The sequence below is a fragment of the Melanotaenia boesemani genome, chromosome 6 (assembly GCF_017639745.1).
Source record: "Melanotaenia boesemani isolate fMelBoe1 chromosome 6, fMelBoe1.pri, whole genome shotgun sequence".
NCBI lineage: Eukaryota > Metazoa > Chordata > Actinopteri > Atheriniformes > Melanotaeniidae > Melanotaenia > Melanotaenia boesemani.
The window spans coordinates 30,761,780-30,824,360 of NC_055687.1; the positions used below are offsets into that span (position 1 = coordinate 30,761,780).

General features: G+C 39.9%; 1 protein-coding gene across 1 annotated transcript; it reads right to left on the reverse strand.

The window, feature by feature from the left end:
* Positions 1-54,933: 54,933 nt before the first annotated feature.
* On the reverse strand, positions 54,934-57,557 carry tent5aa (terminal nucleotidyltransferase 5Aa). The gene is made up of 2 exons (XM_041989063.1): positions 56,281-57,557; positions 54,934-55,830 (listed from the first exon to the last, which is right to left on the reverse strand). The coding sequence occupies exons 1-2, from the start codon at positions 56,704-56,706 to the stop codon at positions 55,051-55,053; spliced, it is 1,206 nt and encodes a 401-aa protein (XP_041844997.1). The 5' UTR covers positions 56,707-57,557; the 3' UTR covers positions 54,934-55,050.
* Positions 57,558-62,581: the final 5,024 nt, after the last annotated feature.

Genomic DNA, 62,581 nt, shown 5'->3' on the forward strand with positions numbered 1-62,581 from the left:
AGCAATCCGTTAACCTCATGCCTAAATACAGAGTCCCAACTGTTTCTGCTAGACTGAAATGTTTATCGGCGACTCTGTGTACTCAGGAACACGTGTGTGTGAGACTACACACACCTGCTCTTCGGTGTCTGTGTGTATTTTGTCAGAGGAATTTTCCATATATCCTCAAAAAGTGGATGATATATTCACTTAGCATGTTTAAGCAGCCATAAAGTAAACATGCTGTGGACGTTTCCGGCACAATAAATGTGGAACCTGAAGGTGGGCCTCCCCACACACACCCTCCTCTGTCATCTCACAGCTGTGCTTCAAAGACTAAACGTGCTGCGTATAAACTAAGTAAAATGTGCTCAGTTATGCCACACTTTGGCCACTGAATCCAGTTAACTAATTTTAAATCAATGTACCTGTATTGGAAGATTTAACTTACCCTGTAATGCAGTAAGAAGGTGGCTGCACTCAACAGATTGGCTCAGCAACAAAAAAAAAAAAAAGAAAAAAAAAGGTAACACTTTAGTGTATATCAACATGTCAAGAATAGTCCTCAAAAGTCATAGATAGTGTAGGGTAGATCAGTGAGATAGTTAAAAAATAAATGCTGTAGATATACTATTTATTATTTGTAATATTAGTGTTGAAATTCAGTAGCTGCTAAGCAGTTGTGAAGTCAGCATTTCATCACTTAAAGAACATATCAAGGATTAAAGGACTGATGACTCAGCAGGATTTTGAAAAACTGGTCCATGTATTTATATTTAGTAGACTAGACTACTGTAATGCTGTCCTCACAGGTCTCCCTAAAAAGTCAATCAGACAGCTGCAGTTAGTCTAGAACGTTGCTGCTCGAGTCCTCACTAAGACCAAAAAGTAGATCCTAGAACTCCAGTCCTCAGATCTTTACACTGGGTTCCTGTCTATCAAATAACTGACTTCAAAATCCTACTGTTGGTTCCCAAAGCACTGAATGGTTTAGGACCAAAATACATTCAGGATCTTCTGGTTTGTTATGAACCAGCCAGATCCCTCAGATCATCAGGGTCAGGTCTACTTTCTGTTCCCAGCGTCAAAACTAAACATGGAGAGGCAGCGTTCACTTTTTAAGCTCCTCACATGTGGAACAAACTTCCAGAAAACTGCAAGCCTGCTGAAACGCTCAGCAGTTTTAAATCAGGGTTAAAAACTTTTTATCAAAACAACTGTTAATTCCTCACACTGGAACTTTTGTTTCTTACATTTTACCTTATTTTATTTGAGTTTTTTATTTTTATTTAAGTTATTTTATTTCTTTTAAAAGTTTGTTTAATGATTATTTTGCACCCCGCTGTGATTCTTTAAATGTTTAATGTAAAGCACATTGAGTTGTCTGGTACATAAAATGTGCTTTACAAGTAAACAGGTCTTACCGAAACATAATGAACGTAAAGTTGAAACCATGTAAAATTATTAGGGCTTATTGGGGCACATTCCTTCTAAGGGCACTATTTCTTTTGACACACAACGTGTAGACCTCCTGCGTAGTTTCAAGAAGTGATGCAGAAATAAGGCTGTGGTTCTGAAGCAGAAAATGACACAGAATAGGTCTTTTTTTTTAACCTGTCCTGTCCAGCATCATAGCAAGCAAAATGATAATCTGGTTGCTGTATCGTGCTGAACAAATTTGCTCTGCCAAGGGGAGGCCTATGGGTAAGGCTCCTCTTGATAATGTGATTCATTTATTTATTTATTTACTTTGAATCACGGAATCTATGTAATCTTGCTCGACCTGACCAGAGGGGACAGGAAAAGATGGAAAATAGCAAAAAGATGCAAAAGAGAAAGAAGAAAGGAGACAAAAACATCACAGACAGAAGGAAACGACCCTTCAATCCACACCACCAGCAGACAACAAACTGTTACACTTGTACATGAACACACCAGAAGATGTCCTACAACTTTTACAAAAAACAAAAACAAACACACACACAAAAAAAAACAAAATAAAAAAAAAAACAAAAAAAACAGAGCTGCTAGTCATTAAGAGTTTTTAAATAATAACCAAATTAAAAAGACATATCATGAAAGTAGCATAACAGTGACCAGATACTAACTCACAGGAAAAGTAAAAAAAAGAATGGTCTCTTAGTATATATACCCACTGGACAACTCAGTGACTGTGTCAGCTCCACCCGAAGGGAGGCAGAGGAGAGCCCCAGCAAGAGCCCCCCACGGTCTTGGGGTACAGGTCCCAGTGGGCTAAGTTTGGCAGCCGCCAGCCCCGCCAAGGACCGGCCACCCAGGGCAGCCCAAGTGAAGGGCCCAGGGTCCTAGGAGCCCAGAGGCGGCTGCCCCACCCCCCAAATGCAGAGGGCCCGCACCATGCCTAGGAGGACCAGGCCCCCCCAGACAACCACCCGGCGTAGGCCAGCACACACCCCAATGTTCCAGCCGCACACTCCGGGAGCCAGGGCGCCATCGACCCCCTCCTCCACCCGCCACCTACTCCAATCTGCACCCCATATAACCCCACACGCACATCCTCCCCTGTGCTGTACCCACAAGCACTCACTATCACACAGTCACGTCACACACAACCCACCCACCATGCCCCATGGGGGACACCCCAGGCGGACCAGAGGACAGCAAGCCACAAGCACCCCCGCCCCTCGACCCAGCACCCACAGAGCCAACAGCCCATCAGCGCAGCCACCCCGGGACCTGGCCCTTGGGGCAACCACCTCCCCCCACTTGCCCCCGGCCACACCCAGGGGGAACAGGGGTGTGAGAGGTCCCCAATACCCTCTCCCTCCCCGCTGCACCACATGACACGCCCCCCAGAAGTTGTTTGTGTGTTGTGTTGGTGTTTTGATGTCTAAGTGTAATTTAAACCGAGAGGCGAGTCGCCACAGGGTGCAGCTAAGGAAGTCATTTGGGTGGCCCCCCCGGCTACACCCCGCATGACATGCACGCCTCCCAAATCCCCATGTGTGTGTGCCTATGTGTGCCTATGTGTGTATGTAAGAGAGATAGAGAGAGCGGGGAAGAAGAGGGGTCCAGGGATGTAAGTCCTGAAGGGAAGAGAAACTCCCTCCGGATGGTGAGCTGCCAGCAGCACTAGGCCCCCCCGTTCCCCAGAAGGCTCCCCAGGGCAAGACAGGCCAGAGGCAGCCACCCTCCACGACCAGGCCACGCAGCGACTGTAGCCAACAAGCCGCCACCGACCCCAGAAGACACCCACCCACCAGAAGCCTAAGGGGGAAGGAGAGGAGCGGATGGAGAATAGCGGGAGAGCCCAGATCCATGGCGCACCACCCCCAGGCCCACCCAGGCCCTCCCACAGGGTCATGTTATCCCTCCCCACCCCACCTACTCTCCTGTGATCTTACACACTCCCACTCATCCTAGCTCATCCATGGGAATTTGCCCAACCAATCTACATGTGCTTTGTGAACTTGGAGAAGGCATTCGACCGTGTCCCCCAGGGACTCCTGTGGGGGGTGCCGGACCCGCTTGTAAGAGCTGTCCGGTACTCCGGAAGTATGGAGTGCCGGACCCGCTTGTACGACTGGTGTCAGAGCTTGATCCGCATTGCCGGCAGTAAATCAGAATCGTTTCCAGTGCAGGTTGGACTCACCAAAGGCTACCCTTTGTCACCGATTCTGTTCATAACTTTTATGGACAGAATTTCTAGGCACAGCCAAGGTGTTGAAGGGATCCGGTTCGGTGACCTCAGGATTGGGTCTCTGCTCTTTGCGGATGAAGTGGTTCTGTTGGCTTCATCGGGCCGTGATCTTCAGCTCTCACTGGAGCGATTCGCAGCCGAAAAGGGTGGAGTGCTCTCTCCGGGTCTGCAATAGGGTCCTGCCCCAAGTGGAGGAGTTCACATAACTCGGGGTCTTGTTCACGAGTGAGGGAAGGACGGAGCGGGAGATAGACAGGCGGATTGGTGCTGTGTCTGCAGTGATGTGGATGCTGCATCGGTCTGTCGTGGTGAAGAAGGAGCTGAGCCAAATGGTAAAGCTCTTGATTTACTGGTCGATCTATTTTCCTACCCTCACCTATGGTCACGAGCTGTGGGAAGTGACCGAAAGAACAAGATTGCGAATACAAGCGGCCGAAATGAGTTTTCTCCGCTGGGTGGCCAGGCTCTCCCTTAGAGATAGGGTGAGAAGCTCGGCGATCCGGGAGGGGCTCAGAGTAAAGTGGCTGCTCCTCCACATCGAGAGGAGCCAGATGAGGTGGCTCGGGCATCCGGTTAGGATGCCTCCTGGGCGCCTCCCTGGTGAGGTGTTCCGGGCACGTCCCACCAGCAAGAGGCCCCGAGGAAGACTGCTGGACAGACTACATCTCTCGGCTGGCCTTGGGATCCCTCCAGATGAGCTGGTGAATGTGGCCAGGGAGAGGGCAGTCTGGGTTTCCCTGCTTAGGCAGCTGCCCCAACGACCCAACTCCAGATAAGTGGCAGAAAATGGATAGATGGATAAATTACACCAATAACTTAAAGTTATGCCAGCAGTTATGTAAACATAGCTGTTTTATTTTCTCCAGCCACATGGCTGTGACAGAAAATGAAAATGGTCAGTTGATCATACTTAAAAAAAAAAAAGTCTTATGAGCAACATGTGATTCTGTCCTACTTTTGCATATGGGACACAGCATTGTGTTGTTTTGTTCTCCTTGGCCGGTCCAACAGTCAAAGCTACATTTCAGCAGCTGTCCTCACATCCCTGTGAGCCGAAATATTAATTTATTCACAGGATTTGGTTTCTTCCTACACATCCAGCGCACAGCAGCAAGAATCCCTCATGGTAAAAATACCCTCAAGGTTTGGTAGATGCTCTGTGACGTCCAAGACCCCGTTGAGCATCAGCAAATGTCCGTGAGGGAATGACAGCCTGAACATTCACTGCCTGGAAACAGATTACATGATGTGCAGTACATCATGTTATTTTCTCCACTTGAGAGAAAGGATGACAGGCACTTGGAAAAGATCAAGCCAGGAAACTGGTATGACTCCCAGTGCCCTGCTAGATTCAAGATGCCATGTTAGAGGTCAGAAAGAGAATTAAGTTCTTTTACATCCATTTTGTGTAGAAGCCCTGAAAAATAAATCAAAGTAGTCTGCAAAAGAATATATGGTTTATTACCCTAAAAATATAAGAACAAATACTGGAATATGAAAAAAGTGTTGCTTGAGTGAAAACATATGAAAACTGTGTGTAATAACAAGGTAATTTAGCATGGATTAGAGTAAACTTTGGTTGTCTGTATGTTACTCAAGTCTGGAACCTAACAAATGCCATGATAAGTAGGTAATTATTTAGTTGGTACAAGTGACATTCAAATCAGAGTAATCAGAATCCCATAAGGATTACAAAAAGGCTATTATTATCCATGTCCTGAGCACAAGCAGCAAAGTGGTCAGATCAGATCATACAGCCAGGCTCTTACGCTTCACGGCAAACATCTGGGAAATGTTTCTGCAGCTTCAGCATCTTGTTTTACTTTTGGATGAGGGATTGGTAGGAAAACTGTCATCTTGTTTATAACTTTTATTTGTTATTGGCTTGTAAAAACAATGTTTGTGCCTGGGTAGGTTGAATGTAATCAGATCTCATCCATCCACTCAGCAGACATAAAGGCAAAACCAACTGGCCAATCTGACAATTTGATGATTTAGCTTAATTTCAAAACAAGCATATAGTATATGGACATTATGATGACAGAAGTAATGATGAGTGCATCTGATAAAGTAACAGATACAAATCCTAACTAGAGGAACTACTCCAGAATCTTGAAAAGAGGACCATGATTTACTGCCTGTCTGTAGAGTTTTCAAGTACAAAGCAGTGAGCTGGGGTGTATCAGCGGACATGAATGCCACACAGATGATTTCTGGAATGAAATGGCAGCAGTACCGCTGCTCATCTGGTTCCCATGTTTTTTGGAGAGCAAGTAAAGAAAACAAAAGAAAGATTGTCAGCGAGCACAATCACCAGGCTGATTGATGTTATTTGCCACCACAAATGTTATTTTGCGTCTTACCACTTGTCATTTTCCCTTTACAGATATTAGGAACAACAAACAACAGTCTTTAGGAAGATCCCATTGTGCTCTTTTGCAAAGAAATCACTAAATACCCTGCTGGAAAGATCAGTTACATAACAACTGACAAAAATCTGAGAATGATTAGGATGCTCAGTGAGGATGCAATCTTAAATCTTGTGTTTATTTACCAACTAAATATCACTAAATAGCTGGGCTCCTTCCAACAGGCTCGGGGCATTTGCAAGTCAGTAAAAATATTCATACAATATGAGGTTTGAAGTAATGTAGTAATGTACTCTCTGACCTCCTGGTGAGCAGATGATGAGGGAGAGCATGCTGTTCAGACTTTATGAGTTCTCTAACTTTATAAGTTTCAAGTCACAGAAATATTTTCTGTTTTTACATGATGATAATCATGTTTGCACTCACTTAATGTTCAGTGTCTTTCAGAGAGACTCTCTGCTGCATTGTGGTTGTGAATAAGCAAATGTTTAGTGGAATGAAAACTGTGAGAAATGTAAAGTGAACAAATATAAACATTTTTGGTGAAAGCAGAGATGGAGTCAGATTTTGACTCCATACATCATTGCCTTTGTTCCCTTGCTACCTTTAATTCGACTACTGTGTGCTTCTGTAATTAAGGTTTTCCAAATCTCACACACAAGAGAAAAGTAAAATATTACACAATCAAGAAGCCTATCTGAAAGCTGAGTTTTGAAGATATGCCATGATAATAAGCTCAGCTTTACACTCACTGGTTTGAATGTGGTTTGTGTTGACCATGAGGACTCTATGCAGTCTCTATAGCCCCTATCAAAACTGAATGCCTAATTCTGATCCATCCATCCATCCATCCATCCACTCACTTCTACTTACCAGGTTCAGGAGGGAGATCAAGACATCTATTCTATTCTACAGTCATTCAACAGACGCTTTTCTCCAAAGCGACTTACATCTGAGAGAAAGAACAACACAAGCAAGAAATCAAACAGGATGGGACGTCATATTTAAGTGGTAGTCAGACTGCTGTGAGTCAAGTTGGACACAGGTGCTGCCATATAGTGCTAGAGGCAGTGCATTTCTTTCCCTTCCCCTCCCAACAATAGTCCTTTGTTTAAATACAAGATCACGATTTCAACCCACATCATTTTGGGCGTAAGTGCATGCAGCTTTTTTAGTGTTCAATCTTTCTAACTTATTCCAATGAGTAGAAGAGTTAAGCTAAGCACGGAAACAGGTGAGCTTACTCTTTAAAGTAGTTAAGGACTCTGTGTATCGGACAGTTTGGTAGATCGTTCCATCACTGGGGAACAGCAGAGGAAAACAGTCTAGCTACTGATTTTGAGCCACGTTGTGGTGGGAGCACAAGGCGTCTTTCACTGGCAGAGCGTAACTGTGGAAAGGGAGTGTAGCTCTGGATTAAGGAGTGAAGGTAGACAGGAGACGTTTGGGTTATTGTTTTGTAAGCCAGAAGCAGAGCTTCGAATTTGATGCGCGCTGCAACTGGAAGCCAGTGAAGAGCGATTAGCAGCGAAGTGACATGAGCTCTTTTGGGCTGGTTGAAGACCAGACGTGCTGCTGCGTTCTGAATCATCTGCAGAGGTTTAACTGAGCATGGAGGCAGGCCAGCCAGTAAGGAGTTGCAGTAGTCAATGCGTGAAATGACCAGAGCCTGAACCAAGAGCTGTGGCGTGTGTTCTGTCATGTAAGATCTGATCCTCCTGATGTTGTAGAGAGCAAATTGGCAAGACCTGAGGCAACTGAGGCAACATGGTCCTTAAAGGTGGGCTGGCTGTCACCAAGATTCCTGGTAGAAGATGTAGGCACAAATGTGGTTGTGTCACATGCTTATCTGTGGCAGTAAGCAAGACTGGACAGACAATAAACTCAGTCTTGGACAGATTTAGCTGAAGGTGGTGATCCTTCATCCATGCAGAGATATTAACAAGGCCTGCTGATATTTGGATTGAGACGTTAGTGTCATCAGGTGGGAAGGAAAGGAAAAGCTGAGTGTCACCTGCATGGCAGTGGTAGGAGAAGCCATGAGAGCTAATAACTGCATCGAGTGAGGAGGTGTATTGTAAAAAGAAAAAGAGGGCCAAGCACTGAGGACAGATCCTGAGATGCCAAGCTCCAAGAGGGGAGGCTCTGGTGGTTGACCGTGTGAAATGCAGTGGACAGGTCTAGCAGTATAAGAATTGAGGATTAGCCAGCAGATCTGGCAACCCGAAGGGAATCAATAACAGACAGGGGAGCAGTTTCAGTAGAGTGGCCCTCCCTAAAGCCAGACTGACATGGATCGAACAGGTTGTTGTCGTAGAGGTACTGTGAGTGCTGCCTGAAGACGTAGTAAGAGTAGTTTTCAGATGAACAGAAGCAATGAGACTGGCCGTTAGTTTTCAGCCTGGCCTGAGTTGAGTGTGGGTTTCATTAGCAGCTTGCTTGAAGGCAGAGGAAAAAACACCGGATTTAAGAGGGGGGTTGATAATATGGATTACTGCAGATTTGATTGTAGGTAGAATGCTCTGCTGGATGTTGGTAGGAACAGGATCAAGAAGACAGATTATGGGTTTTGAGTTGACTAGAAGTTTAGAGACTTCGTCCTCATTTAGAGAGCAGAAAGGGCAGATAGAGGCACCAGTAGCTGGTTGGGGCAGGCTAAGTTGGTGAGGCTCAGAGAACTGGTTACTGATGGTAGCAACCTTTTCAGTGAAGTAGCTTCTACTCAGGAATGCTCTCCAACTCCTCCAGGACTCCCAATGCATTTCAGGGATATATAATCCCTCCACCTGGGTCTATCTGGAAAACCTGCAGGGGTAGCGACCAGGAAGCAGTCTAATCAGCTGCCTGAACCACCTCAGCTGACTTGTCCTGAAACAGAGGAGCAGTCTCTCTACACCACATTCCTTCTGCATGTTCAAGCTTTTCATCTTATCTCTCAAGTTGACCCCAGTCACCTTCCAAAAAAGCTCATATCAGCTGATTACTACTACTTTCAGTCACTACCTAAATCTTGTGATCATAGGTGAGAAGTGGAATGACCAGTAAATTGAAAGCATTTCCTTTGACTGACTCAGTGCATCTGTTTATCACAGTGGACTGATGCAGTGTCTTCATTACTGCTGACGAAGCCTCAGTCCATCTGCCCATCCATGTGCTGCTTTGAGTAGGAGCACTGGGGATCTGTCCAGCAGGTTTGATTGGCTGCTGATCTTAGCGAATTATGGCACGGGAACTACAGCATGTGCTTTATCATATTAGTTTATTTAATTTTAATAATTGGTAAGGACAGCCTGATTTTTTTTATTTCCTGAAAGTTTTGAATCTAAAGAGTTTTAAACCCATAACTTTCCTTTTTAAGCAGTTTTATATGAGGGTCTTTCTGTGGGTATATAGAAAGGTCTGAGAACCTTCTGTGGATTTTTGTAATGCTCTTTCATTGTGAAACCAGCCTTACACAACTGCAGTTCCTCACTACACACTTTTAAGGCCATCTCTGAATTCCACAAATTTCTTACCAGAAGCATGGATTATTAGTTGATGAGGTCATGACTTTATATTTATCCATTCACATCTGATTCACCCCTCGTGGATTGTTCTACTACTTTTTTGTTAAACCTTGTGCTAAAATGACTTATTGATTTTAGTCAGTGAATATGGCTTCAGTTTCAGGACATGCATACCTTAGTTCTCTCCATGGAGGTGGTAGCTGTTTGTCTTGTGAGCAACTTTTGCTCATTGCTGGTGCTGTTCAAGCTGTCCTCAATTCTGGATCCATGTGGCGCATCAATATGTGGACATGAAAATGAATTTAATGTGCAACTTTAATCAATCTTAAAAGCAGTATCTACCTAACATCATTCAGTTCCACTTTGTTTTCTTAACATCACAGTAATTTAAGACTTGGATATCTGTCTTCAATTCAAACTATGAAAGCTGTTGATTTCTATGGCAACCTGCTTACTTACATGAGATGTGCACAACAAACAGGATACTTCCATTCATCATGTGCATGGAGGGTAAAAAATATCTTTATGCATGTATGACAAGGGGGGAGAGAATGCCACTGAGCAATGTCTGCAAATACTGTGACTTGCATGCATGAAATGTGAGGATGCATGTGTTTTTGCACATGTGACTATGTTTCCAAGAAGCAGAGAAGTGAAATAGAGGCTGACGTCAAGCAGACAGCCTTGGGTCCTGATGTGTTTACTGCTTTGTGAAGTGTCTGTTCCGGCCAATGGGGATGCAGTCCATGAGTCTAGAGAACGCTGCCATGTGCATGCGAGGCCACGCTGACATGCCAAGCGAGTAAAACGTACACTGATGCCGGCCTTGTAGGGCATTACAGTGACGTTTGAATACATGGCGACAGAAATAGAAACACACACACATTCACACTTACAAGGCACACAGACACAAACATCCAATCAACAGCTTGGATTTGTTTACATGCTGATTACTTGTAGAGAGAGTATTTATTTTTCTGCTGAAGCTCTGTGTCGTGTCCCATTACTGATGATGAGCTTAACAGCAGAAGGTTTACACCTCTGACTTGTTCATATTTACACATGCTTTATCATGTCATTAAACAGATCCTCGCTGATTAATTCCACATAAAAACTACATAATGCATCAGAAGTTATTGAAACTGTGGCTATTTTCCTTCATAACAGTATAAAAGAAACCTAAACTGCCTTCTGTATACCTGTAGTGCCTAAGTTAAATGTTTAATGAACAGATTTTTTTTTTTTTTTTGACATCTCTCTGTAAGCATTGATTGTTTATTCCAGGAACTATATCCGAGTCTTTCCGATGTCTTATTTATCCAATGTGTCCAGCCAGCTACTCAGAAAAAGAGTTTTCTTTACATTTTTTCCTTGTAATTTTCCTGTCAGTTAAGCAGTAATAGCCCAGCTCATGCCAGGGATTCCTATGTGTGCCTAGATGCACAGGGGTACCATGCTCGTCTTTAAATAGCATTGGTAATTCTGCTTGTAACTTTCCCATTATTGGCTCATAGTGAAATATCTACAGAATTAATATATATTTCTCACCACACTATTTGTGAAGTCGAGGAGTAGAGAGGTAGTATATAGACTTTCATACTTTGATTTTAACACACACACACACACACACAAAAATAATAACTTGCTAGGTGAACATAATAAAATTGTGGGAAAAATTTCTACTTAAACCAATATGATTTAATTGGGTGAAAAAATTTTGTTTGAACTCAGTGTAAATATGCTGGGTCAGCTTGATGTATTTGGGTTATTGCTACTTAATTACCATGGTTCAGACTATCTAGCTTTGTAGGAGTTTAATACAGTTAAATATAATACAGTTAAATATATATATCAGAAATACTATCTAATCATATGTTTACCCCCAACTGCTACAGCTCATTTCAGTGATATGGTTTCTCAACGCGTGATGCAGACCTTGTTTGACCCGGCAATTTGTAAGACAGAATGACTTTCATGGTATGAAGCAGTATGGGTCAGTCAATCCAACTCACTCCTAGGGCTGGGCGATTAATCGATAAAATCGATAAATCGAATTTTCCATTTTTGGAGATTCATTTTTATGAAAATCTGGATTTTTTTCCATAGTTAGTTAGCAGCAGACTTAGCCCTCCCTCCACACCAGAAGTGTTTGTCTGACAGATTTTCAGTGAAGTGACCCTTTACTCACGCCTGGGATTTAGCTGTGTGTATAACTGCAATGAGAAGTGCTGCTCTCTGTGAGATGCAGAAATCAACTTAACCCACAAACCCAAGTTAAGAGACAACCTTCATCAGGGGAATTATTTCTGCAGTGGATCCTGTATGATAAGGATCCAGATGGTAAGAGATCACGGATGCATTGTGTCGCATATTTCAATGTAAGATATGAAGACATTTATATGGTGGAAAAGCTATGACATTATATGCTTTATTTTTGCTGGCATTCATCTATATAAACAAATAAATGTTTTTAATAAGTTCATTTATGTTTTGTAAAAGAAAAGAAAAAAAATTGATTAAAATCGGAAATCGGATTTGGTTTTAAAAAATCTGAGATTTTATTTTTAGGCCATATCGCTCAGCCCCACTTACTCCCTACATACTCCCATATCGTATTTTTATTTAGTCTAAAGACTAAAGAAAATAAGATGACAATAAAAATAATAAAAATATCAAGGGCAGCCATGTATATAACATGTCTCCCTTGGTAGAGCAAATCTGTCAAGCAAAATATGGCACACAGACCATCGTTCTGTATGTTAAGATGCTTGACAGGACAAGGTTAAAAAAAAAAGAAAAAAAAGAATATCCTATTTTTGGGTTAAATTTATAGATAATGTGAACAGTACACTGATATCATATCATAAATGTAGGACATTTAAGTCACTAAAGGAAAGTGATTCGGATGGAAATTATTTTTTTATTTTCATTACGTTCACCTAACATGTTAATTTTTTCAGTGTATCATGTTAAGCTAAAGCAAACATGCTTCAAAACAGTTCAACTACAAAACACAATTTTATTTAATACATGCATCACATTTTAGTTAGTGTAGAGGTACTGAATGGTTTTCATCATGAAAACTACAGAAATCCACTGAACATAATAGAGTTTCTAAAACTGGAAACTACAAGCAGCAGTACTAAGCTTTAAAGACACATGGTGTAACATTTTCTGTTGTTTATTGGCAAAAATCGGTCTGCATGAACATACATTATGTGTTACCATTGGTGTATTATGACCTCCGCTAATGATCTAGTACATTCTTGTAAGTGAAGAATTTTAGATTTGTTAATACATATGATGGGTAAGCCGGTAGGGCAGTGTCTACCATCTTGAAACTACAGCAGACGGCAAGGGACAAATAGCACCAACTATGCGTTTTTCATGCGAGCCAGCACACAGTGATAAAGACACGTGAGGAGAAGATAAACGATAGAAGGCTTACTATCCCGGCAACTTGGAAAATCTGTTAAAATGTTATTTACAAAAATGCAGGATCATGCATATGCAGCAGCAGCACGGGAGCTGTTCTACCATCACCAACGAAGTGAAAAAGGACACTTAAAAGGCAGCATGATGACATAATACAAAAAAGGAGAATCAACATCGTGCTAGCTAGCCCTCCCTAGAGGAGCTTAAGAAGATTTAATTAAGATTTTAAAAGGGATGCTGAAATTGCAGCTAACTTCTCGACAAGTGAGTCGATAGTACTGCCTAAATGAGCCTAAAGCTAACTTTTTTCATTCAGGTTTGTTAGACAGTGTTGCTCATTAACATGAACAGCATAACAGTAGGTCCTGCTAAAATACACCAGTCTCGATGGTACAGAAGTGTATTCAAGATCTTTTCTGTCATTTTGCAAGCACAGCAAAATTTTGAGGAGTCTCTCGGCTTAAGCACACATAAATAAGAAAATAGAAATATAAAACTATTTAAAAGATATAAGAACACCTCTATATTTACATAAAATGAGAGACTTCATAGCAGTAATATTTACAGGGTGGATAAAGTAGTGGAAGGATGGAGGTTTGTGTGTGTGTCTGAGAAGGTGTGAATCTTCAGTGTGTGTGGTTGTAGAGGGTTGGGTGCATGTATGCGAGTCCTGCGGGGGGAGTGATGTTCAACACTGCTTTTGCTTTCATAGCTCTGGGGACGAAACTGTCTCTGAGTTTTTTGTGGTGGTTTTAATGTTCTTGTACTGCTTTCCTGATGGAAGCAGCACAAACAGTGCATTCATATGTTTACATGGTTTCAGTTGCTTTCATAGTCACGGTAAACGCTGGTTTCAGTTGCTGTAAAGCCGGACCAAAAAGCTGGTGGGAAATTTTTATAAGCTGGCTTTTACTATGAGAAATATCCGGTGCTGTGTCGATGCCAGTTTCCCTGTCAAGATCTGTTCCCCCTGTGAGAACCATTCTTCCTTCTAAACACAGAGGAACCATATCTGACTGTTAGATGGGATGCAGTTTGCAATGTTTATGAAATCGCCAATCTCTTCACCTGAGTGAACACTCCATGAACTATCGGATGACATGCTTTCATCCATGTTATTGTAGCTTTTTGACAAACAGTGACTACCGTTGTTGCAATACATGTTTGAGAAAGTGAGGCGCTAGAAACACTATACGTTAGAATGTGATACACCATTCCAACGTTAGATGGAAGTAATGTCCCTTTAAACTAATTTGACACAAAATGGTGAAGAATTCATCATAACATTTCGTCTATATTTGGAGTTTTCATGGTGACTAACTGTAAACAACCTGAAACCTTTACAGCCTTTATCAAAAGTCTTCACCAGTGTGGAAATACCATCCACCCATTCTCTAATTCCCACTTAATTCAGTTCAAGGCTGTGGAGAGACTGGAGCGTATCCCAGTCAGGAACCTTTTCGCTATAGAACAACACTGCTGACCCCCACAACACCATGCAACCCGACAAACATAAAGACATTTTGTCTATCGGGGACATGCTTCCTTCCTTCTCCATTCTGTCCTTTCTAATTTATATTGACGTTTGTGCATTTCTGCTTCCTCTCCTGTGAAGGGTATAACGTGTCTTTTTCTTTCATTTATTTCACATGAATAACCCATTAAGAACTGAGTTGCATTTGCTGCCTCTGCGTCTACAAAGTCAGATGAATCACTCCATTAAAATGTATAAATAGTCAGGAATCAAACATACAGTAGCTAAAGTTTTCCAGTGAGTCATCACTGATTCCCTCTTCATGCTCCCTGCATTGCTCAGACTAAACACACGCAAACATGGATTTGAGTGTGTGAGGAAACTCTCTTCTTGTTCACTGGCGCTTTGCCCAGTGGGGTTTCCATGCTTCTGTGATGGCTGAAGAACAACTCTGTGCATCTTCATATGAGGACAGCATGGTTCGCACCTGGATATTTCAGAACTGTATCATTTTAACACATCCAACATCTAATGAAGCATTAAGTTCTCCAGAGGCTGGTCCATTTCCTTTTTTTTTTTTTTTTTAGATAAATAGCTTCCACAGATGCCTGATATTTCATCATTATATGAAAGATTTGTCATCATCACCAGAGCTAAGAGCTGATTCAAACCTAATTAAAGTAAATAAATCAAATTGAGTGAGTTATTTAGCCTGGAAGCGTTATAAGCGCAGAGATTAATCATTCACAACTAAGCAGTTCATTCATCCACTAATGCAAATCAGAGCTGGAAATATGGCATTATTAACATATCTGTTTCATTAGCAAATTTATGGGGGAATGAATGCAGGGTCAAATTACATGAAACCTGGTGGAGAGTGAAAGCATGGGCAAAGGAAGAACCCATATAGAGAATGTGCATGTGACCAAAGTTTTGTCCACCATTTTGGGGGAACCTGGCTACTGTATACATTGACACTTTCAGGCTTCTCGCTGCTAAACAATGTTTAAAACATGTTTAAAAACACACTGGAGAGAAATTTCCTCACTGCAATTAGCTCACAAGAGAAGAGTCGTTGCCATGCAATATATATAACTTAGATCGTTACAAGCTGCTGAAGTTCAGGTTTAGATGTGTTGCCAGTCTCAGGCACCGGTGCTTATGTTTAGTGGAAGTTCATTTGTCATGAATTTAAAAAGTACCGATCATTAAATGTTCATGTAGCCATATTACAACCAGCTGGTTGAAGATCTGTAAGTAAAAACTGTTAGCCAACAACAAACAATTAAAATCATGTCTTTTTTGCTTGTTTGTTTGTATGTGTGTCTATTTATTTGTTTGGTCTAGGCCTAGCTGATTTAATCTCTTTATTTCACCAAGTAAAACCCATATGAAAGGATCTTTCTTAACGAAACGACCAAATTTTCTTTAATTTCTTTAGAATCTGGCATTGGTTAGCTCATCATTTATCCACTTAGCACTGTAACATTTGTTCTTGCACAACTGGACATTAGAGGTGTGATTTTGATTGATGAGTGAAGAATCAATAAAGATGTAAAACAATGCTGAATTTTTTAGGTTCTGTGTCCCACAGTAATTCTTAACAGAACCAATGAGAGAGCAGCCTCAGGTCACATGACTGCCAAACACGTAAGCTCTCACATTTAGCCAACAAAACTTATATATTTACACCATAAATTATCAATCAAATACAACCAATTCTCAATAAATGCTGACAGATTTCCTACAGATACAAGTCGTCACACTGTATGAGTAATTGATTTGAATGTAATTGATAATTTTGTGTTATCTAATTAATTTATGTTCAAAGGTGCTAGCCTTCTTGGTGGGGTTACTGCCCCAGCATCCCATATTAACAAGTCACCGCTGGGAGTCAGCGTTATAAATGTAGGTAACCAGTGTGTGAAATACGAGTGGATAAAGGACGGAGGTGGTTTGAGAGTTTGGTGCATAACCCTCCTGACTGTTTACAAGCCATCACACAAACAGGAGAACTGATGAATAAATACTAAAACTGTGTGTATCATAGTTTATGTGAAAGTGTTGTAGGAGAAATATTGCAAGAAAATAATTTTTTTTTTTTCTTTTTTTACAAATGTTGCCTTGTTTTCTTTTATTTTGTTTTGTCCCCTTTAATGATTTCTGAAAATGTAAACATTATGTTTTCAACATTAAATGAGACAATTTAGTCAATGTAAGTATGAGTATACATATTTTTATATAAAGATATGTGATATTTATACATTCTATGTATCGTTCATTAAGGCTTTTCTTGCCTCTGTGTCTGATCTAGGCCAACCCAGTAAAAATTTCCTGGATACACCACTGTTGAAACCATTTCCTTGGTCTCCAGAGAGCCAGTCTGCTAAGCTGCTAATGGAGCTACACTCCAACCATCTCATCTTCAGTCAGCTTCTGGGAAAGCATGTTTAGAAACTAAACCTTGGCCAAAGCCCAAGCAGCTAGTGAAACTAAAAATGAAGAGTGAATGAATGACAATGGGAAGTGAAAATATGTTTAGGTTTCATGTTCCGTTTAACTTCCGTCCAGTTACTTTTTTGTGCCCTGGTCACTTGAGCATTAGTAAATCACAGCGAGGCTCAGGAATCAACACCAAAGAACACTGTGTGTGCATCTCTGAAACACCCGAGGCTTTCACATAGCAGTTATTTGATGCCCTGGGAATGAGAGCAGGTTGAAATTGCTAATGGTTCCAAGAATTCCTGCTTAGCTTTTTCCACGATTTCTAATCTACCGATACACTATTTATGTAGCATTTATTTATACACAAAGGTCTCACTGAAATTCTTTCTCCAGTGCTGGTGTAGCACAGGGAGTGTCATATTTGAATTAATGAAAAAACACAAAAGCAACACAAAGGAAATAAAGAGTCAACCCTGCAGACCATACCAGCAGCATCTGTAACCTTTTCTGGGGATTTCAGGATCTGATGAGTTTGACAATTGATCTCATGTTAGATTGGAGTCACAGTCAAGGCCGTTTTGGATCATTTAAGTCAATGAATACATTTAAATTCAGATCTCATATTCATTATACAACAGTAGTGTTTGGTATGAGGTCATTAGCACATGGCTAATTATCCTTTTAAAACAAGCATTACCGAAGCTGTTTCCAGTCTTATCGACATTCATTCAATATACACACAGCACTGGCTTTCCTCGCATTAATAAAACAGTTGCAAATCATTTAAGCAGTGGGAAATGGCCCCATTTCAGGACCAGACAAATGACACAGCATGAAGTGGATGATGCTAGCTAAAGAATGCTGTGTTCAGTGTCATTACAGAACAAAACGCTGCATTTATTACTGTTTTATATCGAACACTTTTTTCAAGGTTTGTTAAAGAAAAATCAACCATTATTTTGCTTTAACTGTGTTTTGTTTGTTTTTGTTAATATCCATGAAAAAATGATGTGGCTTTATTGTATCTTTTGTATCTATTATTTTTATAATAGAAGAGGAACCTATAACAAAAAGGTTGTTTTTCTTACTGTATTGCAGAGCTGCAATGGTCTCTAACCTATAAATGTTATGAATTTTAATTAATTTAAGGTACTTTGTGTTTATCTTGCAGCTATGTTTTCTGTAGGAAATTAGCAACTATAAATTTAATCAGATCGGTCTCTGAACCAAATAACATACCTACCCAGGTAGCAGACAGGTCTGGGCCAGATCTGGTATCGCGCCGGCACTTCTGGCCAACTGCTGGCATGGCAAGTGGTATGTCAACCGGATCTGGGCCAGGTCTGGCAATGATGGCTCTGTTTATACCATGGCATGCCATATGTGGCCCAAATATGATTTGGTATATGTGGCCCAGATCTGTCCATGCCATATGCGGGCCAGTTGTCGTTGAGCTCATGTTGCCCGTATCAGTCTCTTAACATGTGTTAAACACAAACAAATAGTTAAGTCTTACTTTTAAAATGTATTTCTATGTGTCTCACTCACCACCACCCCACTTCTAATTCAATTTTATTTTTTAGTATATAGCAAGTGCATTCAAACTCATAAACACACCACATCACATGCTCCAATACTTAGTATTAATACCGACAGAAAACTTGTTTTTCCCCTTAGAATAGAATGGATTAAAACAGAGGGTCCTTATCTTACCCATTACTAAATTACACAACAACTTTGCGTTTGTTTGTTGAGAAATTAAATCTATCACTATTTTGCAGACTGCCTGCTAATGCCTCCCTGACAATAAACTAATAAAACAACAGAATGACCATAGTTTCTTCAAGAACAGGATTTTGCTGTTCACTCCATCCTCAGGCTGCGTACAAAGACAAACTCTTTTTTTTCCCTACCTGTCTGTGTACACCATCGGTATCGAGCAGTAGATCTTTCGCTACGTGCTGTGTGTTGCTGGCCAGAGATCTAAGAAGGCAGTTTTTTTTCTAATAATGTAACACCAGCCAGTACGTTTTATCTGCTTGTGGGGAATGCAAAAGTCTCCACAAAGTGTTTTATTTTACCAGGTCATCACTTTTGGAATCAACATGACAGTGAGCAAAACAAGTTAAAACACATGCCATCACCCAGCTGCACACCCACTCATGTGTTTTATGTTCATTTGTTTCTTTACATTTGTTGTGTTACCTTTGAAGCTTTGCGTCATTACATGTTGATAACTGTAATAATATTAAAGTAATTTTGGAGTGTTGTTGCTACTTTGACCCAGGCAACCATTTTTGTCGTTTGATCTTGTATCAGACGTGTACGTGTGGTGTGGAGGAAAAATAATTGTTACAACTGTCATTCAGGAAGTTTTTTCCTGGATATCCATTTGCTCCTCCATTCCCACAGCTCTCTCATTGCAGGTCTGCTCTTTCTCACTGATGTGTGCCAGCGTTTTGTCAACTGGCAGATCATTTTTCTTCTTATTGATAGTGCTGACCAGCACTGTCTTATAAAAGGAGCATATCAATTACATGAATTACATATCCCTGTTCTGACCATTTGACGACCAGAAGGCAGTTTATTCCAGCAGCAGAGAAGCACAAACCTCAAATGTCTTTAAAATGATGTTCAAAATTTTATAATCTATTGATTTTTTTCCAAACTTGGAACTTACTTAAATTAAATAAGTGAAGACTGGTGTCATTCAAATAAAAGAAAAATCAAGCATTTTCAGCGTGCAGGCAGATTAATAGAAGGAACTGTTATGTAACACTGTGTTATTATCAATGCAGTGACCTTTCAAGACAACAAAGCAAATCTCATAATGGGGACGGGTGGCTTAGCAAGCGCAAAGAGATAAACTAGGCCAAGAGAAAAATAGAAAATGAATCAGAAGAGCGACTGTGACCTATTAGTGATTGATTTTTCTTTTCATTTTGTCTATTAGTTCCCCTTCTTTGGCAATTTGACTCCCTGCTCATCCCATTTCTTCTTTCTCTCATGTTTTTAAACTGCAGAATGACAGCTGTGCTTCAGCACCTCAGGGTTTTGGCTAAAATGTAAGTATGGCCCCCTGCACCCTTGCTTAACAGCTGACACTGCTTTCTTTATGTCTTTGTAAGGGCAGCCACAGCCTGTGGAGGAGTCTGCTCCCTTTTGCCTTGAAAGCATGTTTGAGTTACTGTGTATCTGCATGACTTTCAAAGCAGGCCCATACAAGCTGCAACTGATTCGTTCTAACTCAGATGCTTCTTCCAGAAAGATTTATGTTTTATGCTCTATCATAAGACTGTTTCGTGTCTGAAAGGATCTTTTAAAGACAGAGTTTCCCGATGCATCAAAAATGTCAAATGTGTAGTAAGTTTTCCTTCACAATCCCAGTTCAGTCAACTCAAGGACCTTTGGCGAGCACAACCCTACTCATACGTCTTCTTTCTGGCAGCAGCCACTTGGAAATCTGCATCTCCATTAGTCCCGGCAGTTCTTACTAAACTTAGGTAGTGATCTCTTTAAGTTAGCTTTTATTATGATGTGTTTTCCTGCTGTTTACAGGCAACTGAGCTAATGTGTGCAAATGACCTTCCATCACCCAGCATGTCATCTTAATGAAACAACACGAAGTCTAAGCATGATTACGCTATGGAAGAATTCAGTTTTTAATAATTGTACAATGTGTTTTCAGAGCTACTGGGAGATAACTTTTTCTTCACATGTGGGGTCTATTGAGAATTGCAGCCACCAGATGTAAAGCATTTTGCATGCATCATCGCATCCAAACAGCAGCTGGTGTAGTCTGCGGTCTGAGAGAAGTGAAGGTCCACCACCAAAATGTGAGTGGGACTTTTTTTTGGACACTACATATCCAAACACCTCCCTGAAAGTAATGGTGAAAGGGAAATTCTTCAACTTGTTGTGGTTTTGTCACGTTTTTTGGTCACAGGAATGATATCTGAACTATGTGGAATCTGTTTGAGCCATAAGAGAGAGCACATATGTGTTCACATACATCCACGCATATCTGGACATGTTCACACCAGTGATGTCACACAACATGCAGACAGGTATGCATGTATCATGTGAGTCTAGAGTCGTGCTGTCACTGTGATAAATGGATGGTCATGATCTTCATGTTTACATTTTGGCTTCCCAAAGACCTGAACAAGAAATACATTTACTAATTATGCTTTTATTGTGTTATGCATTTGGTTTGTATTTACTTTGCTGATAAGCTGTCTCTATGCTAGTATCATATGTATAAGGTTTATTAATCTTTTTCTTAATTTTAAATAAGAATAATTTCAAATAACATTTATGAAAAGAGTAAAACTGAACCAAAGAAACAGAAAAGGTGAGGCTAATGATATGAATCCTGAGCTGACACTATTAAATTAGCTGCAATTTCTGTCAACTGTAGTTGGTAAATGATTAACAAAACACTGCAATGTGACCTATTGTGACCTATGTGGCCTAGCACAAGGTAAAAACTATATTGATTTCCACTGTCTTAACGATAGTGTGTAACTCAGGTCTTGTTAGATAGGATAACTGGGTTCCCACACTTCAAACAATCTTGAAACACTTAAAAAACATGAGCTGGTATGAAACAAATAAGCAATGCTGCATCACTGCCAGAGGCAGCAATATAGGCTTGGTTGCTTGTGGCTACATGGTAGAAGTAGTTGTCTGAACCGGAAACAATCACTGAAGACATTCACAAGAGGAAACTTCTTCAGTAATTATCATAATCTCTCTCTTTACCAAGGCATATGAGAATTGTAAGGTTGTTTATGTTTCTCTCAATGCATCTTTTTCAAAACAGACAAAAACCACCTTGTGTTAGCCGGAGCACCTCTTGCATATTAAGCTACATAACGATGGAGAATGAAGTCATTTTGCTTTAAAAAGGTTATCTGTGAAGAAAGAACTGTTTAAAAAGGTATGTGTCCACCCAAAACTACTAAAAATTATGTAGTAAATATGCCAGGTGTGTAAGTCGTACTGTATTGCTTCCATAAAAATATACCAAAAACAGACAAGACATGGAGACGCACATCAACTATACTGCTCAACACTGCCCCCACAGTTTCCGGTGGTACTACTCTGTTTGCTACGTCAGGATATGCATCCTCGAGGGCCCCGGAAATAGATCAAAATGGATGAAAAGCTCTGTATCTGCCTTTAAAGTAGAGCATAAATGGGTATTAAGCGAGAGGTGGAGGTATAGCATCATCAGTTTAGGAAAGATTGTATGGGTTGTAAATATGAAGCCATACAACCACTTTGTAAAAAAAAAAAAAAAAAAAGTGTTTTCAGGCTCAAAAAGCACCAGTTTTACGTGGAAGAAAAAGTTTAAACTTGGGGTTTCTAACTTTTTTGACTTTGGGGCCCATCTTTTCCAGTACAAAGGAGTCTGGGGCAAATTCAAATATTAACACTGTATTAGTTTAATTAATCTCACTCAAGCCAAATCCACTTACAGTTTAACTTTTAGGGGACTTGAGACCACTTTTGTCTTCAGTTGTTCATTTTAAATACTTCTCCATAACGTGCTACAAGCTAGTGGCTAGCTGAGTGTCTTTGCTTAAAAGAGTTTGTTAAACAATGGTCTATTTTTGTATTGTATGCTTACATCAAGCACCTGCGAACAACCACGTCTAAAGAGTAAAAAGGCTTTTTGCATGCTGTTCCCTACCTGATCAGGACGAATCACCTTTAAAACTCAGTAAAATGTCCTATAAGGTGGAGGATGTGAAGAACCTGAAGAAAAGTGAATTATTAGAGATTGTCAAAAGTCATCTAAACCAACTCTAGTTTAGATTTTGACCACTACACCAGCTGACCATTCCCATTGGAGAAAAGAAGATGCTGTGAAGCAAGGGGACAGAACTAGCATTGGCCATCTACTAGTGGATTTCAGAGATCTTTTGTTGATGTTTCAGACACTAAATGACAACAATTTTCCATTACAATCATGTTAAATCTTTCCATCCTGTGAACACAACTGATCGGATTACTTTATCTGGTGTCCATGTAAACAAGTCAGCTGGCATCTCTGATCATGTTGATTTCAATGGGAAAGATGACATAATCCTCCATGTAAACGTAGCTAATGACTACAAATTAATTTAACTGTAAAGTTAATGTATTTATTGAATAAGAGATTCAGTGATGCTTTCACTGAAATGCAGTAACCGTGGTGGGCGCCAGTGCAGATCTTGACAGTTTCATGGCAATGGACTCGCACTCCTTCCTACTCAGACTGCCATCACTCAGCTTCCCCTTGATGCCTACAGATGGGCGCTGGTCCACATCTTTGGTGTCATCAGATGGCCATCAGAGACAAAGTATGCACAGCATACCCGATGCCAGTTTGCATTAACCATTCACACAAATCCAGACTGCTTGGTTTTCACAGGAAACCGGTAAAAACTTGTTCCATGATCACTTCAAAGATTAAAACAATCAAATGCACATCAACTGTCCGACAATGCTCTATGTTTTTTGGAAAAGTCGAACACAAAAGTTAGTTCACTTAACAGCTGCATTTTCTGCCCTCAAGAAGCAGTTATGTCCACGTGCAAATGACGTATGCATAAATTAAGAAAAGGGTCTATTGTCTGGCACATTATTCCCACCAAGTGGTGGGAAGTTGTATTGCACCAGTAATTTCTCATGTCTTAAACTGATAACTTATGTGGTCTTGTGGCCTTTGCGGCCCACAGCCCTTTGCATACATAGCTGAAATTATTTTTGCGGCTCTTCAGGTGGCGCTCAAAGCCCAAGCGTGGGTTTCAGCCCAATGATTAAGAATCACTGGTCAAAACGATTAAAAGAAAAAAACTTACTGTAGATCGAGGTTTACTAAAACAGGCCAATTAGGTAAAATGTATAAATTGGCGTATCGAGTTCAATAGGTGAAGGGTGCACTGATTTACAAAGAATGGCTCAACCAGCTCAAATCAATGACCAAACCAGTCTACCATAAAACACAAATTAACTTAGAGTTCTGTAGAGAGTAGTGATCTCTTTGAAGATCCTACCTCCTACTAAAGGAAAAAGACTTTCAGACAGCTATTTTTGAGCTGAAGGTAACCTAAACACAGCACAGCATAATACACTTGCAATAAATGACATTTACAAGCAGTATTTGCAGGAAAAATGTATCACTCCCGCTGGATCTGTTCAGAGGAATATCACTGACAGAGATTATAAAAAAGATGAATAAATAAAAAAGAAAAAAATACCATTAGAAAAAAAAAGATTGAGGACACAAAATATGAATCGCCTGCTCTAAAGACTAGATGTTTTTCAAAAAACTGTCAGTGTGAAGTTGTGAAACTCCAAGGACAGTGAAATAGTTGGCATGAATCTGCTACTTGCTATTGTTGCTATACAGCCCTGACATTTTTACTTTTCCCTTTTTTTGTGGCTTGATTTAGAGCGTAGTCTCTGAAAGTGACAGGGTTGTGTCTAAAGGTTTGTCAAAGCAGTAATACTCTACAGTGTGAAAGCATGCTTTTGCTGGGTGTCATATACACACTGTTTTAAAGTCGTAAATCAAAATTCTAAATAGCATTAAGCAATCCCTGTATTATCACTGTGTTTTGTGCTTTGTCTCTATGGGTTGCTGCCATGTTTTACTGAATTCGATCTGCAAGGATTAAGGTTAGTGATCAGAGCCAGGGACTCTATATTGGTTGGCTAATTGTTGGTGATGGTGTTTCCTGTTGTGGGAAAGGGACATACTGGCTCAATCACAGCACAGGGTCATTGCGGTCATGGTTAATAAGAAGCAGAATTAGATTTCTGGCATGTCTGGAAGCTAAACACACAGTAGAGAGGAAGGAAAAGAAGGATGATGTTAAGAAAAGGTAAAATAAAACAGGCTTGTATGAATACTGGCATGAAGAAAAGAAGAGAAGAAAAGAATAAGGCATTGATCCCTTTATTGTTTCAGCTGAGGAGCTTCTGCAGCCAGCAAGCTTTAGACAAAAGCTCTGCGGTGGGGCTAAATGTCTACAATTATAGCACTATATCATAAAAGAGGTGCGCTGCATGTGTGGTTACACATGTCAGAAGAAATGAATAGTGCATAGCTGCCCATCTAGTGTCAGTTTTATGTGTCAGTGGTTATGGCACATACAGATAAACTAAGCTGACGCCGGTTGTCACCCCACAGTGGTTAGAGCAGAGGGATCAGTGCTCAGCAGAGCCAAATCAAAATGTACGAAGTGAGTCTCTGAACTTAATGTGAAGCGTAGTCAATGTCACAAAGTTTTGTTCCAAGGAAAAGGTACCATAATACATCAAAAGGCTAAATATTGCTTTTTGTCATCACTTTTTTTGTCCAGCTCACAGTGCTTGGTCTTTGAAAGCAGATTCATATGCTGTTAACATCAGAGGACACTGAAGTCAGTCTGGAGTTTTATTCTGCTAGCCTGCAGATGCTCCATACACTATAACAGTCTTTCATAGGCATAACCATGAACTGATTTATGAGGCAGAAACTCACATCACCAGAATAAATGTGAGCTCCAGATACTGATATAACGCTTGTTTAGCACTTGGCACCACAACTACCGCCTGACAAGATGTGGACATTGCTTGGCACTCGTCTCTTCTGGTCTCCCCCACTTTTCCCTCCGTGTCCAGTCATCTGTAATCCTTGCCCCCCACTCCCCGCACACACACACACACACACTCCATTATCTGCGCTCTTCATATTTTTGTCAACATCCGAGTACAGCCCAGCTGGATCCCAGAACAACAGGCAGCAATCACATGAGGGCCTCAGTGTGAACTGGACCGACCCATGACCCGGGGCGGGACAGTAACCCAGATACAATGACCTCATAAAGCCCAGACGAGATGGCTTGTTCTCTGTCAAAACAAGAGCAACAAGCAGAAAGTGGAAAGAAATCATCTCAAAGTAGTTTAAAATGCAGACACAAACTAACTGACCATGAAAATTTGGGTTTTACGAGATTATGGACATGTTGAAATCCAAACATGGTGTTAGCAGGGATTTGCGGAATAAACGGACCCTGGGAAATATACCTACAGAAGAAGAATTACTACCATAGTCATATTTATTTGCCACGTATGTGCTGGAGCCAGGAAGCAGTTAGTAGTTAAGGCAAGAAAAACAGGTAGACTGAGCCTATCCAAAGTTAAAAAATAAACACAAAGGCAGCTGTAGAGAGATAAATGTGCCTGGAAAGTGCAGCTTTGGAGTAATTTAAGTCCAGTAGAAATAAAGGGTATAAAAGATGTTCAGCAGCAGTGAAGGTAGTTAAAATACATGGGAAATAGAAATAGTGTGAAATCGCATTTTGTGGGGTGGGGCTTTGCTCCAGGGCCCACTGTGGTTCATATATGTTGGCACTAAGCAAATTAAAACATTAAATTAAATTAAATCTACCTTATTAATCCCTGAGGGGAAACTGAAATGTTGCACTTTTTCTTTTCATTCATGGTTATCGTTGATGTTTTTCCTCAGGGTGATAGCTGCTGGAAGGGATGACCACCGGGGCTTCATTGTGTTACAGCAGACCTGAAGAAGCCTCTGACTGAACACACACTGTTGTTTCCTCACTGTGTTGATTGGAGTATATGAAGAATTATCCATTTTATTCAACAGCATTCTGCTTTTTACTTGCTTTTTTTAATTGATTTTCATTTTCAGGTTATATTCAACTGACTCTGTTTTTAAAGTGAAATGTTTTTAACATATTAACAGTCCAGGTCCACCTTTGTTGTATTTCTCATAACTAAATCTCTTAAGAGATTAAATATAAGCAGTGGATGAGAAATAAAGAAGGAACGACATGTCTTGATTCTATTCGGGTTGCAGCTTGTAGTCTGAACAGACTGGTTTGGCATTGTCCTGTTAAAATAAGCAAGGTCTTCACTGAGGAGGACACCATTTGTACAGCAGCTTAGAGTTGTGAAAAAAAAGTAGAACCAGTTTCTTTTCAAAGGTTTTACATAAAATGACACTATAAAAATAATCTGGTCTTTAGGTTCTCCATTAAAACCTGTCTGAATCTGGGGATTATGGCTGATGCGTATTCCATAAAAAAATGTGTCTTCCACAAAAAAACGTCTCTCTGTTGGTTCATTAAGCATCTCATTAACATTTACAGAACTTCAGTAGATCCATCCACTAATGTAAACTGTTTGGTTCTTCTCTGACACAAATTAACACGGTCAGAAAAACAGTGAGCTCTTCATGTTCTCCAGCCAAGCAAAACAAAACTCCTCAGTGCCTTACCCCAGTCTGCCGTAAACCTTCTTAAAGGTACAGGCTCTCAATATTTGTCCCTCTACTTTAGACTCTTGTACACATGTATGTTACAATACAAATCAAATATCTAAATTACAATAATAGTACAAATATTAACTCAGCAATAAATATCACTGAGATTAATTATTTTTAAATGTAACCAAATAATTAAATAAATATAAAATTCAAACACAATTAATTATTAACTGAAATAGCTGTAAAGTACATAGGTTATGCATATGGCGTCTACATGGTCCTTACCAGGTCTTAAAATAAGGTGCATACAACCAACAAAAACATGACTTATTACAATTATAACACCTTGTCATTGCTTCTTTAACAATAAGATAAGCTAAATTGCAGAAGTAATATTTAAAAAAAAACTAATTGGCCTTTCCCGTTAGTACCCACTTAGCCCTACCTTAATTCAGCCGACACCACACCACCCCCAGTTTCAACGGTTCCCATTACACTAGAGGGCAATTGAGGCCACATTCAGTGTGGGTGGGGTCGTCTTAGGAAGGCGGCTAGTAAGTATTATATAGTCATTTGTTTGTAACACACATAGAACAACAATTCCACCAACTGCTGGAAAACCTTCTCATTATGAGTAGCGTTGTCCAGTTCACTCTGGAGGCTAACAAGCACAAAAAGGTCTTTGCCTCCGTGTTGGACCATGGTGACTGTTTTTTTAAACACCATCTCTGCTGCCGCCAATGTTGTTATCCACACTCACAGCTTCAGGGTTTTAAAGATGGCGGGGTCAGGAGTTGCTCTCATGACTCATCTCATGACGTCAAATTCTGGTCTCCACACCTTCCGAACCCTGATGGAGTAGGTGCTAATAATGTAGCTCATCGCCTGGGAAAATCCTGATGGGAACATCTGCAAATCGGGAGAGGTGGTGTTGGGCTGGACTGGTGGAAAAGGGTCATAAGTGTACCGCATGATTGGACATTGTTAAAACAACCTTTAGCAACAATGCTCTAAGTATTTGTTGTCTGTACAATATTATTAGTCACTGGTTGTGGAGGGATTTTGGCTTACTCTTCTATACAATACTGCTTCAGCTCATTGAGATTTGCAGACCTATGCTTAAGCACAGCTGTCTCCTGGGCCATTGCACATCCTGATTATTTCCCTTTTCAGTTGTTCTGTTAAAAAATTAATGATGTGTTTGGGATCATTGTTCTCTTGCATGACTTAGATTGGTCCAACATATGGTCTCACATTTGACTGTCCAGATCTTGTGGCTGCAAAACAAGCCCAACTTATCATCCTTCCATCGCTGTGTCAACAGATGTGCTCGTGCTGATGCTTGAGCTGTGTTTGGTTTATTCCAAATATGGTGGTATAAACATCTTTCTTGCCTGACTATAGGACATTGTCCCAGTAGTCTTGTAGTTTTGTTCACATGCAAATCTAAGGCATGCCATGTTTTTTGAGATAGAGATTTTTCCTGGCAACCCTTCCAAGCAAGTTAGTTTGTTCAGTCTTTTTATAGTTGCATTGTCATGAACCTTGAAATTTAACATGCTAACTGGGACCTATAGAGACTGAGATGTATCTGTTGTTTGTTTTTTGCAGCCTCAATGAGCATTGCATAATCTCACCTTGGGCTGAACTTACTGCGATGTCCACTCCAGGAAAGACTGGCAACTGTCTTAAATGCTTTTTACTTGTGACTGATCTTTCTCATTGTAAAATTATGAACTCCAGATTGTTTGGGAATGATCTCTTAATCCTTTCCAGACTGATGGGCAGCAGCAATTGCTTCTCTAAGATCATTGGTGGTGTCTTTACTCCTTGGGATTGTATTAATGGACACCTGAATGCAGCTGAATTGCATTGCACATGTCAAAAATGCTATGATCATATTAAATCTGTCCATCGTGTAAATACCACTGACTGGATCACTTTATTTAGCGTCCATGTAAACATGTCAGCTGGAATCTCTGATAAAAGTAATTTCAATTGGATAAATATTTATCCATGTAAACATATCCACTGTTATCTAGCTTTGATTTGACCCAGCAAACACCTGTACACTAGAAGTTTGAGCCTAAGAGCAACTAGCAGGTTGTATTACTTTAAGAATACCTGAAATAATGTGGAAATGCATGTTTGAAAATCAAGTAAATGTATTTCACTAAACATAAATGCAGAACTTAAAAAAGAAAATTGCTGTCTGAGCACTTTTAAAAAATAAATCACCCCCAGTGCCATTACCATCAATAACTTCTTCAGTATCTGTAACCAGAAAAGCTTTTTCTAATTGTGGATTATAGTCAATGTAACTGGATTAATTAAACTAAAATAGGATTAGACATATTAAACTTGTTCATTCCTTATGTAAAAGCCTTCAGATTAAATCAGTTGTAGATTGCACCACACCAGACACAGAACTGACCTAAAAAAGTTTCTTAGTCTATCCCTGGAAATTTGAGGGAATTCCACATGAGCTGTTAAAGCCAGAATCATGTGAGATTTGGGAGCAGATTGTGCTTTAATTTATGCTGCTGTATTTTTCTAACAGCATCAATATTCGAGATCAAGTTACCGTCATTGAAAGCATGCAGACGCCTTGAACATACGGGACTCTGTGGACTTTAAGTCTTTTTTCTGACTAAGTAGTTTGTCTATAATTCCTTTCATGATGCAGTCTCCCTCTCCTGCTCCAACATTTCTGGCATTGTAATAAAACTTTGCTTTGATTATTTGTTGTATGATTTGAATAATAGCATTCCAGCTGATTCTTGGATACTTACTTAATACTCTAAAAAGAATGATCCTTTTCTTTGTAACACACTGATTTGTGAAACCAGACTTTACAGTTCTGTGAAAAATGTTAGCAAATGTGAGCTAACATCTGTAACTCCAGCACATCAGCTCAGTTCTCCGCTGGCTCACATCAAAGCACAATTTAGCTTCTCTTTGATGCATATTTCATCCTTCTTTTTCCTTCACTGGTCTTTTGTAAACCTATCAGGCTCATAATTATAAGGCTGGAGTCTGTTATATGTGTGCATTTACATTTTCAATATCCTGTGCAGATCCAGTTTTTTAGTGGTTAAATCTGTCCTAGCTTAACTGTTCTCCTTCATACTACATGACTGAAAAACTGTATTTATTTTACAGCTTTTCTCTTTTTTTGTTGTACAACACCCTGATACCAAGCAGTTTTAGATGTTAATGTACTGCATATACATACACTTAAGTCTCTTGTTTCCCCTTCATTTTACATGATGATGGTTACCATGTTGCTGTACATGCTAACTATTGTCCTGCTCAGCCATTTCAAGGCTGCATACCTCTGCAAACTGCGAAGCACTGTGGTGTTTACGAGATGTTCCCTTAAATTACCTGCTCTTACTATTTTGACTTATCACTTATTATCACTTATTTGACAATATATCACATGGCAGAGGCTAAGTACATTTAGGCATGATGGTCAAGACGACTTGCTGTGCAGACTGAGCATCAAAATGAGGAAGAAAGGGGATTTAATAATAATGAATTAGATTTATAAAGCACAATTTGAGGCACTCAAAGCGCTTTACAGGGAATCCATTGATTCATACTACATTGATGGTGGTAGCCACAGCTGTTCTGGGGCACACTGACAGAAATATGGCAGTTAATCCTCACCAACAGCCTGTCCAACCACCACGAAACATTCTTACACATTTAAAGACTAGCAATACTTGAGGGTGAAGTGTGTCACCTAAGGACACCACAGACTGACTGGGACAAAGCAGGATTCAAAACAAGATTAGTTATTGGACCTGCTCAACTGCCTGGTTGTTGGTTCCAAACAGGCTGGTCTGGGTATTCCAAAAACTGCTGATCTACAGGGATTTTCACACACAACCATATCTAGGGTTTACAGAGAATGGTCTGAAGAAGAGAAAATATCCTGTGAGCAGCAGTTGTCTGGACCAAACTTTCTTGTTAATGTCAGAGCAAGATAATGCACCATGTCACAAAGCAAAAAAACCCTCCAACTGGTTTCTTGAACATGACAATGAGTTCACTGGGCTCCAACGGCCTCCACAGTTACCAGATCTCAACCCAGTTTAGCGTCTGGATGTGGTGAAACGGGAGATTCTCATCATGGATGTGCAGGCTACAAATCTGTAGCAACTGTGTGATGCTGTCATGTCAATATGGAGCAGAATCTCTGACACCTGACACCTGTTGAATCTATGACACCAGGAACTGATGCAGTTATGAAGGAAAAAATGGGTGAAATCCAGAACTAGCAAGATGTGTTGAAAAAGAAAATGCTGGTAAATTTATTTTGGTTTAGTCTGATTTTTTTTTTCCATATAAAAATAAAATGAATCCCATACAAACTCATCAAGATGTTTGGACCAAAGACAAACTTTGAAAGACATAAAAGTAGAATCTAAATGTAGAACTGAATTTGAAAGACTTAAAACCCTTTTCCTAGTGATCAGCTATTTCCACACTCATCCATGAAATGAAGCGCCTGTCATTTGAGCTGAAGACTTTTGACTTTTGGAGGGTTATACTTACCTTTGCTGGGGCAGCTGTGTACAGTGTAGGAGAGATTCTGCTGGCACAGGACGGTGGAGAACCTGATAATTACTGTTATCTTTATCCCTAGTAAGTATAGCTGTGGCTCAGCAGTTCTGGATGTAACGTGTTGATCTATCACTAGAGTACAGAAGCCTGTCCAGGGAAACAGGAGTGGCTGTCATGCTGTCAAGCTGCTACGATACAGCAGTTTATAAGCCTCTAACTGGTGTAATTTTTGCTTTAATGAGCACTTGAGGATAGAGGTATGTTGAAAATTGGTACTCTGTGCCAGTAAAACATTAAAACCAAACTCCTGGCAGCCCTTATCTTTCAAACCCCCTTTCATTGCTCCACATGCAGGTTTTTCAAGTTTATTTCCTTCACAGTGGGGTCTGCACGTGTACTGTACAGAGGAAATTGCACATTTTGAAGGAAAAGTGCAGCAAGAGCAGATGAAGAAATCCGTATAGATAGCAAATCTAATCTTCATTAAATGTCATCGCCTTGTATTAAATGTGATAAATTGCCCTATTCACTTTTGCAATGGCTAGAATTAAAACCCCTTACTTAAAAGTTTTATTAACTAGTTAAACTTGGAGAGCGGGTTTAAGTAAAGGTTTTTCCAATTACTGAAGTTTTTGAAACCTTTGCATTTTTAAAATGTAAGCTCAGAGAGCTTAAACATCATCCTTTTTATAATACCCTTTTGTGGAACATATTATTGTTTCATGAAGAAGCAAAAAAAATTGTTAAACCCACAGGAGGATCATGTAATCCTTCAGCTGCAGCAAAACACACAATCAGCAATAAGCCTTATGGTGTAATGCCGTTTTCATCTCAGTCAACACAGGGGTGAATGCACTGATGTTAAACCATCTGGGGAAAATCACCCTTGGGCCTCTTTCCTAGTGACCCTCCAGGTGGTCTGGTTAAACATCCTGTCTACAAATTAAGGGCAGAGATGGTGTCCAAACCAAGTCAGGGATATGTTACAAGCTGCCTTCCAGAGAGGTTTGGGTCATCCAGACAGGAAATGAAAGGGAAAATGGTTGTAAAACAGGTTGTGTTCAAGAGTCATTAAAAAGGCCTGGCACTCTGAGCGGAGTGCCTTGGAGCAAATCCCTCAGCTCGTACTGACCAGGACTGCTAAGCAATACAACGCCTTTAATCCAGTTATAAGTTACGAGATATTTATGAATGAAATGATGTTTAACAAGGTTCAAATTTTAAGATCTGCTTTGTTTGTTTGATAACATGAAATAGCAAGTCATGCATGTTACATTTATAACACCAGCACTGTCATTAAAGTAGTGTTTGACAGCTTTATTACACTTCATGATGCAAGGATGGAATTACCGTTCTCTGAAGGCACCTGTAAACTTCTGTGCAGATCAACTCAAGGTGTTATTGGTAATGGTGGGTTGCAGAAGCTTGCAGATTGAGCTGCCAAGTTTATTTCCAAATACACAAAGAATGTCTTCAGACTTTTGAGTATTAATAGTCCTGATAAAATATAAAAATTTACTAACCTTCAGCACTGAGAACTGGCCAGTTCTCAGTGCTGAAGTTTAGTAAATTCTTATTATTCCAGCATTTTCAGGAATAATTACAGTCAATGAATGCATGGTGGATTAATTTAGTTCAGAGCTGCAGTAACAAGTCCAGAAGCAACATCCAACTAATTATTCAGGTGCACTTTTGAAATCTTAGATGACAGCTTGGCTCAATAGGAAATTTAATGTAGTGTGGTGTATCACACCAAACTACATTTTCAGCCAAAGACTATATAAAGTTTCGGCCTAAATGTGTGGCTGTGGCATTCAGTCTACTTTCAGTGTGGTTGAAAAGATACATTTTTACCAACTGTTAATTATATAATATGTATACACACACATCTGTGTGTCGTCACCTGCACTGACCCAGTTTAAGCCTCCCCAGAAGTTCAGCTGTATATTATATTCAGCGGTTTTAGATAAGGTGTTAATGTTGATAAAACATACAAAGAATATTGGATGAATTTTAAAAATTCCTACAACGGTTGATTCTGCTTGTTTGGTTGTGCGAGTTCTCGTGATGGACATGACGTTCCCAGCGTAACACTGGAGCGGGAGAAATACTCCGGCTGCTCCTTGCTGGACTGCGAGTGTTTCTATCTTCACCTTTCTGGGAGTATTAAAAAAAATTCTGATATTTTGTCTGATTTTGAGCTGGTTGGTGTGTTTCCTAACGTATGCTCACCTGTTTGTGGCGCTCACGTGTGACATCAAGGTGGGACTAAGAGCGACACAGAGATCAGCTATGACCTGCCTTCATGTAAATCACATCAATAACATGTTTAGTGTTAAGGTGAGTATCTGTTGCGCAGCTTACTTTATCCTCTTGCGTGATGGATAACCAGATTAAAATAAATTAACATGACCTTTTAGTGACCCCACCCCCCAATATAATGGTGGGGGAAACACTGTCATATAAGAATCTGTCGTATATTTAACACAAGACACAGAAAAACAAAATCCCTGGATGTTTCTGAACTTTTTGTGAACAGCCAGAACGTGGCATGTAATGAGGAGACGCCTTTCACAGATTTCAAGTCCAAGTAGATAATTATGAAAAAGATTAAACGTGAATCCAGAGGGAAATTTGCCAGAAGCAGCACAACCTTATGAGCTATTTTAAAGTTTTAAATGTTTACTTTCATTTAGTTCAGTGAACTTTTTTATTGCTATTTTACTTTATTTTTCAACTTAACATTCATACCTCAAATAAAGACAAAACATTTTTCTAAACCTCAATATTGTTCGCATAATAAATATAATATAATTTAAATAACCAATATTGTCTATATATAATGATTAAAAGACAATTATGTATTAAAATGAGCTGCTGAGAGCTGCGCTGTAAAAAATTGGGGTGCACCTAAATTTAAAAAGTTAGGCGCTCCAGTGCAATCATTGCTAAGATTTAGTCTGTAGTCCTGTATGCAGCTTGAGCTAATTGAATAAGGCAGGTGTTTATGGAGATGTCCAGAAACCTAACAAAACTACTGACACATAATTAAATTAAAAGTCTAATTCAATTAGGAGTCCACTGGAGTTTGGTTTGATGTATTTTGGACATGAAACAGGTGGATACAAATTAAATGGAGGAGACGTGTGTTGATTTCTGATCCAAAGACGTTTTTTTTCGTGCCATTTGCTGGCAAATGTGTCAGCACTGAAGGTTTTTCTCTCTCTCTCTTCAGGAAAATCTCCAGCTGGCCCTGTGTGTGGAATTACACCCCAGGATCCAAGCAGGGCAAGCTCACAGAAAAGAAAACAGCTGTCAGACAATGAATTACTGTTCTGAGGAATGGATGAGGAAGCTGGGAGTGTGTCAAAAACCATACACGCACACACAAACACACTCTTTTAACTCCACGTGCAGTTTACTCACATATTGTATGTAAAATGGCTCATAAATGTGGTTGTAATATCCTTCACTTCAAACTGCTAAAAAAACGTAGAATATACTCAGTAAATTTCTTCGCTTATACAAGCACTGGTATGCTTGCTACAACAGCAGGATCCAAACGCTGAGAAATAAAGTCTAAGACTTTCGAGAGATGCTGTTCTTTTTCAGGTACTTGCTCTAAAAGGCCCAATTTGGCCCCAGCATGACTCTGCAAGGCAAACACAGCACATCCTCAGACTGACCCTTATGAACCAAGGAGGCGGTTCATCAGAGCAACCCCTAAAGCCTGCACGTCTCAATGCTGCCTCTGTCTCACATATGACTGCAAGTGATTGAGGCCAAACAAAGAAAAAGAAGAAGGTATTAGAGGAACTCAGGCGATGCGCTCAGCATTTACATGTGGTGCTGTTTATTATGCCAGTGTTTCTGTTTGAAGCTTAGGTTTTCTTTTATCCATGCCAAATATTTATTTTCAGCCCTGGTATGAGCTGTTACTGTTTTGGCTCTACATAAACCCAACGCACAACCCTGTCTGATATGTGTGTGTATGTATCAAGAATATAAAAGATCTTTGGCATAGTAATTATTTTCTTTGTAACAGAAAGCATTTTACCATGAAGGTTCATGAATATAAGATTCACATACAGCCATAATGTGTGAATGAGTAAGCATTTTTCCTAAAGTGATGTGCCATAACCTTACCTTGCTGTTCACAGTGAAAAAACAAACCAAAAGTAAGTAAATTTGCAAAAATTTTGCTGCATGGGTGGCACATCCATTTATCTAGTTCATCCAAGTCCCCTAAAAGGTTGTTTGTCGAAGAAGCAGCTAAAACAAATATGATAAAAAAAAATCTAATAGTGACTGTTAGCTGAGTCGGGCCTTGTTTACAGCTATGGATGAGGTGATTGTCCACTCAGCTCTCATCAATGCCTGATCCCTAACAAAATAAACTCTTATTTTGACTGACTTTTTTACATCACGAGAGTTGGATTTCATGTTTCTGACAGATGTGGCTTTGAGGTGGGGAGTTCTCTTTGTTCTCAGAACTTCTTTCGTATTGTGGATTTTTCAGCGCCCCTCGAGCGACAGGTAAAGGTAGAGGAGTCCGCTTCCAGCACTTTTTCCAGCTTTGAGGTTGAGCTTGTGGAGATAAAATGTGAATCCCCTGTGCTCTGTGTGGTGATCTAACAGCTTCCTTCAGGACTTTGCAGACTTACTGTCAGCTATTATTTTAGATCATGATTGGTTTCTGATTGTTGGGGATTTTAACATTCATGTGTGTTGTGAGACCAAGCTGCTAACAAAAGACTTTTTGAGGTTTCTTTATAAAATGTTAAGACCCAGTTTATTTCTTTTTGTGTGCCTGAAAATATCAGCAAGCCTCAAATTATTTTTAATATTATGAACTCTCTCTTTAATCCGTATGATGCCTTTTGTCCCGCTCCTTCTGTTTCACTTTGTGAAAGGTTTTTTATTGATAAAGAGAGGGCTCTCGGGTCTTTGCCCTTACTTTGCAGTCCTGATCCTGCTATCTCATTTGTTTCTCCTGCTGTTTGAGAGCATCTTGAGCTTGTGACTACCTCAGATTTCTGAAATAGTTCAACATGGCCTTCACCCAAGACTGTTGACGGAGGTTTTTAGTGCTGTAGGTCCCTGGGTTGTCAGTTTTATTAATGCCTCTCTTGGGTTGTGTTCCAGCTGCTTTAAACATGCTTCTGCAACCTCTTCTTAAAAAGAGCAACTTGGATCATAATGTTATCTCAAACTTTAGGCCAATCTTCAAGCTGCCTTTTCTTTATAAAATCTTAGAGAAGCTGGTTCATCATCAGTTACAGCATCATTTCGAGCTACAAGGCATTTATGAGAAGTTTCAGACTGAAACATGCAATGATTTGCTTTTAATTGTTGATTCTGGAGCTTCTGCTGCTTTAGTTCTTCTTGATCTCACTGCAGCATTTAAAACAGTGTATCACGATAATTTATTATCATGATTGGAGCAGTTTGTTGGTGTGAAGGGCACAGCACTTACAAGGTTTGAGTTTGTGTTATGTAATAGGAGTTTTTCTGTACATCTTTCTCAGAGGGCCCACTTAAACACGGGGTACCTCGAGGCTCCATTTAAGGCCCTGTTTTTGCTCTACTTGCTTCCTCTGGAGTCCATCTTTAAAAAATATAATGTGTCATTTCATTGTTATGCAGATAAAATCCAGATTTATTAGAACCTGCTGGAGCATATTTGCATTAGTCTTTACAGGATGTTAAAACATGGATGGAGCTGAACTTCGTTTGACTAAACAAAAACAGAACAGAGTAATTGGTTTTTTGGGAAAACTGACCTGCTGACAGGATGCAGCAGCGCTATTAGACTCATTTAATTGTCCTTTTATCAGAAATCATGGGGTTAGTTTAAAATTTAACAGACAGGCCATTGCAGTAATCCAGTCCAGTTTTTATCATCTGAGGCTTGTTAACAAATTGAAGCCTACCTTCCATGTAATATCCTTGAAAGGCTCATTCACATGTATTATCATGCTGTGATTTTAATTCACCTTTACAGCATTTTGGTTACCTAAGGTATGTTGAAAGTGCTTTATTAATAAAGTTTTGATTGATTTCAGTGATTTTGAAAACTAGAAAGATGAGTGCAGAATTTGTAAAAGATAAGATAATTTCTGTTCAGTTTGTGTTCAGTTTAGTTTGATAAAATTTTTCGATAATACAAATTATTTTTATAACAAAAAATTGATGAAAAGTAAGGCTTTAAGACAACATGAAATAACAAGTTTCCTACAAACACAATTTATACAGGCTCTGAGATATTAAACGAAGAGCCATTTGGGTGCTTAAAGAGCCAGCTTTTCCTAGCCAGGCCAGATCTTTAAAAAGAGCTGCATCTCCCACCACACATAGCTAACAGCTGTGGCAGTATGTTTTAACAGAAAAAAATAAAACTGGTCATTTTCTGTTTGTCAAACCATACATTGTTGACTCTGTTTTCAGAACATGTGGAGGCTAAACAAACAATGCAATCATTGCTAATTTTTGCATTTCATTTGACAAGGGCAGGTTAACTGACCTTTGTTCCATCCTTTACGCTACGTTCAGTCAGAGTTGCCAGTTCTCTCTTAAATTCAGAATTATCACACAATCAAAAAGGAAAAATGTGTTCCTTGTTTAATAAATGAGACAACTTTTCTCTTGTATTTTTAAAACACTGAAGATTTACAGGAGAAAAACCTCATATTTTACTTACCAACACAAAAATATAATGCTCCTCTTATTGGTCGTAACTCATAAACCTCCAATATACTTCTTAGCAGCATGGAATTATAAAGACAAACAGCAGCAAACAGGCCATCCTAGTCTCCAGGCAAACCATGAAATAGTCATATAAATTTAATCTATTGATTTTTATCTACAGACATTAGTTTTCTGTTTTTTTTTTTTTTTGTTTGTTTTGTTTTGTTTTGTTTTTTTTTGTAATACTGCTCAGAAACATAACTGCATGGAGGGATGCAATGTCACACAAATTTATTTATTTATTTATTTATTTTCAAATATCCATTTATTCAATATTGGAGGACGTTTAACAAGAAAAAGTCTGCAAAGTCTGTTAGAAAAAACATCCATCACTTTTCTACAGGGTATGCCCTGTTTGGGTTGCCTGTCCATCAAAGAAACAACTGCTCACTGCAGGAGTCAATTTAGAATCACCAGTTAACATAACATAAGTGGTTTGTTAAGAACTGTGTGAGGAATGTGGGTTACCTGGAGAAACCCCACCCATTCATGGGAAGGACATATGAACTCAACACAGAAAAGACTCGAACTGAGGTTCAAACCAGCAACCTTGTTGACGTGAGGCAATGGGGCTGAACCCCACACCACTGAGCAACCAGTGGCACATAACTGCAACTGGAAGAACCAGGATTGAGCTCCGTGGTAACCATCAGGGATCTCAAGTACATCGACTTTGAAATATCAATTTTTTGCACAGCTTGCATTAATTCAGTTTATACCTGATGGTAAACTGCCTGGTTTAAGACGCATTATGTAGTTTTCCTACCTTAAAACTCTGCGTTCCAGACTCATTTGATGGTACAGTGACATCGATTATGTGCATTTCTGGAGCCATCGCTGCCCAGCAGCGTCCCGAGGCTGAGAAATGTCACTATACAACTTTTTCATCCAGAACGCCGCATGATGTTGAAGCTGGGTTTTGTTTTTTGCATCACGCCACTTGCTAGCAAACACACCGGCCATTTTGAACGCACACCATGGCTGATACAGCAAGGAAACACAAGAAGACATGGGAGGAAGACAGGAGAAGAAAGAGAGAAAGAGACAGAACAAGAGATAAGTGTCAAGATCAGACTGTCTTTTACTGGCTGGAGAAAGCTCACAATACAGGTAGAATGCAAGATGAATGCCGAATCACCCGCTGATAGTTGCAAAAGTTCTGTAGTGCATCTTTAAATTCAGGAAAACATGGCTGGCAGCGAAACAAACGTTGCCAAATCATTTCTCACATCAGTAATATCCTTTTCCTGGGTTATCGCCAGATATCCTACTGAAATACACTACTTTCAATGTAATGCTGGACTTTTACAGGCTGGAGAGAGGTCAGAGAAGAAATAAGATGCAAGACAAGTAATCGTTTTGACGGTTGACTCACCTCAGTGGGAGAACCTGTCTTATTTCAGTAGTGAGGCTTTAAGAAATAAATATTTATTTTGTGTCAATCAATACAAATTTTTCCATGAGGGTATAGTCACCCAGAGATAGAAAAAGAAGCACTACATGTCACACTTAAGCTTTTCAGATCATCAAGCAGCAGGACATCAATCAGTGGCTAAGGAACTTAATGAGATCAGACTGCACTTATAGAGCTTTTCTAGTCAGGTTGACCACTCAAAACACTTTTACAGTACATGTCACACGCACACTAGCGGGGTATTCATTTATGTGGGGTTTGGTGTTGGCATGGGGAAGCGATCCTCTGACCTCCCAGTTTGCAGACAACTGCTCTTCCCCCTGAGCTACAGCAGCTGAACAGTCACAATCCGCTAGACTCGCTCCGATTTGGGACTCAGTTCAGTTGGGGTTTGCAACATTCTTCCGGACCAAGATTGCATTAATGTTGCATTGCTAAAACAAAAGGGACCTTATAAATAACGTGTTTCACTCTCCGCAAGAGGTAGTGCTGCACCAAGAATTAATGAAGGAGAAGACAAGACACTTGCAAACATTACGTTGGGATAAAAAAAACCCTGAGGAAATACATGTCAAAGCACCTAAACTCAGTGTCTCACATTTTAATTTTGTCTTACCAGTCATTTTTATTGATTTGTTCACCACTTAAAACCAATGGCCATGTCTAATCAATTGCCCAAAGTATGTGAGTCTGCAAATATCACATGACTGAATGCAAGTAATTGTTTAGAAGTTTGTAAGATTTCAGAAAAGGGAGAGCGTTCTTCTGGAGGAAGCTCCTCCAGAGAAGACAAGATTTATGGGAAAGTCTTTTCAGATTGGTTGATCTCCCAGAAGTTTGCAGAAGGTCAAGGGAGAAGACGTTGGAGACCCCTGAATCCGCACTTGTCTGGTCACCAATTTGGAAGCTATTGTGCACTAAAATAAAGGGAAACTTGAGAAACAAAACAAATGGAAAACATGTTTGTGGTCGCAAGTACACCTGAATTTCAGGTGATGTCATGCTCAAAACGGAAACACGATTGTCAAAATTTTTTCTTTGTTTCCGAGCAGCAACAATCCTAGAACACATTTATGAGTCATTAACATCCTCTCTGTCTCAGCCGGAGCCCCAGTAACTCAATCAGTCACAAGGTACTTTGGCTAAATCCTCTTGTTTTTCATAGTAAGAGGACTGTCATGCTCTGTGGGTGTTAGTTTTTATGTATTTGTATTTACACGAGATTTGCTTACTTAGCAGATCTGACTTCCTCTGTTTATTCTGAACTCAGTTTATGTTTCTGATAGCCACACTTGTTTGCAATTTAGTCATTATCAGTTTAAATACTCCCCGTTTTTTTTCTTTCAGATCATCATCGTATCCTCTCAGTTGATCAGTCACTTGTGTTTTGTTTGTTTACCAGGATGGTGATGGTGTTAATGTTTGTGAGCGTCTGTGTCAGCGTTTTGTTTCTATGTGGTCTAACCTGTCTAAAACTGGAACTACTAACCAGTCTCAAAGTCGCCAAAAAAACACAAAAGTCACAATGACTCACCAGAGTTGGAGTGGACTTATACTACTCCTGGTGGATTAGTGCTACATTTTGTGTGAGCTCTGTGTGCACCAGGAGCCTTACCACTACAGCCATGAATTGCTCTTACTCCTGCGGGATTCTGGTAGAGGTACCGTGGACTCACAGTTGGCAGGTACTTTGCTCAGGCTTCGGGATGTGGACATCCCAACTGGTGGATGTGAGGAAAAGGGGGAGATGAGGCGGTATGTGGCAGAGTCTAAAAAGTCTAGGCCATCGTTTGATTCCTCTCGCTTCCATCATCCTGGTCAACGTTCAGTCACTCAGGAACAAAGTAGATGAGCTCCAAGCCAACGTCATGTTTCTGATGGAGTATAAAATCATCATGCTGTTAACAACATAGTATTACTTAATTGTGATGAAAACCACCTATATTGTTGATAAAATTTGTCATTTTTTTTAAAAACAGGATTTTGTGGGTCAAAAATGGCTCACGACGCACCCTACAGGGTAAAGCCAGGTTTTGTTTTTTGTGATGTAAAGCCGTACTTGAGCCGAACTGGTGCTTCTCTACATCAAGAGAAAATTTTAAAAACCTCACCGCCCCTCCCTCCAGATGCAAATAGGAGGGTCCTCACCTTGCCGGCATAGAAAACCACGCCCACCAATGCATATGTACAGATATGAACTTATATGGTGTAGAATTGCTAGTTTCAGACTTCTATTTTTTCACAGAGTTTCTGATGAAATATTCCTGCAATGGAATGGATTTGTGCTTTTGAGGAGTGTAAAAGTAAAACTAGACTTTATTCTTTACCTGCTGATCCTCATCTGGTGGCAGACAGCAGCTTGTGTAGCCTGGAGCAGGCAGTTTATGAGCACTTAAGTAATTTCACAAAATGGGTATACAGGGAAGAGGTTGAGAAACTCTTGCGCCATACAGAGGATTGGAGGTTGGGTTCTCAAGAACTTCTGTTTTATATTTTTAGAGTCCCTTCAGCTAAACAGGGTTCCTTGTATCTGGAAGAACTCAATTATTGTTCCAGTACCCAAAATTAACACACCCAAATATCTTAATGACTACAGACCTGTACTATTATCCATGGATCAGGCTGATCTGGACCCCTTTCAGTTTGCTTGGGGGATTAGGGGGCTGGACGATGCCATCAGCGCCGTGCTGAACATGACCCTGTTGCATTTGGAGGGCGCTAAGACATTTCATTGACTTTTCTTCGGCTTTTAACTGTATCCAGCCTCATCTCCTAGCACAAAGATTGAGGACCCAAAATGTAGATCCAGGATTAATTTGTTAGCTCATGGACTTCTTAACGGAAAGATTAGTTAAAGTTTATGTGAAAGTTAATGGAGGATTCTCTGACATTGTTTTGTCATCCAGTGGATCCCTCAGGGTTGTGTCTTATCTCCACTTTTGTTTGTTCTGTATACAAATGCTTCACATAGTCAGCACGAAGGGCATCACATTGTGAAATTTGCTGATGACTTTGTTATTATTTAATTAGCTGATATGGGCAACTCTGACCGTGGCCCTGTGAGTCATGACTTCGTTCAGTAGTGTGAGTCTTCTTTTCTTCACATTAATGTTACCAAAACAAAAGAGATGATTTTAGATTTGGAGGAAAATCCTGTTGTCATCTCTCCCATAACAATCAAAAACCAGACAGTTGAGGTGGTTCATTAATATAAGCACTTAGACACCCTGATGGATGATAAGTCCACACAAGGGGTCACAAGTGGATGCTGTGTTCAAGAAAGCACATCAGAGATTGTTGTTTTATTACAAACTTTGATGTTGATGGTACATTTTAAAGAATGTTTTAACTGTGTTTTATCAAATCTGTGCTTACCTTTTCTTCTGAGCCAAATAAACAAAACTCCAGGGTATTGTCACGCCTTGCAGCAAGGTTGTCGGATCCCCCTTGGACAACCTGGAGGACAATTTGAAGACCTGGACACTTAAGAAGGCTTATTTTGTTCTGGTAGACTGGATCCATCCCCTTCATGGCAACTTTATGTGGCTTCCTTCAGGCTACAGATTTGTGATGCCATGGGCAAGGACAAACAGATTTTAAAACTTTTTCCTCATGTAGCCACTGGGCTTTGGGTGAGTTGTTTTTTTGTTTTTGTTTTTTAATTAATTTATTTATTTATTTATGTCATTGGTCTTGTCTGTTTAATGTTGTGTTGTCTTCTAGTTGTCATTTGCGGCTGGCTGCAAAACCACTTGCCCCACTGGGGATAATAAAACTAACCTTGAATCTTTTAAATATCTGGAGAATCCTTCCTTTTTTTAGTGTCTTTTGCTTTATATAAAGTTTAATTGACCTCAGTCCTGTGTACTCCTGCGTTTAGAGTCTACATCCTTTGCCAACCACAGATTGTGACAAAGATGCTCCCCATAGGAAAAAAAATTCCTCTTTGTTCTGAAATACTTAAGTATTTGGAGTTACAATGAGAGGAAAGCTATTTTTCAGTTATCCCAGATTAAAAATGAAATAGTCAGGTTTGCTTTAAATAAGCTCACATATGTACACCCTCCAGAAACAAGAGAATGTACATTTCCTAAAATTCTGCATCATGACAGGGTCTGAGTGTTAACATGAAAAGAATTTTCTTCTGTCTTCCAACATTATAAAAAAAAAGGATACCACATGGAAATTGATAATTTTATTGTTTTGTTTTTGTTTGTTTGTTTTTCTTAATATGTCTGGACTAGAAAAACATTTTCTCTTCTTTGAAGGAATGAAATCATTTTCAAGAAATATTCAAGACAAACTTTAGTTTTAGTGTTTGAGGGTTGTCTTTGTTTGTTTTAAATCTCCACACAGGGGACTCTCCATCCTCCATCATAGTCAGGACCACTTCAGTCAAAGTGATCATTTTTATATTTCTAGTATTTTTTATTTGGATTCATGTCTCTTTTCTGGGACCAGCAAAGCTCCCCTCCTCCCCCCAACATTTTCTTTTCACTTTCCTCTGAGCCAAGCAGGTGGATTTAATTGGTGAACAATTAAATTTCTTTTTAAGGAAATTATAGAAGTTTACAAGGATAATTTAGTTGGGGAGGAATTGGCTTATTATGTAAGAGTCTGCTCTGATTCAAAGGAGAAGCATCTAGTCCTTTCACTGTGCCCTTGTATGAAATTACCTGGCTTTTATATCAGCTCTACCATCTGGGTCCTATTACCTCAGCAAGCCTAAAATGGTTTCATTTGTCTCTGAGAGAAGAATATTGTGGTTTATCCAGCAAAGGTTATGTTTGTTATACGAGGGTGGCTTAAACACACTCCAAATTGCTTGGATCCAGTTTAGATGAATGTCTCTCCTGCTGTAAACATAAGACCATTTTGAGACCTACACTGACCTACATTGTGTTCCTCCAGGAACAAGATACAGCACAGACGGGTGGCTTTGGTGACAAATTCTGAAATATATCTTTCCAATCACCAACATGGTTTCAGGGGAATATGGCAAGTCTTATCTTAGTATTTGAGGTTTTGCAGTCAAGTGTATGAAGATATATTTTTAAAGCTACTATTAGTGGTGAGAAGAATGTGTTTTCATGTAAAGCAGCTGGTACATTCAAAGCAACAGTGGACTGTATTGTAGCCAAGGATGTCATCTGTTTTGAGGGAAAGACAGTTTCATAGAGGGGTCAAAGAACCAGAGCAGTTTGCAGGATGATACATGACAGCCAGTCAGAAGCACTTTTCTTGGCCTCATGTTTCTTCCCGCGGGAACCAGATGAGAATAAAGCATGAAATCTTCGGCCAAGCAAACACCATGGCTCTGTGGAGGAGAATGTTGGTCCACCACTCTGGTCAAGACTGAAATATCAGCATTTATTGTATTGATTGCCATAAATTATTGAACACATATTCACAGAATTTTCATCTAGCACCACCATGGGGTTGTTTGTAGTGTGCAGTTTAAAGACTGGATATCCATGGTTTCTTGGGGTTTAATTTGTTTTTATGCAGAATATTTTTTGGTTCTAGAGCACATGATGTTGAGTTAAGCACTAACAATCAATCCTAAAGGCACTTAACCTATTTCTCACCCTTTTTTTCCTGCGTGTTAGCCAGATAGCTGGAGCATTGGTGAATTTAGTTTTTTGTCTTTTTGGTGTGTAAAGTCCAGTAGACTGCCATTTTTGTTACAAAAATTACCAGCGTCAAAGTAACATGGGGATATTTTTTAATAAAAATGTTAGCTATACAATGCAAGGTTTACCAACTGCCATGTTTAATCGCTTTATTTGTATAATGATTTTCATTGATAGCTGCTGTAGTAATAGTTAAATCGTAAACACACTTTTCTTTAACAGTAAATAACCACATAGAAGGTTACAGGTAACTTTTGTTATTGATTGATGGATGGTGTGTGTGTGTGTCTGGTAGCTGAACAAAGGAGTCTTCTCTGTCGTGCATCGATGCTTTCATGTTATTTATTCCAAATTCTCATCCTACCATGTGAATATTGCAGCTGATATGGAGACTCATCAGTCCAGACAACATCTTTTCAATCCTTTTTTTTCCAGTTCTGGTGAGTCTGTGTGAATTGTAGCCTCAGTTTCCTGTTCTTAGCTGACAGGAGGCACCCAGTGTGGTCTTCTGCTGCTGTAGCCCATCTGCTTCAAGGATGGACGTGTTGCCTCTTCAGACATGGTTTATATTGCATGCCTTGGTTGGAACCAGCGCTTACTAAAGTTTTCCATCATCTCCAACCAGTCGGCCCATTTTGACATGGTGCATTATCTTGCTCTGACATCAACAAGACATTCTGGTCCAGACAACTGCTGCTCACTGGATATTTTCTCTTCTTCAGAGTATTCTCTGTAAACCCTAGAGATGGTTGTGCATGAAAATCCCAGTAGATCAGCAGTTTCTGAAATACTCAGACCAACAACCATGCCATGTTCAAAGTCGCTTAAATCCCCTTTCTTCCTCATTCTGATGCTCAGTTTGAACTTCAGCAAGTCATCTCGACCATGTCTACATGACCAGATGCATTGAGTTGCTGCCATGTCATTGGCTGATTAGATATTTGTGTTAATAATGTATTGAACAGGTGTACCTAATAAAGTGGCCACCAAGTGTAACTACATACTGAAGTATTTGTTTGTCATAAAACTAATTTTACATGAATGTGATGCTTGCAGTTTCAGGCCACTGTGATTCAGTAGGTATCGTCTTTGTAAAGTCTGCACACATAAACATGACTGACTGCTTCTTAGCATGGCTTTGGTATGTAACAGTCCTTGAAACAAAAATCCTTTAACAGCCTTTGTCAGTTTCATTTTCTATTTTTTTTCACATACTTGTCAGACTGCCATGTGTATTTGAGGATATGATAATCATTTGAGGTTGCACTTTGATCAGGTATCTGAGAACACTTCCTGTTTGAAAAATATCTGTTTCAACCCACCTCCACCCTACTTACAGTCTTTCACACAAACAAGAAGGTCATGCACCAGTGCAACCCCATCCATGCATAACCACAATGCATTGTGCTGAGATGAGTGCAATGTTGTTTACTCTGAGTGCTGGTCAGCAGTGGTTACCAACAGCCACCCTTGCATCCTGGCCCCACATCAGGTAGTAAAAGCTGTAGTAAAAAATTCTCACCCTGATGCTCTGGATATCAGCATTAGATGATATTACTTTATTACTTTTATGCAACATTTCAAAAACAAAAATAAAATTTACTTAAACCTGCTTTGAATTTGATAGTTTCCTTTCATGTTGTTCCACCAATATCAGGTTATTAATTGTTTCATCAACAAAGCCATGATATATATTTTTATTGCACATTTATCTTGTTAACTTGTTAGTTTTAGTTCTTACATATGGTTGAAGTAACTTGAAGCTGTCCAGGTGGTTGCCCAACATATTTCTAAGTCACACTGAATTTGATTTTTTTCCCTTTAATTTTCCTCCCATCTGTAACTTATAACATGTATGGGGCAAGCAAATAACACTACCCTCAGGTAAATGATTTTGGAGAAACATAATCGGTGATGACAACATGTTTTAAATTAGTCTTCTTTCACCTGAACTCACCGCTGTTTGATATAAAACTGACATGAATTGATCTGGTGCTGTGTCATTTTCAAATAGCAGATTTCTCTGTGAATGTAAAACTCATCAGCATATTAGGAGTTTCTCACTTGTATATGTAGGAAATTCCTTTTCATATAAGGAAAGGCACGTTTATTTGTATAGCACATTTCATGTGTTATGACATTCAAGATGAGTTTAAAAGACATAACTTTTCCAGGTGCGGTGTAATGCTATGAAATATGTATTCCTTATGAAAGGTGAGCAGAAAGATTTTTCCTGACACGGTTAAACGAGATGTAGAGGGCTCTTTCACTAACCGAGACAAGACACTTATCTGTCCTGGGACTTAAATGAGATTAACCTGCTAACCTAGATGACACTAATCTCTGAGACGAGAGGATCACCTTCCCTCCTTAAACTTTTCTCACCCTCTCTCTCTCTCTGCACCCACACACAAACCCCTAATTTATTATTAGATTCTGTCTCCTTCCTTTCGTTCTTTTCCTGTTTCTCTTCATTCCTGTCCAACTTATACCCTCATCCAGACTCTATAACTGATGTCAAGCTGTTTCAGCTCCCTGATGATACCGTCAACTGAGGTATAAGTTTACAGACGTTAGATAGATAAATAGATAAATCTTCAAAACACTAGCAACAATAGTTATGAGCTGCAAACGACACCGACTGACTGACTACTGTTGACCTCTTTGTCTGCGTTCCTCTCTCAGTATCTGGTTTCATTTGTGTTTCCTATAAATGGTTGATCATGTGTCAACATTAATGTATTGTATAATAAAAGTGCATCGATTTGCAAATCTCATAAACCAATATAAAAAACACAGCAAACATCATATAGAACAGAAAAGAAAAAATATTATACATACTACATATATATATATATATATATATATATATATATATATATATATATATATATATATACACCCTTAACACTACTGCCTAACCACCTCATTATGAGTGCAATCAAACACAGAGTTCCGGTCAAAGAAGGTCTGTGTCAGGTACTGAGGAACCAGGATTATATGGCCAGAAATGGGCTACTGGAACACAAAGTAGATGCCAATAGACACGATATGTGAATAAGGCACTGTTGGAATGCTACTACTCTAGTAACCCTAGTACACAGGGCTACATGAAGAGAATGTGGGATATATGGATTCTTCGATACTCACATTCTACACTAACATCGAAACAACACTTGCTCAGAGTCCTTTCCTGCAGATTTTAGATATTTACCTGCTGCTACACACCTAACTCAAATCCAGGGGTCAATAACAGGTTTATGCAAAACTTTTCATTTGAGTGAGGTGTGTTTTAGTAGGGAAACATTTAAAACCTGCAGGGCAGTTGCTCAGGAGGACTGAAGTTGGAGTCACAAGAACACCATATCCACTGTGAAGCATGGTGGTGGCAGCATCATGCTGTAGGGATGTTTTTCATCACTGGGAAACTGGTCAGAATTGAGGGAATGAGATGGTGCTAAATACAGGGCTGAGAAAAACCTTTTTCATTCTTCCAAAGATTTGAGATTCACTTTCCAGCAGGACAATGATGCTAGGCATACTGCTAAAGAAACATATAAGGGGAAACATTTAAATATGTTGGGATGGCCTTATGAAAGCCCAGACTTCAGCCCAACTGAGAATCTGTGGCATGACCTAATGATTGTTGTGCACCAGCATAAGAAGCCGGAGCAGTTATTCTTCGAAGAATGGGGGAGAAATAAGAAATCCCTGTAGCTTAATGTGCCAGTTTAATAGAGACATGCAGCTTTAATTGTTACAAAAGGTGGCTCAACAAAAAACAACCTTTATGGATGAATATTAAGCATCTGATTAATTTTAAAACACAAAATATGCAAAAAAAACGAAAGTTCGGACTGTGAAGCAGCCAGATTTTTATTTCCGACAACAATGGGACAACATTCTTCCTCCAGTGCTTCATCAGTCTCAGCTTGCAGATGTTTACAGACTGTTGTTGCAAGAAGAAGGGATGCTACACAGTGGTGAACATTACCCTCTCCCCGTGTGGTGCTGCCATCAAATTCAAAATGAGTTGTTTTTTTTAAGAAATAGTCAAATATTTTGATCTGTTTCTGTGTTTGTTTATGAGATTTCAGATCATTGCATCCTGTTTTCATTGGCATTTTACATGACATTCTCTGTTTTATTTTTTAATTGTGGTTGCAATTCTAAGGGGGGTATTTTGCTCCACTGTTCTCCGCTCTCTGCTTTCCCACACTGTATAAGTGAAAAACAAAAACACAAAGCCTCAATGTTCTTGTTATTAGGTTTTCAGAGATCAAGCTGCTTTGTAAATCAGAGCAGCATGTTAGCTTGGCCTTGGTCGTTGCTCCTTACCAGCACACTGGACTGAAGTCTGAATGGGACAGAGTTTGGTGAAGGCGCCCTCCTAACAGCTCCCACTTATTCCATAAAACTTTCGTCTGGAAAAAATTCTTCACAGAAAGGAAGAAGGAAAAAAGGATAGGAGTCCTGTGAAGCCAGTCGCTCTCCAATGTTTGCAGTGGAAAAGTCATTAGAGAACAGATGAGCTCCCAGGAGGAACAAGGAACTAGAGGATGGATGACAGGAAAGTGTCTGAAGGTAAACAGGTAATTATAAAGACCTTCAATGGATCACACTGGATTTACTCTGATTTACTGTAGCTGTCACTGCCAGCTAGTTACAGGTTAAATTCTTTTACAGTCTTAAATCAAAAGTTCCTTTAAATTAAGAAGACTTCTTCATTTGATGCCATGTCTTAAATTAGGAACCAGAGATTTAAGTTTTACGGCGCCTTTACATCAATCAGTCTTTTTAAAGGAAAACCACAAATAAAACAAGCTCTTATAAAAGAGGATTAAGTACAGTCAAGGTTGAAATGAAGACTGGGACTGGCAGCAGTAGAAGCACCTGAAGGCACGACACTTTACGCACATAAATATTCTAACCAGCTTTAAGCTGAAGGTTTACATTATCAGGGTGATGTTGCACAGCTTTGAGGTACTTGAAGAGATTTTATCCTGGATATGGATCAAGTCAAGCCTTTAGTGATAAGACAGTTAGCAATAAGCGGCCTTGAAGAATGTGCAGATACTGTATCATGACCTCCAGATGGAAACTCATGACATGCCCTTACTCTGGCACTTAAAACCCAGAACTTGGGTTCAAAACAGCAAATCTGAAACATTAAATGGTTTAGCCAGCAGTTGCCTATTTACATCTCCAGCAGACGCAGGGCAAAGCTGCATTTCCGAGCACCTGATCATCAAACATAGAAACCAAATCAACATTAAGAGAAAAGTTATTAATTACTTCTCTTGTGCCATTGGCAGGTCAGTAATAACTTTTCTCTTAACGTGGATTTTTAAAGATTGTTCTCTTGTGAAACAAGTTAATGGAAGGAGCTACAGAGCCAAAACAATAAAAATATGGTCCAAATACTGACACATATGATCAAATCTTTGGTACAGTGATGGAGGTTTGTGGAGTTGGTTGGTGTTTTTCTCCATAAATGTCACATTTTACAAGGTTATTTATTGCTAATATTAGAAATATATTTCACAAATTTCATTTAGATTTTTTGTTGCTGACTTTTTTAAATCTGCTTGTTATTGTCTCTGTGTTTTGATTTATTTATTATTTTTTAAGAATATTTGTTTTTTTTTCTATTTCTCTAAATGTCAAACTAATCTTTTTATTCTCTACAGTATATTTTATTTATGTAGCATAATTTAAAACCTGGTTGACAAAGTTATTTATATTAACTAAATTAAAAAGATTGTTAAACATTGTGACTGTACTTAGTTAATTTTTGGTTGATGCAGCAAAATCTAATATTCAAAGATGTTCATGTTTTAAATGCAATAATTTTAAATTGTGACATAACTTATATAATAACTCAGTAATAGTACTTTATTATTTCTTTCCCCACTTTAATGATGCAGAGGGAATATTTGTTGTTATATAAAGGACTGGAGGTGGAAATAAAGTGTTTGGTATAGATTTGCATTACTCAGTTATATAGCATATCTGCTTCAGAGCTGCTTATTAAAAGGATGGGTTGGTATTTTTTTCACGTAAGATGTTAAAAAATACTGAAGACGTTACTGATAGCCGGAAGCATTCATTCTTTCTCTGCTGGTGTAAAGAGGTCCACTCCAAAAGCAATTCAGGGATAAGATAGGGGACAAGCGCGTGGATGAATTCTTTTTAAAGACTAACTTCAGTAAAATGAATCCATCCTTTGGCCCTTTTTCCAGCACAACCAGATATATACAACAAATGTTTGTGTCTGTGTCTGTACATGCACACAGTTGAGCCTGGAGCTGCCAATCATTCCTCAGATTAATGAGCTAATGCGCTTAAGTGAAAGCAATAATATTCTTATCATGTATGCTATATATGGGACTATGCTACAGAGGGAATCTCTTACTCATTGTGTGTATTCTTCTCTATATCCCTTTGTATCTAGGACAGTTTGTCATGTGACCAGTGTGACACTCAGCTCTGTTGGGGCGTTTTATTTCAGGCCTGACAACTGTGAGACTGTCAGACTCTGGGCACAGCAGGCCTCAGCACTGGTCATCGCTGCTTTGGTGCAGGGACATGGTCGCAGGGGTGGGGATGGAGGGGGAGGCTGGCTGTTGACAGAGAATTTGATGAGCGGGCAAAGATATTCACCCTACAAAAGCGTTAAAGTCTCTTTTTTTGGTGGATGCAAATCCCCTCACATTCAGCAACAGCTCTTTCTGGCAGTAGCGGGCCAGGTCTGGACTGGTTTCTGGCTGGGCCTACTGGGCCCGGCAGGGTTGCAGCAGGGATTTGCCTCTCTTGGCAAATAAGCAGGGAACAGCTGAATGGCTCTTGTCAGGGATAAAAAGATAGTCCAACTCTCATTTGACCAAAATAAAAATGAAAAAAAGTCATCTGTCTGCACCAAACCAGTAAGACTGATTTAGACTGAAAACGATGAATAAATAGAGACATTATTTGGTTTTCCGATATTTTATTGAGGAAAACATCTTTAATCTTTTGACCCATTGGACACATAACATAATATAGCAAAAAGCTATTGAGCACATATCCTTTGAAGCCCAATCACAGATTCAAAAGCACTGCAACATCTGCAGTGTCTAATATATTTATAAAAATAACAATCATAAAAAACATACATACATGACAAGAATCTTTTTCAAAAGTTTGATTTGTAAAAGACTGCATGAACAGAAACAGATACTTGAGACAATGCATACGAGACGACGCAGTAACCCACAATCTCTAACTCATAGGCACAATCACTAAAGGACAAGCAGACTGGAGCTAGCTAGCTAGTCAGCTGTTAAGACTTCACTGAGAATAAACTGACAATACATTGCCTTTACAATCCATTACCATGGACAGTCATTGAGAGGAAAACTGAACAGAGCAAGTGATTATTAGAACTATGCGAGACAGAGAACAAGAATGAAATCTGTTTTCAGCGACATAGTTTCTCTTTTTGTTGCTGTATTGACTTGATCCTGGACAAGGTGCCAAACGTGGATCGTTACCCTTTAAAAAAAGAAAATCCCCATTTTATTTTTCTACCTGCCATCTGGAAAAGCTGAACTTCTTTAGCTCAACGGTTCCTCTAAAATGAATGTGGAATGAATCATAAAAATACCACTAATAAGCGCCAATAAAGCTACTCAACTAATGAAACACAAGTTGCAACTTGAAGTCTCCTGCAGCAGCTAGCATGAGCACATGTAGTATTCTTCAGTTTCCACTCTTTCCTTTAAAAACAAAAACAGAGCAAATGCTGATAGCTGAACATTTTGGTCTTACCAAAAAAAAAAAAGAAGGAAAAAAGGGCAAGCTGCAACAAGCTATAATCTCACCTGAACAGAGAGAGACTGTGATGTCAGGCCTGATAGCCCCAGAGAGACAAACCCCATCACCAGCTGCACCCATCTCTCCAGACTGATCACACTCCACTCTGGCTTTTCGCCACTTTCCTTTCCTCTCTCTTTTGCTCTTTCTCTTTCTGTCTTATATATCAGAGCATCTAAATCAGCAAATGTCCTTATAAAAATCTAGGGCACTCAGCTGGGTCACCAAAGTGTTTGGCACTACAATTTCTGAACGTAACGTGCAGACCCAACCCCGGCTAAGTTCAAGCTCTTCGGCAGCAGCTGAGGAATTCCCTGCTAGGGTGCTACAGCAAACAGTGTCTCATCATCTGAGGTGTCTGCAAATATCCTACTACTGCAGGATGAAGCATGGAGACAACGCACAGCAGCTCTCTGTCAGACCTTTTCTTTCAACGCATTCTTTCCTCTCTATGTCTCTTATCTATATTTCTTGGATGAGGAAAAGAGCAGCACCACTATACAAAATATACAGGAAATATTTATTCTTTCTTTGTTGCTGATGATCTGAAAATGCTAATCTACTCCCTCTCATAACAGCTACAACAGTACTCAAATGGGACATCACTTGGAGAGGATAACATTTTGAATTTCCAAATATTTCACATGAAGAATGTAAACATTGCAAATACAGATCAATCACGCATTCAACTGATACTTTAATGCAAAATCCAAACCAACACATGGTGCTCTTTTTCATCCCAGCACCGTGACTGTGCATGATTTCGCATATACATTCACAAGCCTTTGGGGTGCTACTGTCTTGTGTCCAACTACAGACAGGTGGGGGGGTCACATGGCCTGCTCATCATTTTCCCTGCCTGCTAAGAGGCAGTAGGCACTTATAAACACACATATGCTTACATATACAAAGAGACATTACAATAGCTTTATATTCTGTTTATTTATCCCCCATCAAAATTGGGTTTGAATGTTAGAAACAATCCAAAAAAATATCTTTGGTCTGTAAACAACCAGAATTATATTCAAATGCAAGGCAGAGATGCCAGGTTGATACCCAAACTAAAGGAATCTTGCCTCGGTTCAGCTGATGTAAAGCAAAATGCAGGGTGCTCATTCTGGAGCCCCGAACACACCTTTAATTTCATCCAGGGTGTGTGTTTATGTATGTGTGTGAAAGCTGCGCTGTAGTAGCTGTCAACTGCAGGACACTGATGCAGCCGTTTGGTCGGCAGCAGTAACATGCTGGCTAATCAGTTGGTGACAGATTCAATCAGTCTCAGAGACAGTTCTGCTGCTCACATTCACAAAGTCTGCATTCAGCTCATGCTTCCAAGCTGCCCCAGTTAAGTCTCTTTCCGAACCGAGGTGGCCTGGGCAGGATCAGGTGAGGTTGGTGTAAAAAAAAAAAAAGTGAGATATTCATCCTTGAAACTCGCGTTTATGGTGAAAGCCAGCTATTTTGAATTTAGCACTCATACTAAATGTATGACCTAAAATAGAAGCTTTGATGCAAAACACCAAACAGAGGACTCCTTTGTCTGTCAGCTGTAATGCAGGGGCCAGGTATGTGGGCACAACTGTTGCGCTCACGCTTGCTATTTTTCTTTTTTCTTTTTCTTTTCTTTTTTTTTTTATAATTGAGACTCTCATCCTCTTCCATTCTGTGAGGCTGACTCAGTTACACGGCAGCCAGGTGGAGTACGCAGGCTGCTGGCAAGCAAACACCGGCTGTACCTGGGCTATGTAGTAGTTACTGAAGTTGCCATCTGCCACATAAGGAGCAGGTTGGTAGTAACATGTGACGTTAGCCACGTTGGGGATGACATTCTGCTCGGCAAGAACGCGAACTGCCAGCATGGCTATGAGCCCTAAGGTCTGCCGCCTCTCATGTCCCATCAGACACACCGTGCTCTCATTGACAACTCCGTGGAGGGTCATCAGGTAGTCGTACTTGCGGTCTTCCAGGCCAACAAAGTGGTTCTGAAGGTAGGACTCCAGCTTACGCTGCTGCTCACCAATATCAGGGAAGTCAATGAAGAAGCGTGAGCACATGTAGCGCTGCAGGGACTTCATTTCTGACTCTGACGCAGCCCGGAAACCCCTCACCAGCAGGTGACAATACTTGAGGAGACCTCCACCCCGGATCTCCTCTGGGTTCCGAGTGCAGATGATCTTGTGACGTAGGTGGTCCAGGGCTTCGCCGAAGTCCCCGTAGACACTCTCGCCCATGATGGTGGGGTGGAAGGTCTCAGCCATGGGGTTCTCTGAGCACTCATAGAAGAGCAGTAGGGAGTCCAGTTTGATCTGAAAGGAGTCCACGCTAAATTCAAACTGCCGCCGAAGGGAGTCCACAAACTTCAGCTCCACATTCTTCCCCCGGTTATTGGAGAGGGAGATGAGGCTCCAGCGGTCAGAGTCGTTGCACACCTTTACCATCTTTTGCACATAGGCCTCCTGTATGTGTGTATGTGTGTGAGAGAGATAGGGGAAGAAAAAAAGAGCATTAACATTGAATAAGCAGTCTTAAAGGTGTCATCACTAGTGCTGACATGCATTTTTAGACCTAATTTTGAATTGTTTAACTAAGATTTATTTTCTTTGTGTACCTACATGGGATATTTACGTTTTTATTTATACATCTAATACAACAGCCTAAAAACAGAATTTGAATATACCTATGTGCGACCTGTGACTGATCCCTTCTAAATTGGTTTAACTTAATCCTCTTAAACACTGAAAAATAGCATTTTTACTATCACTTAACTAATCTAATTCCACTTTCAGCTACACATAAAAGGTGGTTAAATCGAGCAGGAACAAATGCATTAAAATCTTATATCTTAAATGTAAAAGTAAACTGCTGAAGCAGGAGGGGAGTGTGTAAACATGTGAGGGTGAGTGTACCTTTAAAGTCAACGGGGTTATTTTCTCTTTATTCACACAGTTGGGTAAAAAATCCAGGAGACAGTCCAAAACTATGTCCTTCACAGTCTGGAAATCACTTTCACCTTTCATGTCTGCGCAAAATATGAGGTCCAGGTCCTTGTAGCCCAGTCCACTGTCCTCGTGCAGAATGTGGCTGGCCGCAGAGCCGTTTAACCGAACGTCCCGGACGTGGATCTGTTTCTCCTCCATCCGACTCCGCACCACTTTGACGATCTGTCGCGGCTGCATCTCCAGAGTGGGGAAGTTTCCCCGGCCGTGGATCGGAATGGTCTCCGTCAGAATGGCGTCCAGTCGCTGCACTTGCTCCCAGCTGAGGACACTAATGTTGCTGGCGTCTGTGTCAGACACACAGCTGGTGTTGGAGCTGCTGTCGTCCTCTGACATGGTGGGGGAAAAGTCCTCAGTAATTTAAATACGATTTAGAAAAGTTTTTGTTTTTTTTAATATTGAGACAAGTCAGTGGTCTCGTCTTGACTTACAAATACTATAAAAAGAGATGACGGTAACTTCATCTGGATTATGACTCTGACTGTTTAAAATGGTCCGAAGCGAGTGTAAACATTTAGAAAATATATTATTTGAAATATTTAAGACCAAAGGCTGGTGGTAAGGGCAGTTGCAGTGCGTTTCAGGCTGCACAGCAAGTCTTTAGTCGGAGATCCTAGGGCGCCGCTGTGGAGCTGGTGACTGAGTTGAGGAAGAACTACAGACAGTCGACGGAAGAATAAACCCTAACTTTCTCTTCTTCTCTCTCTTTTGCGCCTTTAAAACTTTAGCCCCAGTGTCGCTGTCAATGTGTCCGCACGCCGTGCATCACAGTCTTTGAAGGTTGCTGATGATCCAGGAGGGGGGTTTGCTTTTCCGGCTGTGACTCCATCGCCCAAGGGCACGCCTATGATTTTATGAATTTGCATGAATACGCTGCTCCTCAAAACGCAGCACTTTTGGCATAATCCTCCATCCGATGGTCAACCCCCTCTGAGGAATCTTTGGATTTTTACGCACAGCTTCTATCTCGAATCTCTCCCTGCTGTAAGGGGGGAATAATCCCGTTAATAAACTTGCGTGGGCTCCCAGCGTCGCAGCTTGTTTTCCTGGACTCTGTTTTAGTTCAACGTTTTTCCCCCTCGGGTTGTGGAGAAGTTAACTGTTACCTGTCCACTTAACGCGCAGCATCGCTCTGCAACAGTTAGATCTGGATAGTCTGGGGATGTCAGCTGGATTTCCACCCCGCCCCCACTCCTGCCTGTCAGACTGCTGCTCACTGCTCACACTGCTCAACATAATACCGTAAACAAGAGCTCCAGAGCCTGCCTTCATCATTTTCCTAAACTGCTTTTAATCCGACGTACTTAGTGTTTGCATAAAACTCTTTTTTCGTTTTATTATAGTAAATACAACTACAATAATCTAGAATTTTACACATTTTTTCTAGTGGGTAATATGACTGTTATCCAAATCCAAAAATGACAAAAAGAAATCGCCAGTGAATCCAAAATTCTGACGCGTTCTGGGCAAGATGCTGTTCTGTGCTTCCAAAGCGCATGTCACGTTGCAATGTCGCCCTCTGTAGGCTGTTTTTGGTTTTGAAGTTATACTGTTAAGCTCTTTTTTCCAATGTGTCACATCTTCATCTGGTTATAGACCAACAGGTAATATAAGATGGACATCCTGAGACTACTTTCAGGTTTCAGGTCTGCCCTGAACTTTGCAAACACCTGTTGGACAAGCAGCAAGATCTGTGAAAGGTTTTTCAGTAACTATAATATTTTATGCCTCGTGTCCCTCAGAAATATTTAAAAGTCTCCAGAAGGTTAACTTAATCATGCAGCATGTGAGAAGGCCAAGGGTAAGATAGAAATGGAGGCCAAAACCTGTGCACAGAGGCATCAGGGATGGATAGAACCTACAATCGCGGGTACTCCGTCAGGTGGAGTGAAGAGCTGCATCACCGCAGCCACCTGTATCTGTAAGTCCTGCTTATCCCATTTATTCTGCTGTGCCATGTTAAGCCCCACGCAGGAGCCCTGCCTCTGCACAGCATCGCTGGCTCTGCAGGAAGAGACACACGCAGCTACTTAGTCTGTTTACAATCATTACATAGAGCAGTTTATCATAAAGACTTTCAGATGAGGAGGAAAAAGATATTTTTGATGTATAGCTGAGTAGTCTTGAAGTGCTTTCCCCCGGCATTCATTTATTCTATTTAGCATTTGTTTTCACACTTTGCTTTGGCATGTGTGTGACAGGTTGAATGCAGGTTTCTGAAAGTGAATCTCACATCTGGAAATGTACATGGAACTATTAGTCCGTTAAGTGAACTGAAAGGAGCCTCGTTGATGTGTTTCCCAGGTGTGGAGGGACAGTTGCTAGGGATTGGACCCGGTCCCAAAGCCATGCACAATGCAGCCACTTGAAGCAAAATGAAAGCTGCTGTCAAAGACAAACAGCAGGCATAAACCTACAGAACACAGAGCCCTGCTGATGGGAGGTTTTATATCAATACGACTCATCATGAAATGGATGGATCACATTTTGGGGAGATGCAACATATTTTTATGTCAGGCCATCTAGTAGAAGCTGATATTCAAAATAAATATTTAAACCTTCTCTTTTTTGTGTCTTTTTCTGTGTAATGATTAAAAAATAAAAAAAGAAAGAAATTCCAAACTATCTCCCCACCCTGCAGGCTCTGATGTATAAAGAAGGTTATTCTTTTTTTCTATTCCTCATAAAGGAATCTTTTACAATCAGACAAAGTTTGCCTCCTGGGTCTGTTAGCAATTTTCTGGGCAGATCAGTCCAATGAAAAAAAGAGGCAGAGAGAGAGAGAAAAGGAGAGAGTTGTTGTGTTTGTCTTCCAGTTATTTGCATGAGTTGGATTTATCTACCATGAAGTTTGAGGTTTTTTAATCCCCTCAGGCCTGGTATGTGTCCTGAGATGGGCCATCACTTTGATCACTCCAGCATCTAATATAAACAGATCATTTTGTATTTTTACTGTTGCTGGATTTAAAATATGCATTAAGATTTTTGTTTACAATATAAATTCACTAATCACTAATTCACCAATCTTGTCTCCAGGGTTTCTACTGTACTGGTTCTTTTATAAAAAAAAAGAAAAAAAAAAAAGCACAAAGGCTTTATCATGTTAAACTGGTCAATGATGCAAAATATGTTCAGATGGGTGATTCCAGCAAAACATGAGATTAATCATACAAAAAAATATTGGCTTTAATATATAAATGCACCAAAAATAGTTAAGACTCCTGCAAATGTTTTGAAATTTAAATAAATGTATTAAATAACATGACAACAGTAGCTCAGTTATTCAGGTTATGAGATGAGTTCCTGCAGCTCCACACATCACCGCAGAAACATGACTGTTTGTCTTATTGCGTCCCCCTTAAAATGAAAAAATAAAGGAGATAAAGAACTATGTCCTAAATTATGTCCAGTAGTCACATCATTCTTACAAGATAAAGTAAAACTTGCAGCATTGAAATGAAAAGGGACTCACTGGGTACAGTTTTATTTAAAAAATATGTTCAAGGTTGTGGTATTTGTTCTGGTTGTCAAAACAGTTACTGCTCTATGTGAATTCTTCAAGAAATCATATCAAATAGAACATCATGCGTTTTCAAATCACACCTGCATCCAGTCTAATTTGAATGGCTCAGTGCTTCAGATTGAAAGTCACTACTCTTTTATTCTTCTTTAAAACAATTTTTTCATTACAAAAAGAAGAAATGAGCCCAGATCTCAGGGCAAAGACCCACAACAAAGGAGGAGGCTGCAATTATATACATAACTGGAAATTATTATAAAAAAAAGAAAATACTGAGGAAGAAACAATAGCATCCATGTTCACCAGAGAAAGCTGTCTTAGTATTTGAAAAGGAATATCACTTTAAAAGGCAAGACTCCCAGATCTCTGCAAAGATGAACCTGGAAAGAATATTTTGAGGAGGACTGTTGGGTGTGTTCTTCATCGGTTTGGGCCTCAAGATGATCATCCAAGGAAAATTCCACTGCTCATGCAGCTGTACATTAAAGCCAGAATGAATCTGACCTGTGAACCTATAAAAAAAACACGGGAACGAGGACTAGAAGTCTGTCCTTAGGTCTGCAGAGGCAGAACCTGACCTGTTGGCACATGGATGTTGCTTTTGTTTGGCTAACATAATGACAATCCTCCTCTGGATCATCCAGATGGTCACTGGCAAACTTTAGACGGGCCTGGACACGTGCTGGCTTAAGCAGGGGGACCCTTCAGGCGTTGCAGGATTTTAATCCATGACGACGTAGAGCGTTACTAAGACTAACCTTTGTGACTTTGGTCCCCGCTCTCTTCAGGTCATTGACCAGTTCCCCACGTGTAGTTCTGGGCTGATTCCTCACCATTCTCAAGATCATTCATACCCCACGAGGTGAGATCTTGTATGGGGCCCCAGATCGAGGGAGATTGTCAGTGATCTTGTATTTCTTCCATTTTCTAATAACTGCCCCAGCAGTTGATCTCTTCTCGCCAAGCTGCTTGCCTGTTGTAGATTAGCTCATCCCAGCCTTGTGCAGGTCTACAATTTTGTCCCTGGTGACCTTGGACAGTTCTCTAGTCTTGGCCATGTTGGAGATCGGAGTAGGACTGTTGACAGGTGTCTTTTATACAGATAACCAGTTCAAACAGGTGCCATTAATACAGGTAACGAGTGGAAGATAGAAGAGCTTCTTAAAGAAGAAGTAACAGATTCGTGAGGGCCAGAATTCTTGCTTGTTTGTAGGTGCCAAATACTTATTTTACACAAGAAAAAATCATACATTGTGATTTTCCCACATTCTGTGTCTCACAGTCGAAGTGTACCTATGATAAAAATTACAGACCTATCTCATAATTTTAAGTGGGATAACTTGCACAACCGGTGGCTGTTAAATACATTTTGCCTTATGGTGTGTGTGTTTATATATATATATCCTGGATTTTATCTTATTTTACTTTAGCTTTTTGTCTTTATTTAAGTTATTTTATATCTTTTTAATGATTCTTCTGCACCCTGCTGTAATGCTTTTAATTTTTTTATGTAAAGCACTTAGAATTGTCTTGTACATGAAAAGTGCTTTACTAATAAATATGCTTTGCCTTTATAGCTTTAGATCACACAAGCGACAACTTGCTACAGTATCTACAGAATGAACCAAAATACATAATCACTACTGCCAGTGGTTTACAGTATTTGCTAATAAAAACACTTACATTCAGCTTTCTCAGTTAAAAAAAAAAAATCTGCCTCATGAGGTGCAATCCCAGAAAAAAATCTGACCAATTTTGCCTTTGCTGCCAAGGAAAGAACCCCTTGTTTTCATGTTGTGCCAAAATGGGAAAAGAAACCAGAAGTAAGTAAGTAAGAAGAAACAAATCAAAGTATGCAGTTTGCGACAAAATTCCAGCTGGTATGCGTGCAAAGACTTCTGTGAGGAAAATATGTGATTTAATGCTGTATTAAACAGGAGACATTTCATTTTCAAGCTGACAACACAAGTAGAAATCCTTCTTTCTGCCACTGGTGTGACCAAGAGTAGAAAGAGGGTGGGGTAACTGGACATCAGTGTTAAACCCCTGCTGTCAGAAGCTCTGCAGCATGTCAGCGGTCTCACATGTGGGCATGTAGTTTCTGAGACAGCAAGTAAGGAAATGTGACTAATGACATGACAAGAAAACAAAGATCCACACATTATCCGCAGCTTTCCTCACGTTTCTCTTCATCTTCTTTGTCCACAAATATAATTGCATTTCCAGAAGGGTTATATCAGTTTGTCAGAGCTGTCTGAGAGATATTCCCACTGCTGACGGCAGAGTTAGTTTTGGTTGTAGATCAGAGACATCAGGGCAGAAATGCGACTTGCAGCCTTTTTCAGACAAACTGCTCCTGACCCCTTGTGACAAAAAGCTGGGAAATCGCTCGGCTGTCAAGGAAAAGTAGCGAAGGGTTACGTGGGGTCTGTTTAGTAGAGAAGTAGCAGCAGTCACTCCTGCACAGAAGACTCCTTTATTTCAGCCTTTTTTTTTCTTTCTATCTTTTTTTTTATTTTATTTTATTTTTATTCCTATAGGGATCACATGTGCGTGTGTTTAGTTTTGAATTATTCTGGCAGATTACAGCTGAAGTTACAGAAGGGGTCACATTTCACAAGAAAATTGAGAGGCCCATCTCACCTAATCTTCCTCATTATATGGGTTTTTGTGATTCCACAGTCTGCAGAA

What these genes read in the sequence shown, in the direction of transcription:
- tent5aa (XM_041989063.1), bottom strand. Translation starts at nt 56,706, where the DNA reads ATGTCAGAGGACGACAGCAGCTCCAACACCAGCTGTGTGTCTGACACA. An exon ending in TAACCCCGTTGACTTTAAAG is followed by an intron (nt 55,831 to 56,280) that starts GTACACTCACCC and finishes ACACACATACAG; the next exon opens with GAGGCCTATGTGCAAAAGAT.